At 45.3% G+C, this 72,089-nt stretch overlaps 1 protein-coding gene across 2 annotated transcripts; it reads left to right on the top strand.

Moving 5' to 3' along the window:
• Positions 1 to 32,769: 32,769 nt before the first annotated feature.
• LOC112240897 (atypical chemokine receptor 3-like) lies at positions 32,770 to 46,221 on the top strand. 2 transcript variants are annotated; one of them, XM_024409127.2, is made up of 2 exons: positions 32,770 to 32,942; positions 44,638 to 46,221. In XM_024409127.2, exon 2 carries the CDS (start codon positions 44,688 to 44,690, stop codon positions 45,813 to 45,815), a length of 1,128 nt encoding a protein of 375 aa, XP_024264895.1. In that variant the 5' UTR covers positions 32,770 to 32,942; positions 44,638 to 44,687; the 3' UTR covers positions 45,816 to 46,221. The 2 variants fall into 2 exon arrangements, with proteins under 2 accessions (XP_024264895.1, XP_024264890.1); XM_024409122.2 differs by having other exon boundaries at positions 32,770 to 32,916; positions 44,638 to 46,220.
• Positions 46,222 to 72,089: the final 25,868 nt, after the last annotated feature.

Genomic DNA, 72,089 nt, shown 5'->3' with positions numbered 1-72,089 from the left:
ATCATAGCCTCAATTTTGTCCCATACATTGAATATACACTGCTCAAAAAAATAAAGGAACACTAAAATAACACATCCTAGATCTGAATGAATGAAATATTCTTATTAAATACTTTTTTCTTTACATAGTTGAATGTGCTGACAACAAAATCACACAAAAATTATCAATGGAAATCAAATTTCTCAACCCATGGAGGTCTAGATTTGGAGTCACACTCAAAATTAAAGTGGAAAACCACACTACAGGCTGATCCAACTTTGATGTAATGTCCTTAAAACAAGTCAAAATGAGGCTCAGTAGTGTGTGTGGCCTCCACGTGCCTGTATGACCTCCCTACAATGCCTGGGCATGCTCCAGATGAGGTGGCGGATGGTCTCCTGAGGGATCTCCTCCCAGACCTGGACTAAAGCATCCGCCAACTCCTGGACAGTCTGTGGTGCAACGTGGCGTTGGTGGATGGAGTCCATAGCATTAATGCCTTCCTCTTGCAGGAACTGTTGACACACTCCAGCCACATGAGGTCTAGCATTGTCTTGCATTAGGAGGAACCCAGGGCCAACCGCACCAGCATATGGTCACACAGGGGTCTGAGGATCTCATCTCGGTACCTAATGGCAGTCAGGCTACCTCTGGCGAGCACATGGAGGGCTGTGCGGCCCCCCAAAGAAATGCCACCCCACACCATGACTGACCCACCACCAACGGGTCATGCTGGAGGATGTTGCAGGCAGCAGAACGTTCTCCACAGCATCTTCAGACTCTGTCACGTCTGTCACGTGCTCAGTGTGAACCTGCTTTCATCTGTGAAGAGCACAGGGCGCCAGTGGCGAAGTTGCCAATCTTGGTGTTCTCTGGCAAATGCCAAACGTCCTGCACGGTGTTGAGCTGTAAGCACAACCCCCACCTGTGGATGTCGGGCCCTCATACCACCCTCATGGAGTCTGTTTCTGACTGTTTGAGCAGACACATGCACATTTGTGGCCTGCTGGAGGTCATTTTGCAGGGCTCTGGCAGTGCTCCTCCTGCTCCTCCTTGCACAAATAGCGGAGGTAGCGGTCCTGCTGCTGGGTTGTTGCCCTCCTATGGCCTCCTCCACGTCTCCTGATGTACTGGCCTGTCTCCTGGTAGCGCCTCCATGCTCTGGACACTACGCTGACAGACACAGCAAACCTTCTTGCCACAGCTCGCATTGATGTGCCATCCTGGATGAGCTGCACTACCTGAGCCACTTGTGTGGGTTGTAGACTCCGTCTCATGCTATCACTAGAGTGAAAGCACCGCCAGCATTCAAAAGTGACCAAAACAACAGCAAGGAAGCAGGTCACCACCTGCAGAACCACTCCTTTATTGGGGGTGTCTTGCTAATTGCCTATAATTTCCACCTGTTTTCTATTCCATTTGCACAACAGCATGTGAAATGTATTGTCAATCAGTGTTGCTTCCTAAGTGGAATTTCACAGAAGTGTGATTGACTTGGAGTTACATTGTGTTGTTTAAGTGTTCCTTTTATTTTTTTGAGCAGTGTAGTTGCGGAGAGTCCCTGTAATCCTAGATCCAGATGATTTACGCGAGAAAAAGCATCACCCAGATAGGCCAGTCATGTGAGAAACTCGTCATCATGCAAGCAGTCAGACAAGTGAAAATGATGGTCAGTAAAGAAAACTTTAAGCTTGTCTCTCAATTTAAAAAAACATGTCAATACTTTGCCCCTTGATAACCAGCGCACTTCTGTATGTTGTAAAAGTGTAATATGGTTGCTGCCCATATCATTGCGTATTGCAGTAAATACACAAGAGTTCAGGGGCCTTGCTTTAATAGCTTTAATTGCTTTAACCATTTTCACTGTAGTGTCCAAAACGTCTTTCAAGCTGTCAGGCATTCTCTTGGCAGCAAGAGCCTCTCAGTGGATGCTGCAGCGTACCGAAGTGGCGTCGGGAGAAACTGCTTGCATGCGCGTTACCACTCCACTATGTCTCCCTGTCATGGCTTTTGCACCATCAGTACAAATACCAACACATCTTGACCACCAAAGTTCATTTGATGTCACAAAGCTGTCCGGTGTTTTTAAAATATCCCGTTGTCCTAGTTTCCAATGGTTTGCAGAAGTGGATGTCTTCCTTAATTGACCCCCCATAAACGTAACGGACATATACCAGGAGCTATGCCAGGCCCTCCACATCTGTTGACACATCCTGCTGTAACGCATATAATTTACTGGCTTGTATGCAAAGCAGTAATTGTTTCAAAACATCTCCTGCCATGTCACTGATGCGTCGTGAAACAGTGTTGTTTTCCCCCAGCATTGTTCCAGCCATATCCGCGGCAGCAGGAAGAATGAAGTCCTCCACAATAGTATGGTGCTTGCCTGTCCTAGCCACTCGGTAGCTCACCATATAAGACGCTTCTAGCCACTTCTTATGGTATCTGTTGCTTTTATACATGTCTACTACTCGAAAGTAATCTTAATTCTCGCTCAAAAACCCACGTGGCTTATTTTTCATATTGGCATGTTTTGTTCCTAAATGTCTGGGCAACAGTGAAGGTTTCATTGAGTTGTGAGATAGTATTTTCCTCACTGTGGCTGAGGAAAGGCCCTACTCCCAATATAAGTGAACCTCAAATCAATGTAGTTCTCATCATATTTGCGCCTCTTCGATGGCCCAACGTCTCTGTCTGTTGTTCGGTGCTTTCCCGGGTAAAGGACAGTTGCACTTTGGCTGCATCAGATTCACAACTGTCAGTGTCCATAATAGCTGGGCTACAACAACAAATGTAGAATTACTGATGATAGCATTGGATGTACTCGTGGAAGCAAAACAACTTGTGTCTTTGACAGGTGCACGTGTAGTACTGCTGCGAGTAGTAGTACTACCAGTAGAGCTGGTATGTGTCTCTATGGACATGGTCCTTACTTTTGTAAACTATTTATCCATTTTCGAGCAAACGGAATGAGCAGCAGCTACGTTTGGCTACGCTTTGCAGTGAAACGAGGCTACTCAGGAGCGGGAAAAAACCTCACCCAAATGTATAGCTCAGTTTGGAAAATATAAATTAACTTTTCGAAAATGTGAAGACAAATATAATAATATATATATCTTTCAAAAATAAATGTGAATCACATTTGTATTGGGTGTACCCCCGACGGCATTGCGCGTACCCCTCTCTTGTAACTCTCTCTCAGCCTCCTCTACCTCACTTCTCTATCAGCCTCTCTACTGTAACTCTCTCTCAGCCCCTCTACTGTAACTCTCTATCAGCCCCCTCTACTGTAACTCTCTCTCAGCCTCCTTTACTGCACCGCTCTATCAGCCCCTCTACTGTAACTCTTTCTCAGCCTCCTCTACTGCACTGCTCTATCAGCCCCTCTACTGTAACTCTCTCTCAGCCTCCCTTACTGTAGCTCTCTCTCAGCCCTACTGGTATACAGGGTGGGAGGACAATGGGGCGGCAGGGTAGCCTAGTAGTTAGAGCTTTGGACTAGTTCATGTTCAAATCCCCAAGCTGACAAGGTACAAATCTGTCGTTCTGCCCCTGAACAGGCAATTAACCCACTGTTCCTAGGCCGTCATTGAAAATAAGAATTTGTTCTTAACTGACTTGCCTAGTAAAATAAAGGTCAAATAAAAATACAAATAAAAATGCCACGCTGAAGAGGGCTTAACATGAAGGACTCTTCACTCCTTCTCTTTCTGGTTTCTTTCTCTCGCTGTCTGTCCTCCATCTCTCCCTGTCTCTGTCTCTAAACCATGGTGACCTTGAGCAGTGCCATATGAGGATAGTTTACAGTGACCCCCCTGTCCACTGTTGAACATTACTAAACTACAAGATTGCAGATAAAAACAGCTCCTGTTGAACTAGTGTATAAGTAAACCCAAACTGGGAGAGAATGTCTTGTACACCAGTTGACAAATAAACAAACCTTTCCAGCCTGCAGGCCAACAGAAACAGGTGCCTGGGCTTAGACTGAGACACTACTTTGGATTTCCTTCTGTCTCCTACTGTCTCTAACTCTGTCTCTAACCCTGTCTCTGTCTGTCTCTAATAAGGTTGCATATTCAGAGGTGGAAACTTTCCGTGGAAATTAACGGGAATATATGGGAATTAACGGAAATATATGCAAATTAATATTATTACCATTTAAATGTAGATGGTTTTTGCATTGGATATATTTACCATATCATATGGAGACAGAAACAGAAACCTTTTACCTTATCATAAGTAGACATAATTGCAAATGATGAAATCCTTCCAATAGACATTTTTAAAAACTGTTAAGTTACGAATTTAACTTTAATTAAATGAGTTGACTCTTCACATGGGATGATTTCACTGAACAACAAAAGAAAGAGAATATTGAATGATCCACAATGACCCATCACATCTCCCAAAAACGTTTTCAACATACATCTGTAAAATGATAGTCTAGAAACTAAATGTTTGGTTGTCTTCCTCTCAGGCTTCCAAGTCTTCTCCTTGGACCTCCTCAATGTCCACCTCTTGAACATCAGACTCTGAGGCCTCATCTTCACTGTCACATTCCAACCTTGTTGAGGATGGCTTGTTGTCAGGCTGAAAAAGCATCAAATTTGCCCGGATGGCTCCAATTTTTCAACCCTTGTATTGGTCAGACGTGTTTTGGTGTGTGTGTTCCCAAACAAGGGCCAGTTACACTCTGAGGCGGCTGATGTTGGTGGGATTTGGAGGATGATGGAGGCAACAGGGGAAAGAGCCTCAGATCCACAAAGTCCCTTCCACCAGGTGGCTGATGAGATATGTTGGCACAACTGCCATATTGCATCTCCATCTCAAAGCCCTGGCTTGAAAGTGTACTTGGCCAGACTGCCAATAACCTTGCCCTCATCCAGGCCAAGGTGGCGAGACACGGTAGTGATAACACCATAGGCCTTGTTGATCTCTTCACCAGACAGGATGCTCTTGCCAGCATACTTGGGGTCCAACATGTACGCTGCGGCATGTATGGGCTTCAGGCAGATGTCAAATAAAATAAAATGTTATTTGTCACGTGTGCCGAATACAACAGGTAGACCTTACAGTGAAATGCTTACTTATAGACAAAAATAAAACAACAGTAAAATGACAGGCTATGTACAGTAGCGAGGCTATAAAAGTAGCGAGGCTACATACAGACACCGGTTAGTTAGGCTGATTGAGGTAGTATGTACATGTAGATATGGTTAAAGTGACTATGCATATATGATGAACAGAGAGTAGCAGTAGTGTAAAAGAGGGGGTTGGAAGGTGAGTGACACAATGCAGATAGCCCAGTTAGCCAATGTGCGGGAGCACTGGTTGGTCGGCCCAATTGAGGTAGTATGTACATGAATGTATAGTTAAAGTGACTATGCATATATGATAAACAGAGAGTAGCAGCAGTGTAAAAAAGAGGAGGTGGGGGGGGACACACAATGCAAATAGTCCAGGTAGCCATTTCATTACCTGTTCAGGAGTCTTATGGCTTGGTGGTAAAAACTGTTGAGAAGCCTTTATGTCCTAGACTTGGCGCTCCGGTACCGCTTGACATGCGGTAGCAGAGAGAACAGTCTATGACAGAGGTGGCTGGGGTCTTTGAACATTTTTAGGAGCTTCCTCTGACACCGGCTGGTGTAGAGGTCCTGGATGGCAGGCAGCTTAGCCTCAGTAATGTACTGGGCCGTACGCACTACCCTCTGTAGTGCCTTACCAGGCAGTGATGCAACCAGTCAGGATGCTCTCGATCTCTTTTTGATGTATTTCAGAACTGCAGTTTTCTCTGCTTGGAGCAACAGTGAAGTGGGCAGGGCAGTACGGATTTCTTCTCTTACATCTGCAAGCAGATTCTGAACATCAGACAGGATGGCATTGTCTCCCTCATTCCGTGCAATGGCTACTGCTGTAGGTTTCAGGAGTTTCAGGCTGGTTATCTCTCTCCCAAAATACATCATCCAGGAGGATCTTCTTGATGGGGCTGTCCATATCGGCAGACTGTAATATGGCCATTTCTTGGAAAGACTCCTTACCCTCCAGGAGACTGTCAAACATGATGACAACACCACCCCAACGGGTGTTGCTAAATACGGCTGCTAGAATCCTGACTAGAACCAAAAAAATTGATCATATTACTCCAGTGCTAGCCTCCCTACACTGGCTTCCCGTCAAGGCAAGGGCTGATTTCAAGGTTTTACTGCTAACCTACTAGGATTACATGGGCTTGCTCCTACCTATCTCTCTGATTTGGTCCTGCCGTACATACCTACACGTACGCTATGGTCACAAGATGCAGGCCTCCTAATTGTCCCTAGAATTTCTAAGCAAACAGCTGGAGGCAGGGCTTTCTCCTATAGAGCTCCATTTTTATGGAATGGTCTGCCTACCCATGTGAGAGATGCAAACTTGGTCTCAACCTTTAAGTCTTTGCTGAAGACTCATCTCTTCAGTGGGTCATATGATTGAGTGTAGTCTGGTCCAGGAGTGTGAAGGTGAACGGAAAGGCTCTGGAGCAATGAACTGCCCTTGCTGTCTCTGCCCGGCCGGTTCCCCTCTTTCCACTGGGATTCTCTGCCTCTAACCCTATTACAGGGGCTGAGTCACTGGCTTTACTAGGGCTCTTTCATACCGTCCCTAGGAGGGGTGCATCACTTGAGTGGGTTGAGTCACTGATGTGATCTTCCTGTCTGGGTTGGCGCCCCCCTTGGGTTGTGCCGTGGCGGAGATCTTTGTGGGCTATACTCGGCCTTGTCTCAGGATGGTAAGTTGGTGGTTGAAGATATCCCTCTAGGGGTGTGGGGGCTGTGCTTTGGCAAAGTGGGTGGGATTATATCCTTCCTGTTTGGCCCTGTCCGGGGGTGTCATCGGATAGGGCCACAGTGTCTCCTGACCCCTCCTGTCTCAGCCTCCAGTATGTATGCTGCAGTAGTTTATGTGTCGGGGGGCTAGGGTCAATTTGTTATATCTGGAGTACTTCTCCTGTCCTATCCGGTGTCCTGTGTGAATTTAAGTATGCTCTCTCTAATTCTCTCTTTCTCTCTTTCTTTCTCTCTCTCGGAGGACCTGAGCCCTAGGACCATGCCTCAGGACTACCTGACATGATGACACCTTGCTGTCCCCAGTCCACCTGGCCGTGCTGCTGCTCCAGTTTCAACTGTTCTGCCTGTGATTATTATTATTTGACCATGCTGGTCATTTATGAACATTTGAACATCTTGGCCATGTTCTGTTATAATCTCCACCCGGCACAGCCAGAAGAGGACTGGCCACCCCACATAGCCTGGTTCCTCTCTAGGTTTCTTCCTAGGTTTTGGCCTTTCTAGGGAGTTTTTACTAGCCACAGTGCTACACCTGCATTGCTTGCTGTTTGGGGTTTTAGGCTTTGTTTCTGTACAGCACTTTGAGATATCAGCTGATGTACGAAGGGCTATAGAAATACATTTGATTTGATTTGATTTGAATGTGGTGCTCTTATTCTTCTCACTATACTGGGTGAGGTAGATTGCTGATGACCCTTCACATACCTAACCATTTCCTTGGTTTTCGTGTAGTGTATCCATTGTTCAGTGCCATGATGTCCTTCAGGAGCAGATTCAATGCATGAGCAGCACAGCCAATGGGTGTGATGTGAGGGTAGGACTCCTCCACTTTAGACCAAGCAGCCTTCATGTTCACAGCATGTTCTATCACTAATGCAAATACCTCCTGGGGTCCAAGGTCATTGATGACTACCTTCAGCTCATCTACAATGTTGAGACCGGTGTGTATGTTGTCCCTTGTATCTGTGCTCTTTTAGAATACTGGTTGAGGGGTGGAGATGATGTAGTTAATTATTCCTTTCCCACGAACATTCGACCACCCATCAGAGATGATTGCAAAACAGTCTGCTTTCTCTATTATTTGCTTGACCTTCACTTGTACTCTGTTGAACTCTGCATCCAGCAAATGTGTAGATAAAGTATGTCTGGTTGGAGGGGTGTATGCTGGGCGAAGAACATTCAGAAATCTCTTCCAATACATATTGCCTGTGAGCATCAGAGGTGAACCAGTTGCATACACAGCTCGTTGCATACACATTCATCAGCATTTCTCTGACTACATTCCTCAATTGACTCAAAAATGAATCTGTTTCCAGGAGGACCATGAGCTGTTGCTATCGATAAGGTGTCTGATTCATCATTTTCACCTCGATAGAAGTAGAGGGACTTTTGTCAGAGGTTGCATGTTGTGAGCGCTGATGGAACTTTATGCACTTGGCCAGATGATTCTGCATCTTTGTTGCATTCTTCACATATGATTTAGCACAGTATTTGCAAATGTCCACAGCTTGTCCTTCTACATTAGCTGAGGTGAAATGTCTCCACAAATCAGATAGTGCCCGTGGCATTTTCCTGGAAAGATTAGAAAGAAATTAGTAAAAAAACAAACAAATACAATTCACTGTACATATAAATAGTTAAGCAGTTAGATGAATAAACAATTCATTTGTAAGATAAATGTTTTAAAATGAAACATGTATAGAAACAGGTGAATTAACACTCCTCAGTTAGCAGGCTCAAGTAAGCTAAAACCCACATGGTAGCAAAAACTAACTAGCAGAAATTGTTAACAAGTTCGAAATGATTTAAACATACTTTTCTGTAGGCTACTATTAACTTGTTAATTAATATATGTCATATACAATATATTCACCACACCCAGGATTGTCATCAAAACTTACCAGAAAGCATGTTGTCCTTGGCTCAGACAGTGTAGTAGTGTGGGCTCAATAGTATCTCATTAGTGTGCAAGATCTTGAGAATCTTGTGATGTGATGGAAGAATGCACTGTGCATGCAGAGGGTTGCAATTCCATTGAATTGGGGATAGTTTAACCAAAACATGCCACAAGACCTAGAATTGCCAGATGTGTATCCTACAAAAAAAAGGTTCACTGTTATAAGCTTAACTTCCCATGGAAAATGTCCTGCAAAATGTATGAAATTTACTGGAAATGTTCTGACCCTTTGCAAACCTAGTCTAACTCTGTCTCTAACTCTGTCTCTGTCTCTAACTCTGACTCTATCGCTAGTACATGGGGTTGGATAAATGGAGAGGGACCCTCTGAATGGAGATTTGTACCTCTTTCTCAGCCCCACTTAATAATATTTTATTTAACTCTCTTTCAGCTTCCTTTACTGTACCGCTCTATCATTCTCCTCTAATGTAACTCTTTCTCAGCCCCCTCTACTGTACCGCTCTATAAGCCCCCTCTACTGTAACTCTTTCTCAGCCCCTCTACTGTACCGCTCTATCAGCCCCCTCTACTGTAACTCTTTCTCAGCCCCTCTACTGTAACTCTCTCTCAGCCTCCTTTACTGTACCGCTCTATCAGCCCCCTCTACTGTAACTCTCTCTCAGCCCCCTATACTGTACCGCTCTATCAGTCCCTTCTACTGTAACTCTCTCTGCCCCTCTACTGTAACTCTCTCTCAGCCCCCTCTACTGTAACTCTCTCTCAGCCCCCTCTACTGTACCGCTCTATCAGCCCCCTCTACTGTAACTCTCTCTCAGCCCCTCTACTGTAACTCTCTCTCTCAGCCCCCTACTGTACCGCTCTATCAGCCCCTCTACTGTAACTCTCTCTCAGCCCCTATACTGTACCGCTCTATCAGCCCCCTACTGTAACTCTCTCTCAGCCCCCTCTACTGTACCGCTCTATCAGCCCCCTCTACTGTAACTCTCTCTCAGCCCCTCTACTGTAACTCTTTCTCAGCCCCCTCTACAGTAACTCTTTCTCAGCCCCCTCTACTGTACCGCTCAATCAGCCCCCTCTACTGTAACTCTCTCAGCCCCCTCTACTGTACCGCTCTATCAGCCCCCTCTACTGTAACTGTCTCTCAGCCCCTCTACTGTAACTCTCTCTCAGCCCCTCTACTGTAACTCTCTCTCAGCCCCCTCTACTGTAACTCTTTCTCAGCCCCCTCTACTGTAACTCTTTCTCAGCCTCCTTTACTGTACCGCTCTATCAGTCCCCTCTGCTGTAACTCTCTCAGCCCCTCTACTGTAACTCTCTCTCAGCCCCCTCGACTGGACCGCTCTATCAGTCCCCTCTACTGTAACTCTCTCTCAGCATACTTTACTGTACCGCTCTATCAGCCCCCTCTACTGTAAATCTTTCTCAGCCCCCTCTACTGTAACTCTTTCTCAGCCTCCTTTACTGTACCGCTCTATCAGTCCCCTCTACTGTAACTCTCTCTCAGCCCCTCTACTGTAACTCTCTCTCAGCCCCCTCTACTGTACCGCTCTATCAGCCCCTCTACTGTAACTCTCTCTCAGCCCCCTCTACTGTACCGCTCTATCAGCCCCTCTACTGTAACTCTCTCTCAGCCCCCTATACTGTACCGCTCTATCAGGCCCCTCTACTGTACCTCTCTCTCAGCCCCCTCTACTGTAACTCTTTCTCAGCCCCCTCTACTGTACCGCTCTATCAGCCCCCTCTACTGTAACTCTCTCTCAGCCCCCTCTACTGTACCGCTCTATCAGCCCCCTCTACTGTAACTCTCTCTCAGCCCCTCTACTGTACCGCTCTATCAGCCCCCTCTACTGTACCTCTCTCTCAGCCCCCTCTACTGTAACTCTCTCTCAGCCCCCTATACTGTACCGCTCTATCAGCCCCCTCTACTGTAACTCTCTCTCAGCCCCCTCTACTGTAACCCCTCTACTGTAACTCTCTCAGCCCCCTCTACTGTAACTCTCTCTCAGCCCCCTCTACTGTAAACCTCTCTCAGTCCCCTCTACTGTAACTCTCTCTCAGCCCCCTCTACTGTAACTCTCTCTCAGCCCCCTCTACTGTAACTCTTCTCAGCCCCCTATACTGTACCGCTCTATCAGTCCCTCTACTGTGACTCTCTCTCAGCCCCTCTACTGTAACTCTCTCGCAGCATACTTTACTGTACCACTCTATCAGCCCCCTCTACTGTAACTCTTTCTCAGCCCCCTCTACTGTAACTCTTTCTCAGCCTCCTTTACTGTACCAGTCTATCAGTCCCCTCTGCTGTAACTCTCTCTCAGCCCCTCTACTGTAACTCTCTCTCAGCCCCCTATACTGTACCACTCTATCAGTCCCCTCTACTGTAACTCTCTCTCAGCCCCTATACTGTACCGCTCTATCAGCCCCCTCTACTGTAACTCTCTCTCAGCCCCCTCTACTGTAACTCTCTCTCAGCCCCCTCTACTGTACCGCTCTATCAGCCCCTCTACTGTAACTCTCTCTCAGCCCCTCTACTGTAACTCTCTCTCAGCCCCCTCTACTGTACCGCTCTATCAGCCCCCTCTACTGTAACTCTCTCTCAGCCCCCTATACTGTACCGCTCTATCAGCCCCCTCTACTGTACCTCTCTCTCAGCCCCCTCTACTGTAACTCTCAGCCCCCTCTGTAGCCCCTCAGCCCCTCTACTGTACCGCTCTATCAGCCCCCTCTACTGTAACTCTCCCTCAGCCCCCTCTACTGTAACTCTCTCTCAGCCCCCTCTACTGTAACTCTTTCTCAGCCCCCTCTACTGTACCGCTCTATCAGCCCCCTCTACTGTAACTCTTTCTCAGCCCCTCTACTGTAACTCTTTCTCAGCCTCCTTTACTGTAACTCTCTCTCAGCCCCTCTACTGTAACTCTCTCTCAGCCCCTATACTTTAACTCTTTCTCAGCCCCCTGTAACTCTTTCTCACTGTAACTCTTTCTCAGCCTCCTTTACTGTACCGTTCTATCAGTCCCCTCTGCTGTAACTCTCTCTCAGCCCCTCTACTGTAACTCTCTCTCAGCCCTCTATACTGTACCACTCTATCAGTCCCCTCTACTGTAACTCTCTCTCAGCCCCTATATTGTACCGCTCTATCAGTCCCCTCTGCTGTAACTCTCTCTCAGCCCCTCTATTGTAACTCTCTCTCAGCCCCCTCTACTGTAACTCTCTCTCAGCCCCTCTACTGTAACTCTCTATCAGCCCCCTCTACTGTACCTCTCTCTCAGCCCCCTCTACTGTAACTCTCTCTCAGCCCCCTCTACTGTAACTCTCTCTCAGCCCCCTCTACTGTACCGCTCTATCAGCCCCTCTACTGTAACTCTCCCTCAGCCCCTCTACTGTAACTCTCTCAGCCCCCTCTACTGTAACTCTTTCTCAGCCCCCTCTACTGTACCGCTCTCTCAGCCCCCTCTACTGTAACTCTCTCTCAGCCCCATTCTACTGTACCGCTTTCTCAGCCCCCTCTACTGTAACTCTTTCTCAGCCACCTCAACTGTAACTCTCTCTCAGCCCCTCTACTGTAACTCTCTCTCAGCCCCTCTACTGTAACTCTCTCTCAGCCCCTCTACTGTAACTCTCTCAGCCCCATTCTACTGTACCGCTCTCTCAGCCCCCTCTACTGTAACTCTTTCTCAGCCCCCTCTACTGTAACTCTCTCTCAGCCCCTCTACTGTAACTCTCTCTCAGCCCCTCGACTGTAACTCTTTCTCAGCCCCCTCTACTGTAACTCTCTCTCAGCCCCTCTACTGTAACTCTCTCTCAGCCCCTCTACTGTAACTCTCTCTCAGCCCCATCTACTGTAACTCTCTCTCAGCCCCCTCTACTGTAACTCTCTCAGTGTCATATGAGGGTAGTAACTCTCTCTCAGCCCCTCTACTGTAACTCTCTCTCAGCCCCTCTACTGTACCGCTCTATCAGCCCCTCTACTGTAACTCTCTCTCAGCCCCCTCTTCTGTAACTCTCTCTCAGCCCCCTCTACTGTAACTCTCTCTCAGCCCCCTCTTCTGTAACTCTCTCTCAGCTCCTCTACTGTACCGCTCTCTCAACCCCCTCTACTGTAACTCTCTCTCAGCCCCCTCTACTGTACCGCTCTATCAGCCCCCTCTACTGTAACTCTCTCTCAGCCCCTCTACTGTAACTCTTTCTCAGCCCCCTCTACAGTAACTCTTTCTCAGCCCCCTCTACTGTACCGCTCTATCAGCCCCCTCTACTGTAACTCTCTCTCAGCCCCCTCTACTGTACCGCTCTATCAGCCCCCTCTACTGTAACTGTCTCTCAGCCCCTCTACTGTAACTCTCTCTCAGCCCCTCTACTGTAACTCTTTCTCAGCCCCCTCTACTGTAACTCTTTCTCAGCCTCCTTTACTGTCCCCTCTGCTGTAACTCTCTATCAGTCCCCTCTGCTGTAACTCTCTCTCAGCCCCTCTACTGTAACTCTCTCTCAGCCCCCTCTACTGTAACTCTCTCTCAGCCCCCTCTACTGTACCGCTCTATCAGCCCCTCTACTGTAAATCTCTCTCAGCCCCCTCTACTGTAACTCTCTCTCAGCCCCCTATACTGTACCGCTCTATCAGCCCCCTCTACTGTAACTCTCTCTCAGCCCCCTCTACTGTACCGCTCTATCAGCCCCCTCTACTGTAACTCTCTCTCAGCCCCCTCTACTGTAACTCTCTCTCAGCCCCCTCTACTGTAAACCTCTCTCAGTCCCCTCTACTGTAACTCTCTCTCAGCCCCTCTACTGTAACTCTCTCTCAGCCCCTCTACTGTAACTCTTTCTCAGCCCCCTATACTGTACCGCTCTATCAGTCCCCTCTACTGTGACTCTCTCTCAGCCCCTCTACTGTAACTCTCTCGCAGCATACTTTACTGTACCACTCTATCAGCCCCCTCTACTGTAACTCTTTCTCAGCCCCCTCTACTGTAACTCTTTCTCAGCCTCCTTTACTGTACCAGTCTATCAGTCCCCTCTGCTGTAACTCTCTCTCAGCCCCTCTACTGTAACTCTCTCTCAGCCCCCTATACTGTACCACTCTATCAGTCCCCTCTACTGTAACTCTCTCTCAGCCCCTATACTGTACCGCTCTATCAGCCCCCTCTACTGTAACTCTCTCTCAGCCCCCTCTACTGTAACTCTCTCTCAGCCCCCTCTACTGTACCGCTCTATCAGCCCCTCTACTGTAACTCTCTCTCAGCCCCTCTACTGTAACTCTCTCTCAGCCCCCTCTACTGTACCGCTCTATCAGCCCCCTCTACTGTAACTCTCTCTCAGCCCCCTATACTGTACCGCCCCCTCTATCAGCCCCCCCCTCTACTGTAACTCTCTCTCAGCCCCCTCTACTGTAACTCTCTCTCAGCCCCCTCTACTGTACCGCTCTATCAGCCCCCTCTACTGTAACTCTCCTCAGCCCCCTCTACTGTAACTCTCTCTCAGCCCCCTCTACTGTAACTCTTTCTCAGCCCCCTCTACTGTACCGCTCTATCAGCCCCTCTACTGTAACTCTTTCTCAGCCCCCTCTACTGTAACTCTTTCTCAGCCTCCTTTACTGTAACTCTCTCTCAGCCCCTCTACTGTAACTCTCTCTCAGCCCCTATACTTTAACTCTTTCTCAGCCCCCTCTACTGTAACTCTTTCTCAGCCTCCTTTACTGTACCGTTCTATCAGTCCCCTCTGCTGTAACTCTCTCTCAGCCCCTCTACTGTAACTCTCTCTCAGCCCTCTATACTGTACCACTCTATCAGTCCCCTCTACTGTAACTCTCTCTCAGCCCCTATATTGTACCGCTCTATCAGTCCCCTCTGCTGTAACTCTCTCTCAGCCCCTCTATTGTAACTCTCTCTCAGCCCCCTCTACTGTAACTCTCTCTCAGCCCCTCTACTGTAACTCTCTATCAGCCCCCTCTACTGTACCTCTCTCTCAGCCCCCTCTACTGTAACTCTCTCTCAGCCCCCTCTACTGTAACTCTCTCTCAGCCCCCTCTACTGTACCGCTCTATCAGCCCCCTCTACTGTAACTCTCCCTCAGCCCCCTCTACTGTAACTCTCTCTCAGCCCCCTCTACTGTAACTCTTTCTCAGCCCCTCAGCCCCTACTGTACCGCTCTCTCAGCCCCCTCTACTGTAACTCTCTCTCAGCCCCATTCTACTGTACCGCTTTCTCAGCCCCTCTACTGTAACTCTTTCTCAGCCACCTCAACTGTAACTCTCTCTCAGCCCCTCTACTGTAACTCTCTCTCAGCCCCTCTACTGTAACTCTCTCTCAGCCCCTCTACTGTAACTCTCTCAGCCCCATTCTACTGTACCGCTCTCTCAGCCCCCTCTACTGTAACTCTTTCTCAGCCCCCTCTACTGTAACTCTCTCTCTCAGCCCCTCTACTGTAACTCTCTCTCAGCCCCTCGACTGTAACTCTTTCTCAGCCCCCTCTACTGTAACTCTCTCTCAGCCCCTCTACTGTAACTCTCTCTCAGCCCCTCTACTGTAACTCTCTCTCAGCCCCATCTACTGTAACTCTCTCTCAGCCCCCTCTACTGTAACTCTCTCTCAGTGTCATATGAGGGTAGTAACTCTCTCTCAGCCCCTCTACTGTAACTCTCTCTCAGCCCCCTCTACTGTACCGCTCTATCAGCCCCCTCTACTGTAACTCTCTCTCAGCCCCCTCTTCTGTAACTCTCTCTCAGCCCCCTCTACTGTAACTCTCTCTCAGCCCCCTCTTCTGTAACTCTCTCTCAGCTCCCTCTACTGTACCTCTCAGCTCTCTCAACCCCCCTCTACTGTAACTCTCTCTCAGCCCCCTCTACTGTACCGCTCTATCAGCCCCCTCTACTGTAACTCTCTCTCAGCCCCTCTACTGTAACTCTTTCTCAGCCCCCTCTACAGTAACTCTTTCTCAGCCCCCTCTACTGTACCGCTCTATCAGCCCCCTCTACTGTAACTCTCTCTCAGCCCCCTCTACTGTAACTCTCTATCAGCCCCCTCTACTGTAACTGTCTCTCAGCCCCTCTACTGTAACTCTCTCTCAGCCCCTCTACTGTAACTCTTTCTCAGCCCCCTCTACTGTAACTCTTTCTCAGCCTCCTTTACTGTACCGCTCTATCAGTCCCCTCTGCTGTAACTCTCTCTCAGCCCCTCTACTGTAACTCTCTCTCAGCCCCCTCGACTGGACCGCTCTATCAGTCCCCTCTACTGTAACTCTCTCTCAGCATACTTTACTGTACCGCTCTATCAGCCCCCTCTACTGTAAATCTTTCTCAGCCCCCTCTACTGTAACTCTTTCTCAGCCTCCTTTACTGTACCGCTCTATCAGTCCCCTCTACTGTAACTCTCTCTCAGCCCCCTACTGTACCGCACTATCAGCCCCCTCTACTGTAACTCTCTCTCAGCCCCCTATACTGTACCGCTCTATCAGCCCCCTCTACTGTAACTCTCTCTCAGCCCCCTCTACTGTACCGCTCTATCAGCCCCTCTACTGTAACTCTCTCTCAGCCCCTCTACTGTAACTCTCTCTCAGCCCCCTCTACTGTACCTCTCTATCAGCCCCCTCTACTGTAACTGTCTCTCAGCCACTCTACTGTAACTCTCTCTCAGCCCCTCTACTGTGCCGCTCTATCAGCCCCTCTACTGTAACTCTCACTCATACCCCTATACAGTACTGCTCTATCAGCCCCCTCTACTGTACCTCTCTCTCAGCCCCCTCTACTGTAAATCTCTCTCAGTCCCCTCTACTGTAACTCTCTCTCAGCCCCTCTACTGTAACTCTTTCTCAGCCCCCTCTACTGTAACTCTTTCTCAGCCTCCTTTACTGTACCGCTCTATCATTCCCCTCTGCTGTAACTCTCTCTCAGCCCCTCCACTGTAACTCTCTCTCAGCCCCTCTCGACTGGACCGCTCTATCAGTCCCCTCTACTGTAACTCTCTCTCAGCATACTTTACTGTACCGCTCTATCAGCCCCCTCTACTGTAAATCTTTCTCAGCCCCCTCTACTGTAACTCTTTCTCAGCCTCCTTTACTGTACCGCTCTATCAGTCCCTCTACTGTAACTCTCTCTCAGCCCCTCTACTGTAACTCTCTCTCAGCCCCCTCTACTGTACCGCACTATCAGCCCCCTCTACTGTAACTCTCTCTCAGCCCCCTATACTGTACCGCTCTATCAGCCCCCTCTACTGTAACTCTCTCTCAGCCCCCTCTACTGTACCGCTCTATCAGCCCCCTCTACTGTAACTCTCTCTCAGCCCCCTCTACTGTAACTCTCTCTCAGCCCCCTCTACTGTACCTCTCTATCAGCCCCCTCTACTGTAACTGTCTCTCAGCCCCCTCTACTGTAACTCTCTCTCAGCCCCCTCTACTGTGCCGCTCTATCAGCCCCCTCTACTGTAACTCTCACTCAGCCCCTATACAGTACTGCTCTATCAGCCCCCTCTACTGTACCTCTCTCTCAGCCCCCTCTACTGTAAATCTCTCTCAGTCCCCTCTACTGTAACTCTCTCTCAGCCCCCTCTACTGTAACTCTCTCTCAGCCCCCTCTGTAACTCTTTCTCAGCCCCCTATACTGTACCGCTCTATCAGTCCCCTCTACTGTGACTCTCTCTCAGCCCTCTACTGTAACTCTCTCGCAGCATACTTTACTGTACCACTCTATCAGCCCCCCCCTCTACTGTAACTCTTTCTCAGCCCCCTCTACTGTAACTCTTTCTCAGCCTCCTTTACTGTACCAGTCTATCAGTCCCCTCTGCTGTAACTCTCTCTCAGCCCCTCTACTGTAACTCTCTCTCAGCCCCCTACTGTACCACTCTATCAGTCCCCTCTACTGTAACTCTCTCTCAGCCCCTATACTGTACCGCTCTATCAGCCCCCTCTACTGTAACTCTCTCTCAGCCCCCTCTACTGTAACTCTCTCTCAGCCCCCTCTACTGTACCGCTCTATCAGCCCCTCTACTGTAACTCTCTCTCAGCCCCTCTACTGTAACTCTCTCTCAGCCCCCTCTACTGTACCGCTCTATCAGCCCCTGTCTGCTGTAACTCTCTCTCAGCCCCCTATACTGTACCGCTCTATCAGCCCCTCTACTGTACCTCTCTCTCAGCCCCCTCTACTGTAACTCTCTCTCAGCCCCTCTACTGTAACTCTCTCTCAGCCCCCTCTACTGTACCGCTCTATCAGCCCCCTCTACTGTAACTCTCCTCAGCCCCTCTACTGTAACTCTCTCTCAGCCTCCTCTACTGTAACTCTTTCTCAGCCCCCTCTACTGTACCGCTCTATCAGCCCCTCTACTGTAACTCTTTCTCAGCCCCCTCTACTGTAACTCTTTCTCAGCCTCCTTTACTGTAACTCTCTCTCAGCCCCTATACTGTAACTCTTTCTCAGACCCCTCTACTGTACCGCTCTATCAGCCCCCTCTACTGTAACTCTTTCTCAGCCCCCTCTACTGTAACTCTTTCTCAGCCTCCTTTACTGTACCGTTCTATCAGTCCCCTCTGCTGTAACTCTCTCTCAGCCCCTCTACTGTAACTCTCTCTCAGCCCCCTATATTGTACCACTCTATCAGTCCCCTCTACTGTAACTCTCTCTCAGCCCCTATATTGTACCGCTCTATCAGTCCCCTCTGCTGTAACTCTCTCTCAGCCCCTCTATTGTAACTCTCTCTCAGCCCCCTATACTGTACCACTCTATCAGTCCCCTCTACTGTAACTCTCTATAAGCCCCCTCTACTGTAACTCTCTCTCAGCCCCCTCTACTGTAACTCTCTCTCAGCCCCTCTACTGTAACTCTCTCTCAGCCCCTTCTACTGTACCGCTCTATCAGCCCCCTCTACTGTAACTCTCTCTCAGCCCCCTATACTGTACCGCTCTATCAGCCCCCTCTACTGTACCTCTCTCTCAGCCCCCTCTACTGTAACTCTCTCTCAGCCCCTCTACTGTAACTCTCTCTCAGCCCCCTCTACTGTACCGCTCTATCAGCCCCTCTACTGTAACTCTCCCTCAGCCCCCTCTACTGTAACTCTCTCTCAGCCCCCTCTACTGTAACTCTTTCTCAGCCCCCTCTACTGTACCGCTCTCTCAGCCCTCTCTACTGTAACTCTCTCTCAGCCCCATTCTACTGTACCGCTTTCTCAGCCCCCTCTACTGTAACTCTTTCTCAGCCACCTCAACTGTAACTCTCTCTCAGCCCCTCTACTGTAACTCTCTCTCAGCCCCTCTACTGTAACTCTCTCTCAGCCCCTCTACTGTAACTCTCTCAGCCCCATTCTACTGTACCGCTCTCTCAGCCCCCTCTACTGTAACTCTTTCTCAGCCCCCTCTACTGTAACTCTCTCTCAGCCCCTCTACTGTAACTCTCTCAGCCCCTCGACTGTAACTCTTTCTCAGCCCCCTCTACTGTAACTCTCTCTCAGCCCCTCTACTGTAACTCTCTCTCAGCCCCTCTACTGTAACTCTCTCTCAGCCCCATCTACTGTAACTCTCTCTCAGCCCCCTCTACTGTAACTCTCTCTCAGTGTCATATGAGGGTAGTAACTCTCTCTCAGCCCCTCTACTGTAACTCTCTCTCAGCCCCCTCTACTGTACCGCTCTATCAGCCCCTCTACTGTAACTCTCTCTCAGCCCCCTCTTCTGTAACTCTCTCTCAGCCCCCTCTACTGTAACTCTCTCTCAGCCCCCTCTCTTCTGTAACTCTCTCTCAGCTCCCTCTACTGTACCGCTCTCTCAACCCCCTCTACTGTAACTCTCTCTCAGCCCCCTCTACTGTACCGCTCTATCAGCCCCCTCTACTGTAACTCTCTCAGCCCCTCTACTGTAACTCTTTCTCAGCCCCTCTACAGTAACTCTTTCTCAGCCCCCTCTACTGTACCGCTCTATCAGCCCCCTCTACTGTAACTCTCTCTCAGCCCCCTCTACTGTACCGCTCTATCAGCCCCTCTACTGTAACTGTCTCTCAGCCCCTCTACTGTAACTCTCTCTCAGCCCCTCTACTGTAACTCTCTCTCAGCCCCCTCTACTGTAACTCTTTCTCAGCCCCCTCTACTGTAAGTCTTTCTCAGCCTCCTTTACTGTACCGCTCTATCAGTCCCCTCTGCTGTAACTCTCTCTCAGCCCCTCTACTGTAACTCTTTCTCAGCCTCCTTTACTGTACCGCTCTATCAGTCCCCTCTACTGTAACTCTCTCTCAGCCTCTCTACTGTAACTCTCTCTCAGCCCCTCTACTGTACCGCTCTATCAGCCCCCTCTACTGTAACTCTCTCTCAGCCCCTATACTGTACCGCTCTATCAGCCCCTCTACTGTAACTCTCTCTCAGCCCCCTCTACTGTACCGCTCTATCAGCCCCCTCTACTGTAACTCTCTCTCAGCCCCCTCTACTGTAACTCTCTCTCAGCCCCCTCTACTGTACCTCTCTATCAGCCCCCTCTACTGTAACTGTCTCTCAGCCACTCTACTGTAACTCTCTCTCAGCCCCCTCTACTGTGCCGCTCTATCAGCCCCCTCTACTGTAACTCTCACTCATACCCCTATACAGTACCGCTCTATCAGCCCCCTCTACTGTACCTCTCTCTCAGCCCCCTCTACTGTAAATCTCTCTCAGCCCCTCTACTGTAACTCTCTCTCAGCCCCCTCTACTGTAACTCTCTCTCAGCCCCCTCTACTGTAACTCTTTCTCAGCCCCCTATACTGTACCGCTCTATCAGTCCCCTCTACTGTGACTCTCTCTCAGCCCCTCTACTGTAACTCTCTCGCAGCATACTTTACTGTACCACTCTATCAGCCCCTCTACTGTAACTCTTTCTCAGCCCCCTCTACTGTAACTCTTTCTCAGCCTCCTTTACTGTACCAGTCTATCAGTCCCCTCTGCTGTAACTCTCTCTCAGCCCCTCTACTGTAACTCTCTCTCAGCCCCCTATACTGTACCACTCTATCAGTCCCCTCTACTGTAACTCTCTCTCAGCCCCTATACTGTACCGCTCTATCAGCCCCTCTGTCTGTAACTCTCTCTCAGCCCCTCTACTGTAACTCTCTCTCAGCCCCCTCTACTGTACCGCTCTATCAGCCCCTCTACTGTAACACTCTCTCAGCCCCTCTACTGTAACTCTCTCTCAGCCCCTCTACTGTAACTCTCTATCAGCCCCCTCTACTGTAACTCTCTCTCAGCCCCCTATACTGTACCGCTCTATCAGCCCCTCTACTGTAACTCTCTCTCAGCCCCTCTACTGTAACTCTCTCTCAGCCCCCTCTACTGTAACTCTCTCTCAGCCCCCTACTGTAACGCTCTATCAGCCCCTCTACTGTAACTCTCCTCAGCCCCCTCTACTGTAACTCTCTCTCAGCCCCTCTACTGTAACTCTTTCTCAGCCCCCTCTACTGTACCGCTCTATCAGCCCCCTCTACTGTAACTCTCTCTCAGCCCCTCTACTGTAACTCTCTCTCAGCCCCTATACTGTAACTCTTTCTCAGACTCCTCTACTGTACCGCTCTCTCAGCCCCTCTACTGTAACTCTCTCTCAGCCCCTCTACTGTAACTCTCTCAGCCCCATTCTACTGTACCGCTCTCTCAGCCCCCTCTACTGTAACTCTTTCTCAGCCCCCTCTACTGTAACTCTCTCTCATCTCCTCTACTGTAACTCTCTCTCAGCCCCTCGACTGTAACTCTTTCTCAGCCCCCTCTACTGTAATTCTCTCTCAGCCCCTCGACTGTAACTCTCTCTCAGTGCCATTTGAGGGTAGTTTACAGTGACCACCCTGTCCATTGTTGATCATTAATAAACTACAAGATTGCAGATAAAAACAGCCCCTGTTGAAACAGTGTATAAGTAAACCCAAACTGAGAGAGAATGTCTTGTACGCCAGTTGAGAAATAAACAAACCCGCAGGCAAACAGAAACAGGTACCTGGGCTTAGACTGAAACACTACTTTGGATTTCCTTCTGTCTCCTTCTGTCTCTAACTCTGTCTCTGTCTCTAACTCTGTCTCTAACTCTGTCTCTAACTCTGTATCAATTCAATTCAATTCAAGGGGCTTTATTGGCATGGGAAACATGTGTTGACATCGCCAAAGCAAGTGAGGTAGATAATTTTCAGAAGTGAATTAAACAATAAAAATTAACAGTAAACATTACACTACTAACTCTTTCTTAGCCCCCTCTACTGTACCGCTCTCTCAGCCCCCTCTACTGTACCGCTCTATCAGCCCCCTCTACTGTAACTCTCTCTCAGCCCCCTCTACTGTAACTCTCTCTCAGCCCCTCTACTGTAACTCTTTCTCAGCCCCCTCCACTGTAACTCTCTCCCAGCCCCTCTACTCTAACTCTCTCTCAGCCCCCTCTACTGTAACGTTCTATCAGCCCCTCTACACTAACTCTCTCAGCCCCTCTACTCTAACTCTCTCTCAGCCCCTCTACTCTAACTCTCTCTCAGCCCCTCTACTGTAACTCTCTCTCAGCCCCTCTACTGTAACTCTCTCTCAGCCCCTCTACTGTAACTCTCTCTCAGCCCCCTCTACTGTAACTCTCTCTCAGCCCCCTCTACTGTAACTCTCTCTCAGTGCCATATGAGGGTAGTAACTCTCTCTCAGCCCCTCTACTGTAACTCTCTCTCAGCCCCTCTACTGTAACTCTCTCAGCCCCATTCTACTGTACCGCTCTCTCAGCCCCCTCTACTGTAACTCTTTCTCAGCCACCTCAACTGTAACTCTCTCTCAGCCCCTCTACTGTAACTCTCTCTCAGCCCCTCTACTGTAACTCTCTCTCAGCCCCTCTACTGTAACTCTCTCAGCCCCATTCTACTGTACCGCTCTCTCAGCCCCCTCTACTGTAACTCTTTCTCAGCCCCCTCTACTTTAACTCTCTCTCAGCCCCTCTACTGTAACTCTCTCTCAGCCCCCTCTACTGTACCGCTCTATCAGCCCCCTCTACTGTAACTCTCTATCATCCCCCTCTACTGTACCGCTCTCTCAGCCCCCTCTACTGTACCGCTCTATCAGCCCCCTCTACTGTACCGCTCTATCAGCCCCTCTACTGTACCGCTCTCTCAGCCCCCTCTACTGTACCGCTCTATCAGGCCCCTCTACTGTACCGCTCTATCAGCCCCCTCTACTGTACCGCTCTATCAGCCCCTCTACTGTACCTCTCTCTCAGCCCCCTCTACTGTAACTCTCTCAGCCCCATTCTACTGTACCGCTCTCTCAGCCCCCTCTACTGTAACTCTTTCTCAGCCCCCTCTTCTGTAACTCTCTCTCAGCCCCTCTACTGTAACTCTCTCTCAGTCCCCTCTACTGTAGCGCTCTATCAGCCCCCTCTACTGTAACTCTCTATCATCTCCCTCTACTGTACCGCTCTATCAGCCCCCTCTACTGTACCGCTCTATCAGCCCCCTCTACTGTACCGCTCTCTAAGCCCCCTCTACTGTACCGCTCTATCAGGCCCCTCTACTGTACCGCTCTATCAGCCCCCTCTACTGTACCGCTCTATCAGCCCCCTCTACTGTACCTCTCTCTCAGCCCCCTCTACCCTAACTCTCTCTCAGCCCCCTCTACTGTACCGCTCTATCAGGCCCCTCTACTGTACCGCTCTATCAGCCCCCTCTACTGTACCGCTCTATCAGCCCCTCTACTGTACCTCTCTCTCAGCCCCTCTACTGTAACTCTCTCAGCCCCATTCTACTGTACCGCTCTCTCAGCCCCCTCTACTGTAACTCTTTCTCAGCCCCCTCTACTGTAACTCTCTCTCAGCCCCTCTACTGTAACTCTCTCTCAGCCCCTCTACTGTAACTCTCTCTCAGCCCCTCTACTGTAACTCTTTCTAAGCTCTTTCTCAGGTTTCAAAACAATAAAGACATTACAAATGTCATATTATATATATATTTATATATATAGTGTTGTAACAATGTACAAATGGTCAAAGTACAGGAGGGAAAATAAATAAGCATAAATATGGGTTGCATTTACAATGGTGTTTGTTCTTCACTGGTTGCCCTTTTCTTGTGGCAACAGGTCACACATATTGCTGCTGTAATTTCACCCAGTAGATATGGGAGTTTATCCAAATTGGGTTTGTTTTTGAATTCTTTGTGGATCTGTGTAATCTGAGGGAAATATGTGTCTCTAATATGGTCATACATTGGGCAGGAGGTTAGGAAGTACAGCTCAGTTTTCACCTCATTTTGTCTTCTCTTGAGAGCCTTGTCTGCCTACGGTGGCCTTTCTCAATAGCAAGGCTATGCTCACTGAGTCTGTACATAGTCAAAGCTTTCCTTAAGTTTGGGTCAGTCACAGTGGCCAGGTATTCTGCAACTGTGTACTCTCTGTTTAGGGCCAAATAGCATTCTAGTTTGCTCAGTTTTTTTGTTAATTCTTTCCAATGTGTCAAGTAATTATCTTTTTGTTTTCTCATGATTTGCTTGGGTCTAATTGTGCTGCTGTCCTGGTGCTCTGTGGGGTGTGTTTGTGTTTGTAAACAGAGCCCCAGGACCAGCTTGCTTAGGGGACTCTTCTCCAGGTTCATCTCTCTGTAGGTGATGGCTTTGTTATGGAAGATTTGGGAATCGCTTCCTTTTAGGTGGTTGTAGAATTTTACAGCTCTTTTCTGTATTTTGATAATTAGTGGGTATCGGCCTAATTCTGCTCTGCATGCATTATTTGGTGTTCTACGTTGTACACAGAGGATATTTTTGCAGAATTCTGCATGCAGAGTCTCAATTTGGTGTTTGTCCCATTTTGTGAAATCTTGGTTGGTGAGCGGACCCCAGACAACACAACCATAAAGGGCAATGGGTTCTATGACTGATTCAAGTATTTTTAGCCAGATCCTAATTGGTATGTTGAATTTTTTGTTCCTTTTGATGGCATAGAATGCCCTTCTTGCCTTGTTTCTCAGATCGTTCACAGCTTTGTGGAAGTTACCTGTGGCGCTGATGTTTAGGCCAAGGTATGTATTGTTTTTTGTGTGCTCTAGGGCAACGGTATCTAGATGGAATTTGTATTTGTGGTCCTGGTGACTGGACCTTTTTTGTAACACCATTATTTTGGTCTTACTGAGATATACTGTCAGGGCCCAGGTCTGGCAGAATCTGTGCAGAATATCTAGGTTCTGCTGTAGGCCCTCTTTGGTTGGTGACAGAAGCACCAGATCATCAGCAAACAGTAGACATTTGACTTCAGACTCAATTTTTTTCACCTTTATTTAACCAGGTAGGCAAGTTGAGAACAAGTTCTCATTTACATTTGCGACCTGGCCAAGATAAAGCAAAGTAGTTTGACGCATACAACAACACAGAGTTACACATGGAGTAAAACAAACATACAGTCAATAGTACAGTAGAGACAAGTCTATATACGATGTGAGCAGATGAGGTGAGGTAAGGGAGGTAAAGGCAAAAAAGGCCATGGTGGCAAAGTAAATACAATATAGCAAGTAAAACACTGGAATGGTAGATTTGCAGTGGAGGAATGTGCAAAGTAGAAATAAAAATAATGGGGTGCAAAGGAGCTAAATAAATAAATAAAATAAATACAGTAGGGAAAGAGGTAGTTGTTTGGGCTAAATTATAGATGGGCTATGTACAGGTGCAGTAATCTGTGAGCTGCTCTGACAGCTGGTGCTTAAAGCTAGTGAGGGAGATAAGTGTTTCCAGTTTCAGAGATTTTTGTAGTTTGTTCCAGTCATTGGCAGCAGAGAACTGGAAGGAGAGGCGGCCAAAGAAAGAATTGGTTTTGGGGGTGACCAGAGAGATATACCTGCTGGAGCACGTGCTACAGGTGGGTGATGCTATGGTGACCAGCGAGCTGAGATAAGGGGGGACTTTACCTAGCAGGGTCTTGTAGATGACATGGAGCCAGTGGGTTTGGCGACGAGTATGAAGCGAGGGCCAGCCAACGAGAGCGTACAGGTCACAATGGTGGGTAGTATATGGGGCTTTGGTGACAAAACGGATGGCACTGTGATAGACTGCATCAAATTTGTTTAGTAGGGTATTGGAGGCTATTTTGTAAATGACATCGCCGAAGTCGAGGATTGGTAGGATGGTCAGTTTTACAAGGGTATGTTTGGCAGCATGAGTGAAGGATGCTTTGTTGCGAAATAGGAAGACAATTCTAGATTTAACTTTGGATTGTAGATGTTTGATGTGGGTCTGGAAGGAGAGTTTACAGTCTAACCAGACACCTAGGTATTTGTAGTTGTCCACGTATTCTAAGTCAGAGCCGTCCAGAGTAGTGATGTTGGACAGGCGGGCAGGTGCAGGCAGCGATCGGTTGAAGAGCATGCATTTAGTTTTACTTATATTTAAGAGCAATTGGAGGCCATGGAAGGAGAGTTGTATGGCATTGAAGCTTGCTTGAAGGGTTGTTAATAACAGAGTGTCCAAAGAAGGGCCAGAAGTATACAGAATGGTGTCATCTGCGTAGAGGTGGATCAGAGACTCACCAGCAGCAAAAGCAACATCATTGATGTATACAGAGAAGAGAGTCGGTCCAAGAATTTAACCGTGTGGCACCCCCATAGAGACTGCCAGAGGTCCAGACAACAGACCCTCCGATTTGACACACTGAACTCTGAGAAGTAGTTGCTGAACCAGGAGAGGCAGTCATTTGAGAAACCAAGGCTGTCAAGTCTGCCGATGAGGATGTGGTGATTGACAGAGTCGAAAGCCTTCGCCAGATCAATGAATACGGCTGCACAGTAATGTTTCTTATCGATGGCGGTTAAGATATCGTTTAGGACCTTGAGCTTGGCTGAGGTGCACTCATGACCAGCTCTGAAACCGGATTGCATAGCAGAGAGGTTATGGTGAGATTCGAAATGGTCGGTAATCTGTTTGTTGACATGGCTTTCGAAGACCTTAGAAAGGCAGGGTAGGATAGATATAGGTCTGTAGCAGTTTGGGTCAAGAGTGTCCCCCCCTTTGAAGAGGGGGATGACCGCATCTGCTTTCCAATCTTTGGGAATCTCAGACGACACGAAAGAGAGCTAGGCTAGTAATAGGGGTGGCAACAATTCCGGCAGATAATTTCAGAAAGAAATGGTCCAGATTGTCTAGCCCGGCTGATTTGTAGGGGTCCAGATTTTGCAGCTCTTTCAGTACATCAGCTGACTGGATTTGGGAGAAGGAGAAATGGGGAAGGCTTGGGCGAGTTGCTGTGGGGGGTGCAGTGCTGTTGACCGGGGTAGGGGTAGCCAGGTGGAAAGCATGGCCAGCCGTAGAAAAATGCTTGTTGAAATTCTCAATTAGAGTGGATTTATCAGTGGTGACAGTGTTTCCTATCTTCAGTGCAGTGGGCAGCTGGGAGGAGGTGTTCTTATTCTCCATGGACTTTACAGTGTCCCAGACCTTTTTTGAGTTAGTGTTGCTGGAAGCAAATATCTGCTTGAAAAAGCTAGCCTTGGCTTTTCTAACTGCCTGAGTATATTGGTTTCTAGCTTCCCTGAAAAGCTGCATATCACGGGGGCTGTTTGATGCTAATGCAGAAGTAGTAGGGTGAGGGAAGGGTGACGCCGGGTGCTGCAAACTTTTCTAGTGCCCGCGTCAATTCGTTGATATATACAGTGGGGCAAAAAAGTATTTAGTCAGCCACCAATTGTGCAAGTTTTCCCACTTAGAAGGTTGAGAGAGGCCTGTAATTTTCATCATAGGTACACTTCAACTATGACAGACAAAATGAGAAAAAAAATCCAGAAAATCACATTGTAGGATTTTTAATGAATTTATTTGCTAATTATGGTGGAAAATAAGTATTTGGTCAATAACAAAAGTTTATCTCAATACTTTGTTATATACCCTTTGTTGTCAATGACAGAGGTCAAATGTTTTCTGTAAGTCTTCACAAGGTTTTCACACACTGTTGCTGGTATTTTGGCCCATTCCTCCATGCAGATCTCCTCTAGAGCAGTGATGTTTTGGGGATGTTGCTGGGCAACATGGACTTTCAACTCCCTCCAAAGATTTTCTATGGGGTTGAGATTGTCTAGGCCACTCCAGGACCTTGAAATGCTTCTTACAAAGCCACTCCTTCATTGCCCGGGCGGTGTGTTTGGGATCATTGTCATGCTGAAAGACCCAGCCACGTTTCATCTTCAATGCCCTTGCTGATGGAAGGAAGTTTTCACTCAAAATCTCACGATACATGGCCCCATTCATTCTTTCCTTTACACGGATCAGTTGTCGTGGTCACTTTGCAGAAAAACAGCCCCAAAGCATGATGCTTCCCAGTAGGTATGGGGTTCTTTGGATGCAACTCATCATTCTTTGTCCTCCAAACACGACGAGTTGAGTTTTTACCAAAAAGTTATATTTTGGTTTCATCTGACCATATGACATTCTCCCAATCTTCTTCTGGATCATCCAAATGCTCTCTAGCAAACTTCAGACTGGCTTGGACATGTACTGGCTTAAGCAGGGGGACACGTCTGGCACTGCAGGATTTGAGTCCCTGGCGGCGTAGTGTGTTACTGATGGTAGGCTTTTTTACTTTGGTCCCAGCTCTCTGCAGGTCATTCACTACATCCCCCCGTGTGGTTCTGGGATTTTTGCTCACCGTTCTTGTGATAATTTTGACCCCACGGGTGAGATCTTGCATGGAGCCCCAGATCGAGGGAGAATATCAGTGGTCTTGTATGTCTTCCATTTGCTAAAATTGTTCCCACAGTTGATTTCTTCAAACCAAGCTGCTTACCTATTGCAGATTCAGTCTTCCCAGCCTGGTGCAGGTCTAGAATTGTGTTTCTGGTGTCCTTTGACAGCTCTTTGGTCTTGGCCATAGTGGAGTTTGGAGTGTGACTGTTTGAGGTTGTGGACAGGTGTCTTTTGTACTGATAACAAGTTCAAACAGGTGCCATTAATACAGGTAACGAGTGGAGGACAGAGGAGCCTCTTAAAGAAGAAGTTACAGGTCTGTGAGAGCCAGAAATCTTGCTTGTTTGTAGGTGACGAAATACTTATTTTCCACAATCATTTGCAAATAAATTCATTAACAATCCTACAATGGGCGGGCCAGGCGCAGTGAGCGCTAACCAAGGTTGCCAGGTGCACGGTGTACCCTCTGACACATTGGTGCGGCTGGCTTCCGGGTTGGATGCGCGCTGTGTTAAGAAGCAGTACGGCTGGTTGGGTTGTGTATCGGTGGACGCATGACTTTCAACCTTCGTCTCTCCCGAGCCCGTACGGGAGTTGTAGCGATGAGACAAGATAGTAGCTACTACAACAATTGGATACCATGAAATTGGGGAGAAAAAAGGGGTAAACATTTTTTTTTTAAAATCCTACAATGTGATTTTCTGGATTTTTTTCTAATTTTGTCTGTCATAGTTGAAGTGTACCTATGATGAAAATGACAGGCCTCTCTCATCTTTTTAAGTGGGAGAACTTGCACAATTGGTGGCTGACTAAATGCTTTTTTGCCCCACTGTATGTTGAAGAGGGTCGTTCTTAAGCTGCATCCCTGTCTCACCCCATGGCCCTGTGGGAAGAAATATGTGTCTTCTTCTCCTATTTTAACCGTACACTTGTTGTTTGTGTACATGGATTTTATAATGTCGTATGTTTTACCCCCACCACTTTCCATCAATTTGTAAATCAGACCCTCATGCCAAATTGAGTCAAAGGCTTTTTTGAAATCAACAAAGCATGAGAAGAGTTTGCCTTTGTTTTGGTTTGTTTAGTTGTCAATTAGGGTGTGCAGGGTGAATACATGGTCTGTTGTACGGTAATTTAGTAAAAAAACAATTTGACATTTGCTCAGTACATTGTTTTCATTGAGGAAATGTACGAGTCTGCTGTTAATGATAATGCAGAGGATTTTCCTAAGGTTGCTGTTGACACATATCCCACGGTAGTTATTGGGGTCAAATTTGTCTCCACTTTTGTGGATTGGGGTGATCAGTCCTTGGTTCCAAATATTGGGGAAGATGCCAGGGCTAAGGATGATGTTAAAGAGTTTTAGTATAGCCAATTGGAATTTGTTGTCTGTATATTTGATCATTTCATTAACGATACCATCAACACCACATGCCTTTTTGGGTTGGAGGGTTTTTATTTTGTCCTGTAGCTCATTCAAGGTAATTGGAGAATCCAGTGTGTTCTGGTAGTCTTTAATAGTTGATTCTAAGATTTATATTTGATCCTGTATATGTTTTTGCTCTTTGTTCTTTGTTATAGAGCCAAAAAGATTGGAGAAGTGGTTTACCCATACATCTCCATTTTGGATAGATAACTGTTTGTGTTGTTGTTTGTTTAGTGTTTTCCAATTTTCCCAGAAGTGGTTAGAGTCTATGGATTCTTCAATTACATTGAGCTGATTTCTGACGTGCTGTTCCTTCTTTTTCCGTAGTGTATTTCTGTATTGTTTTAGTGATTCACCATAGTGAAGACTCAGGTTTTCCGGATTTCTATGTTTTTGGTTGGACAGGTTTCTCAATTTCTTTCTTAGATTTTTGCATTCTTCATCAAACCATTTGTCATTGTTGTTAATTTTATTTGGTTTTCTATTTGAGATTTTTAGATTTGATAGGGAAGCTGAGAGGTCAAATATACTGTTAAGATTTTACAAGTTTACACCTTCACTATTACAGTGGAACGTTTCACTCAGGAAATTGTCTAAAAGGGATTGAATTTGTTGATTACTAATTGTTTTTTTTCGTAGGTTTCCAAACTGCATTCCTTGCATCTATAGCATTTCTTAATGTTACTCAGTTCCTTTGGCTTTGATGCCTCATGATTGAGTATTGCTCTGTTCAAGTAGACTGTGATTTTGCTGAGATCTGATAGGGGTGACTGTGAACGCTCTGAGAAACTCTGGGTTGAGGTCAGTGATAAAGTAGTCTACAGTACTACTGCCAAGAGATGAGCTATAGATATACCTACCTACTAGGAGTCCCCTCGAAGCCTACCATTGACTATGTACATTCCCAGCGTGCAACAGAGCTGCAGGAGTTGTGACCCATTTTTGTTGGTTATGTTGTCATAGTTGTGCCTAGGGGGGCATATGGGGGAGGGAATGCTGTCACCTGCAGGTCCGGTTCTGGCATTTAGGTAGCCACAGACTAGTACATGTCCCTGGGCCTGGAAATGATTGATTTCCCCCTCCAGGATGGAGAAAGTGTCTTCTCTATCCTGGGGATTCTAGTGGGGGGATATAGGTAGCACGCAGGAGGACATTTTTCTCTGTTAAGATAATTTCCTTTTGAATTTCTAGCCAAATGTAAAATGTTCCTGTTTTGATCAACCTCTCTGGGATATGTGGGACGCTAGCCAAAAGCCAGGGAAAATGCAGAGCGCCAAATTCAAATAAATTACTATAAAAATCTAACTTTTATTAAATCACACATACAAGATAGCAAATTAAAGCTGGTCTGGGAGGGTGTCTCGCTCGTCTGGGCGGGGTGTCTATTGATCTGTTGCTCCTGTGTGAAGTGTTGGGGATATCTTTGAGAGCGATGTCCTTTAGAGTCCGGGCAAAGGTGGGCACTGCTGCCTTGTAGAGGTGGACCTGGTCATAGAGGCTGTTCAAGTCCAGGGTGGAGTGGTGGGCCAGGAAAACATTTGGTTTTGAGGCACAGTCACGGGAAATACTTGCCTTTACCCGCTGTATTGTGGCAGGGTGGAACTCTTTTTGTGGTAGCAGGGTGGAGATGACCACTTGTGCGTTGGGGAAAGTAGAAGAAGCTTTTTCAATCACTCCCTTCAGTGTTGTGGCCACCCTTTCCTGCTGTGCTCTCAGGTCGTTTGTGCCTGTGTGTATTATTATGTGGCTGGGTGACCCTAGTTGGTCCTCAGACAGAAGGTCTAGGGCGTGCTGGGTGTTGGACACCAGAGTTTAGACACTGTGACACTTCTTGTATATATTTCCCATTTCTCTCTTTCTCTAACTCTGTCTCTAACTCTCTCTTTCTTTAACTCTGTCTCTAACTCTCTCTGTCTCTAACTCTGTCTCTGTCTCTGTCTCTAACTCTGTCTGTGTCTCATTCTCTGTTTTTGTATCTAGCTCTGTCTCTAACTGTCTCTGTCTCTAACTCTTTCTCTGTCTCTAACTTCTTCTCTGTCTCTAACTTCTTCTCTGTCTCTATCTCTGTTATTTACTCTGTCTCTGTCTCTAACTCTGTCTCTAACTCTGTCTCTGTCTCTAACTTTCTCTGTCTCTAACGTTTTCTCTGTCTCTAACTCTGTCTTTAATTCTTTTTGTCTCAGTCAACGTTTTTTGTGATATTTTTTCACATGATTTTGCCAGTGTTTCTTGACTATACCACAACCACTGCATTTGACATTGTGCTCAGGATTTCAGACAGACCTCAAAGTAATAGACAGTTTATAATTGCCATACATTTTTTTCAGTTGGTACATCTTTTAATCATATTGGGTGGTTTTGGTCTCACATGTCTGGAGAGGCTGGGTTGAGACGGTCTTGTGGTTGCTCTGAGTGAGTGGAGGGCTGTGGGTGTGAGTCTATGGGTAGCTTTATGTTGTTGAACTCAGTTTCATAAATAGTCACTAACAGTTGAGAGGAACTGAGAGAAGACGGGTGTGGACTGTGAACTTTATTTGTGTGGAAGGGAACACATTTTCATACTCACAACTGAATAACACAGTTTAAATACACTACTCGTGGTATAGGGTACAACCACAAGCTTGAATTGGCAAATGCAATACATGTTATATGAAGTTAGATGGGTCTATCACCCAAACCACAAGAATGAAAATGACAACAAAATCAGTCTAGTTGCTATACATTTTGAAATAAGGAATGTGCACACAAAAAAAGTGTACATTTCTATCATAAACATATCTCAGATGATATATGAATACTATTAGCGTATCTCTTTGGCAGTCTCTGCACACCAAAAATCCAGCTTTGTACAAAGCACAAACGTGTTTCAGTCTGTTGGGCAATTGTTTGTGGGATGTAAAGTGAAAGGAAATCTGACGCCTTTTCCACTCTTGTAAGAAACATCAATGAATGTGTTGACTTGCCTTGAAAGGCGTATCACTCACTACGCAGTATATTAATAAGTGCAGTGGGAGGTATGAGGCCAGGTTCACAATCGCTGGGAGGAGACCGGACACTCACCCACTCAGTCAAGCCAGATATCGGAGAGCTCACAACCACCATCTCTCCCCATCTCGGACAAAGCATAACATAACTGGACATCACTTCGCACTAGAGACACTGTGCCATTTCTTCGAAGAGGCAACAAGTAAGGGATTTTTTTCTCAATTACAAGTAAGGCATTTTACATACATGTTAGTTTATTTTGCTAACCACTTGACAGGAGCATCTCCATAACAAGAGCCTGCGGACCAAAGAGCTGCTGTTTAACCAAATGCCCAATACGCAAGTTTTATGTTTCAGCAAACACTGCATTTGTTAGCCTAATGGTGTATTGTTGCAGCGGAGTTTTGGGTAACATATTAGCCTAATGTGACTACTGGCCTCTGAAACTGTTCAAGTCATTCTAGTCATAGATAGAGACATCCCCTTTCGCAGCGTGGCGCGCGGATTAGCTGTGCGCATTCAATGAGCGCCGCCAGTTTACTACACCGAGTCCCCTGGTATTTGATAAGGATTGTGGTTTGTTGTCACGGCAGATTTATGGGACAGACAATGGGACTGAATTGAATGTGCACTCAGATAGGCTTCAGATCGTGTGTAAATGTGTCGTTCCACGAAATGAGTCCCTTTTGCGAACCGTTAATATTTTATTTTGTAGAAATTGTGCACCAATATTGCATTTTAAAAGCCTGTCATATTAAATGTGAAGTGCCCGTTAATATACATGGACAATTCTATAAATCAGATTTATAATATGAACAGACTTCATAAAGTGCAAAAATGTTCACTATGTGCAACCTCTGTGACTTCTAAGAAGATTTTAACCCACTCAACCCCAACATTTCTCCAATCATTTTGAAGCCCAATAATATTTTTAGCTTTGTCAAAGTAATTTCTGAAGATTTTTTTTTTAATGCAGTTAATGATTCATTTAAAACTGTCACTCATTTTGCCAACTGGTCTCAGTGCATTTTGTATTATTCTGTACGTAAATCCGAGACACACCCTTTAGTATGATATGAAGGGTTGGGGAGTAACGGATTACATCTAAGGGATTACAAAAATTACCAACACATTTTTTACTGTAATCCGGTACGTTACCAACAAAAATATTGTAATCAGATTACAGATACGTTTGAAAAACTAGATTATTACTTCGAGGATTACTTTTAAATTCAGAAAGAATGTTTGCGAGAAAAAAAAACATTTGACACTTCTCTGTTTTCTGAAAGACATTCAAATCAGCATTGAAAAAAAGCGCAAATGTAAGTTTGTTCCGCCTCAGCGAGTCTGACCACAATTCAGAGACCACTATGATGACACACCAAATGTGTTTGATGGATCGCGGGAAAATAGCAGGAATAGGCTTTTGTAGGCTACAGTCCAAGGTATGTCTTCCAATGATGCGACTGCTGTTGGCATTCAAAGATGATCCAATTTGAATAAACGCTTGGAGGTGGGTGACAGCAGTGGTGTAGTCTACGGCGATACAGATATCACTTATTATTGATATCTACATAGCGCATTGATGTAAATCATTGCTGCGCTCTCATTTAGCTATTTGCGATTTACGGACTGTGGTTGTTGTGGATAGCTGTTCACAAATCTAAATGATTATTTGAAACCAATAGTCGTTGAATTCAAGAAGTTTAAGGTGCCTATCAATCATGGTTTTTTAAATCAGTGGACAGCCAATGAAAAATGCGCTCTTATAACAGCTGCATAGTGCTGATCCAAGCCTGTGGAATAAAAGTGGGGCTTTTATTGCTCCATTTAATTCATGCTGATCAAATAAATAAATCCATAGGACTAATGGACACATGCTCAAACTCGCACACTTTTGATAGATTTAAATTGGCAATCTGTAGTTGCTACATCCATTTTTGGAGTAATAAATATCCATTGATTGCTGAAGAATATAACTTAGAAATGCCTCATGAGCTTAGTTCAACTGTCGCACTCCATGAGAACCCAAAATATAACTTGTTTTTCTCCAATGTTTGTAAACATTGCAAATGTAAACAAACACTGTATAGCCTCATAACATGGTTAAAACAATAATTTTAATATCATGGATGGTCAGTCCTTGCATCCATAGCTCTGACTATTAATCTGAGAGTGAATACATTTCTCCAGGCCCATCCCTCAGTTTTTTATCAAAACAAAGGCGGGGCGACTGTTTTGTTATTGTTTCATCTGTGGATTTGCCCTTTAAACAGCTGCATATTATCAAGATATCAAAGTGTCACCAACAAAAAGATTAACAATAGACCTATAGCAAATGTAGCATTTGGCATTCATTTTTCACATGTTAAGAGCACTTTTCAGTGGTGCTCAAAGCATGCCATTCCATGAGCACAGCATTTATTTTTCAACTCGATTCAATGACCCCAATCAGTCCTCCATGACAACAAAATCATAAACAACAGAGTAGGGCTGGCTAATAAGTCCTTTGTTTTGTGGTCATACTCAGGTAAAACAATTAGGCTAATCTATACTTCCTAATGTCCAAGTCCTATTATTGAAGATCGAGGGATATAACATTTTATGAAGGACTGGAATTCTGATAGACTGGTTTTTAATGTAAAGATATATTTTAATCGAATTATTATATGTAGTAAAAAGCGATGGGTTAGAAGAAGCCAAGATAACCAACCCATAAAGTAAAATGAATCATCCATATATGGCCAGCTATATGAAGTTTAACATTTATTTATCCTGCAATAGATGCCGCTCAATTAGTAACATACATTTGTGTCTTCTTCTAATGCCACTTAAGGGGAAAGTAATCTAAAGTAACGGAATGTGATCAGATGAAGTTACTGAGTTTGGGTAATCCCAAAATCACGTTACTTATTACAATTTTGGACAGGTAACTAGTAACTGCAACGGATTACATTTAGAAAGTAACCTACCCAACACTCATGATATGTTACGTTTGGTATGGTTACATAAAACAGATGGTTACTTAAGGCAAAATCAAAAGTAGGGTGGTTGGTTGGATTGTATGGGTAGGTGTATAACGCAAATGTCTAGCAACCCAAAGGTTGCGAGTTCAACTCTCATCACGGACAACTCCTAAACTTAACCTTAACTCCTAGCTACCGTTAGCCACCTAGCTAGAATTCGTAACATATCATATGGTATGCAAATTTATAACATTGTATGTTTCGCAAATTTGTTACATATTGTACGTTTTGCAAATCCGTAACATCCTATTATGTGAACTGAACTCTCGTTTTAATATGATGACACTAACGCTTAAAATAAAAAAATCTAAAGAAGCATTGAACTTCTGTTAATCAAATGTAAAAGCAGGTGAACTGGTTCAACTCTATTTTTGCCTTTTCTGGTGTTTCGTGGTGGAAAACTGAGTGGGTTAAGCATAATATGTCAACCCTGTTACCCATAGAATGACGGGCTAGAAATGTTTGAACAAGAAAAAACGTCTACGTCTTCTCATTTCTCTAGCCAACTGCTCAACAAACTCTACAGCTGAACGGGCAGAAAACTCTCAATTGTCATCAGTTTTTATAGTTTTTCTATTGATATTTAATTGGATATATGCTAGCAAACCATTATAATAATATTGTTGCATGATTTCGCATAGATCTGAAAAGTTCATGTTTCGTTCATGCACAGCATTCTCTGTACAGGGGCAACATCATATTTCAAAAGCGAAACATTGTTTCCGAGGTCTGACAGGCAGACAGGAAGGTTTATACAAACCATCGCTGTTGGAAATTGAAGTCTAGAAGCAAGAGGAAATAATGGGTTAATAAATGCCTTAATGCTTATAACATTGGTCGCTTGGTAGAGATATAACGTTGGTTGTATGTGTGTTCGTCTGTTAGCCCAGGACTTTGGTATACAAGTGTGAATCCTTAGCCCAGGGCTAAAGTTTAACAAATGCTTATATGTACAGGTTAAGCCTGGGGCTATGAACAATGCAGTGTGAAATTGCCTAAGGGGATTTATGGCTGATTTAATATGAAAACTCCAACCTTGTTACAGTCAACCCTGTTACTTTATTTGGCAATTAATAGGCATGTGTTATAGTCCTTTATTTATTTATTTAATAACCTCTTGGTGGGATGGGATGTGAGATGGGAAAACATATTTTTTATGATTTAAAAAACAAAATCCACCAAGTTACACTACCCTCAAGGGACTCATGTCATGGAATTACCCAAGACAATTTTGTGTTTTACCCAACATAAGTGTGTGTGTGTCTCACTGATTAAAATGTAGTAGTTCCCTTGCCTATGAACAATTATTTTCTGATAGAATTATAAGGCATTTATAAAATAATAATTGTGACACATGGGTAATCTATTAGCATAGTAAAAAGGTAAAAAATGTGATTCGATTTGAGATGCTTGGGTACAAAAGGTTCCCAATATAGCAAATATATAACTAAAACTAAAGAGTTCCTCTTCCTCATCTCATTTTGCTTTAGCAGCTACACTATATATACAAAGTATGTGGACACCCCTTCAAATTAGTGGATTCGGCTATTTTAGCCACACGTGTGGCTGACAGGTGTATAAAATTGAACACACCGCCATGCAATCTCCACAGACAAACATTAAATGGCCTTACTGAAGAGCTCAGTGACTTTCAACGTGGCACCTCTATAGGATGCCACCTTTTCAACAAGCCAGTTCGTCAAATTTCTGCCTCGCTAGAGCTGCCGCGGTCATCTCTATGTGCTGTTATTGTGAAGTGGAAACCTCTAGGAGCAACAACAGCTCAGCCGCGAAGTGGTAGGCCACATAAGCTCACAGAACGGGACCCCTGAGTGCTGAAGTGCGTAGGGCGTAAAAATCATCTGTCCTCGATTGCAACACTCACTACCGAGTTCCAGTTTGCCTCTGGAAGCAACGCCAGCACAATAATTGTTCGTCGGGAGTCTCATGAGATGGGTTTCCATGGCCGAGCAGCCGCAAACAAGCCTAAGATCACCATGCACAATGCCAAGTGTCGGCTGGAGGGGTGTAAAGCTCGCTGGCCTACACAGAGCCCTGACCTCAACCCCATCGAACACCTTTGGGATCAATATGGAACGCTGACTGCGAGCCAGTCCTATTCGCCCAACATCAGTGACTAACTTCACTAATGCTCTTGTGACTGAATGGAAGCAGGAAAGAGGGGACCAACTCCATATTAATGGGCATTATTTTGCAATGAGATGTTCGACGAGCAGATTTCCACATACGTTGAGTAATTTAGTGTATATGGATGTTTGTGGGCCCTCCCATGATCCCTCTCCTTTGAGTCCTTTCTTTTACAACACAAAAGCCTAAACCAACAGGAGAGAACTCTTCCAGCAAGAGAGACTGTCAATCTTTTGTCACACCTGCAGCATTCTCTGGTCTTGGGTTAACACAGGTAAACAGCTTTCATTGCTCCCTTTTTGTCTTGTATTGTAATGCATCATCGGCCCTGCATGCTGCTTGCCTAATGTGTAATCATCAGCGATAATAAGATACAGCCACCCTTACAGTGGTGCCAAATATAATAATATAATGCTCAAGTTAATATAAACTGGCTTTGATGCAGGGCATAACATTAACTTTTTGGCCTTACTTACCGTGTCAGTTAGATTTAAAAATGACACAAACGAAACACAAACTGATGATCATGCTTTGTAATGTTTCTAGAACAAGAACTGTGTTACTAGTAAGAAGTAATGTGGTATATTGTTTCATTTCATTAAACTTTTTTTTTAACCAAAATATCATAGAAAATATATTTGTGTAATGTAACTCTGTGTTGTTGTTTGTCGCACTGCTTTGCTTTATCTTTGCCAGGTCGCAGTTGTAAATGAGAACTTGTTCTCAACTGGCCTACCTGGTTAAATAAAGGTGAAATAATATATATTTTTTTAAATCACAGATGAGACAAACATGTTCACCTGCCCCCTTAACTGCGGGAGGTTACCGTGGTAGCACGATTTGAGTCATGTTTGCACTTGTGATATCGAGTCTGACTAGACTAGAGGCATTGTCTTCTCATCCGTAGCAGTTGAATCTCAAACCTAGAAAAACAACCTAGCTTGTCAACAAAACAATGTAAATAGCCAAGAAACACAAGGACCAAATATCACTTCTTATAGACTTTTGTTTCAAGTAAATTAGACCAACTGTTATGCCTGTGCACAGCGCTTCTAAAAATCTTTCAATCAGCTCTTCACGTGTTCACAGCCGCCAGCCGCCAGTTGTAGTGCGATTCATATATCAGCTATGAAACAAAACGTCAGAAATACTTTAAAAACAGCTACTGAGGCATTTCTTTAACTATAAATGTGATCTTACTTGACTATACATGTGATCACACTTGACTATTTTTATTGACAAAATAATGTGAGTGAAATGCTCGCAATGCCAGTGCTAAAATCTATCCGCATGTGGCAGGTGTTAATTTTAGGCCCTGCTAGCTCTCATGGTACGTAGTCTATCTATGTTGTAACCAGCTCAGCCTCATTGGGTGTTTGGAGTGTGGCAAAACTAAAGGCTTGTGATCTGAATATTCCCCTTTTGCTTTGGGGGGCAGATGAAAGGGGGAGGAAGGAGAAAGAGCAAGAGAAAAGTGTGCAGCTGCTGATATTAAGGAGAATGACAAAACTACTGAAGTAAAGGGCATGATGTCACGGACACCGACGTCTCGCTTCCAGACAAACTAAACACCTTCTTTGCCCGCTTTGAGGATAATACAGTGCCACCGACGCAGGCTGCTACCAAGAACTGTAGGCTCTCCTTCTCCGTGGCCGACGTGAGTAAGACATTTGAACGTGTTAATCCTCGCAAGGCTGCTGGCCCAGACAGCATCCCAAGCCGCGCCCTCCGAGCATGCGCAGACTAGTTGGCTGGTGTGTTTACGGACATATTGAATCTCTCCCTATCCCAGTCTGCTGTTCTCGCATGCTTCAAGATGGCCACTATTTTTCCTATACCCAAGAAAGCAAAGGTAACTGAACTAAATGACTATCGCCCCGTAGCACTCACTTCTGTCATCATGAAGTGCTTTGAGAGACTAGTCAAGGATCATATCACCTCAACCTTACCTGTCACCCTTACCTGACCCACTTCAGTTTGCTTACCATCACACTGTACACTGGCCTATTCCATATGGACAAGAGGAATACCTATGTAAGAATGCTCTTCATTGACTATAGCTCAGCATTCAACACCATAGTACCCTCCAAGCTCATCGTTAAGCTTGAGGCCATGGGTCTCAACCCCACCCTGTGCAATTGGGTCCTGGACATCCTGACGGGCCACCCCCAGGTGGTGAAGGTAGGAAACAACATCTCCAATTCACCAATCCTCAACACTGCGGCCCCACAAGGGTGCGTGCTCAGCCCCCTCCTGTACTCCCTGTTCACCCATGACTGCGTGGCCATGCACGCCTCCAACTCAATCGTTACGTTTGCAGATGACACAACAGTAGTAGGCTTGATTACCAACAATGACGAGACAGCCTACAAGTAGGAGGTGAGGGCACTTGGAGTGTAGTGCCAGGAAAACAACCTCTCACTCAACGTCAACAAAACAAAGGAGATTATCGTGAACTTAAGGAAACAGCTGAGGGAGCACCCCGCTATCCACATCAACAGGACAGCAGTGGAGAAGGTGGAAAGCTAAGTTCCTTGGCATACACATCATGGACAAACTGAAATGGTCCACCCGCACAGACAGTGTAGTGAAGAAGGCGCGACAGCGCCTCTTCAACCTCGGGAGGCTGAAGAAATTTGGTTTGTCACCTAAAACCCTCACAAACCTTTATAGATGCACAGTTGAGAGCATCCTGTCGGGCTATATCACCACCTGGTACGGCAACTGCACCGCCCACAACTGCAAGGCTCTCCAGAGGGTGGTGCAATCTGCACAACGCATCACTGGGGGCAAACTACCTGCCATCCAGGACACCTACAGCATCCGATGTCACAGGAAGGCCAGAAAGATCATCAAGGACAACAACCACCCGAGCCACTGCCTGTTCACCCCGCTACCATCCAGAAGGCGAGGTCAGTACAGGAGCATCAAAGCTGAGACCGAGAGACTGAAAAACAGCATCTATCTCAAGGCCATCAGACTGTTAAACAGCCATCACTAACACAGAGAGGCTGCTGCCTACATACAGACTTGAAATCATTGGCCACTTTAATAACTGGATCACTAGTCACTTTAATAATGCCACTTTAATAATGTTTACATGTCTTGCATTACTCATCTCATATGTATATACTATATTTTATTTCTTCTATTGCATCTTGTCTATGCTGCTCTGCCATTGCTCATCCATATATTTATATGTATATGTTCTTATTCCGTTAATTTACTTAGATTTGTGTGTATTTGGTAGTTGTTTTGGAATTGTTAGATTACATGTTAGATATTGCTGCACTGTCGGAACTAGAAACACAAGCATTTCGCTACACTCGCAATAACATATGCTAACCATGTGTATGTGACCAATGCAAATTATTTGATTTGAGGTTGTGTGCCAGAGGTGAAGGGGTCAAGTGCCAAATAGCAATGAAAGGGGCTATCGATTGAATAGCGCCACAATCGCTGAAAGAATGAGCTGAAACCACAGGCAGCCCTAACACAACACACACATGTCTATTGGCCACTGCTCCAGGTACAGTGCCTTGCGAAAGTATTCGGCCCCCTTGAACTTTGCGACCTTTTGCCACATTTCAGGCTTCAAACATAAAGATATAAAACTGTATTTTTTTGTGAAGAATCAACAACAAGTGGGACACAATCATAAAGTGGAACGACATTTATTGGATATTTCAAACTTTTTTAACAAATCAAAAACTGAAAAATTGGGCGTGCAAAATTATTCAGCCCCCTTAAGTTAATACTTTGTAGCGCCACCTTTTGCTGCGATTACAGCTGTAAGTCACTTGGGGTATGTCTCTATCAGTTTTGCACATCGAGAGACTGACATTTTTTCCCATTCCTCCTTGCAAAACAGCTCGAGCTCAGTGAGGTTGGATGGAGAGCATTTGTGAACAGCAGTTTTCAGTTCTTTCAACAGATTCTCGATTGGATTCAGGTCTGGACTTTGACTTGGCCATTCTAACACCTGGATATGTTTGTTTTTGAACCATTCCATTGTAGATTTTGCTTTATGTTTTGGATCATTGTCTTGTTGGAAGACAAATCTCCATCCCAGTCTCAGGTCTTTTGCAGACTCCATCAGGTTTTCTTCCAGAATGGTCCTGTATTTGGCTCCATCCATCTTCCCATAAATTTTAACCATCTTCCCTGTCCCTGCTGAAGAAAAGCAGGCCCAAACCATGATGCTGCCACCACCATGTTTGACAGTGGGGATAGTGTGTTCAGGGTGATGAGCTGTGTTGCTTTTACGCCAAACATAACGTTTTGCATTGTTGCCAAAAAGTTCAATTTTGGTTTCATCTGACCAGAGCACCTTCTTCCACATGTTTGGTGTGTCTCCCAGGTGGCTTGTGGCAAACTTTAAACGACACTTTTTATGGATATCTTTAAGAAATGTCTTTCTTCTTGCCACTCTTCCATAAAGGCCAGATTTGTGCAATATACGACTGTTATATGATTGTTGTCCTATGGACAGAGTCTCCCACCTCAGCTGTAGATCTCTGCAGTTCATCTAGAGTGATCATGGGCCTCTTGGCTCTGATCAGTCTTCTCCTTGTATGAGCTGAAAGTTTAGAGGGACGGCCAGGTCTTGGTAGATTTGCAGTGGTCTGATACTCCTTCCATTTCAATATTATCGCTTGCACAGTGCTCCTTGGGATGTTTAAAGCTTGGGAAATCTTTTTGTATCCAAATCCAGCTTTAAACTTCTTCACAACAGTATCTCGGACCTGCCTGGTGTGTTCCTTGTTCTTCATGATGCTCTCTGCGCTTTTAACGGACCTCTGAGACTATCACAGTGCAGGTGCATTTATACGGAGACTTGATTACACACAGGTGGATTGTATTTATCATCATTAGTCATTTAGGTCAACATTGGATCATTCAGAGATCCTCACTGAACTTCTGGAGAGAGTTTGCTGCACTGAAAGTAAAGGGGCTGAATAATTTTGCACGCCCAATTTTTCAGTTTTTGATTTGTTAAAAAAGTTTGAAATATCCAATAAATGTCGTTCCACTTCATGATTGTGTCCCACTTGTTGTTGATCCTTCACAAAAAAATACAGTTTTATATCTTTATGTTTGAAGCCTGAAATGTGGCAAAAGGTCGCAAAGTTCAAGGGGGCCGAATACTTTCGCAAGGCACTGTACATGCACTAACACACTCAGTCACAGATATCGCAGACAGCTTGGCGTGGGCAACGTGGTATTCTGCGGTCACACACTCTCACACAGCTCTCACACACCCAGCTGCTCTAAGCGGTCATGTTTCAATGCACTTTAACACGCTGTATCGCCCAGCGGCGCTGATTGTCTTCGACCATGGCTGGACCGGGTCTAAAGTAGTTAAACCCCCTGGTGACCCAGTGTTTTCCAGAAGCACACAAAGTAGCCAGCCAAATAGAAAAAGTAGCCAGCCAGGATCCTGAAAATGTATTAATTCAGTGTATTCTTAGTTTTTTTGGGATATCTTCTAGGCTTATATGATCAGGACTATTTTCTAGGTAAGAAAATATAAACCTTTTTTAAACAATTAACCTGTCCTCTCTTGAGATGAAAGTATTTTATAGCAAGATATGAATTGCCACAATTATGGCTCCCCAGTGGGTGGGCCTGGCTGCCAAGTGGTTGGGCCTATGCCCTCCCAGGCCCACCTATGACTGAACCCCTGCCCAGTCATGTGAAATCCATATACTAGGGCCTAATGAATTTATTTCAATTGACTGATTTCCTTATATGAACTGTAACTCAATAAAATCTTTGAAATTGTTGCATATTGCGTTTATATTTTTGTTCAGTACAAGTGGAAAATGTACCCGGCTGGAAATTAGTCTGTAACTGGTTGATATAGCCGACAGCTGGCGCTAGTGGCAAACACTGATAACCCGGCTCTGATGTCTCCCCACGTCTCAGTCTGTGGACATATGTGCCAATCAGGAGGAAAGGGAGAGGTGATATTATTCACACTCACATCCCTCCCGTCATGTTGTGACTGTCAGGGGAAGAGAGACATCATACCTGAGTGTAAGAGGACCAATCATAATCAGACATACAGAGAGGTCAGAGGTTGTGCTGTAATAAAATAAAATATTGAGCAGTTTTTGTAAGTGTTCATGATGCATGTTGCATGAGTGTGTAGGATCCCTTTGCGTGTGTGTGTGTACTGTATGTGATTAGTCTCAAATGTTTTCAGATTACATAGTTGTGGTTATGACAGAGCTGTCCTTTGATCCTCTTGCGATGCGATCCTGTCTTAATCTGGATGTTGTGTTTTTTTAACTAATGGCAACATAGCTGGTGCAAAAGATATTGACTGGATGGCAAAAGATAGCTTTGGCAGTCATTCCTCAATCATCCCAAAACAACAGAGCCATTATGAATTAATAAAGCATTGTTTTAAGAGTTAATAACTACATTTAGATTTTTTTCAGATCTGGTGGCGTATAATAAAAAGTTCTGTGTTTTTTTGTGTTCATTTCATTTGGGTGCTTATTAGATCTCATAACATACTGTAGAATGCAGGGCTCTGTGAAGAAGTTAATTGCTTTTATGATCTAGCTCTGCCCCAGGAACGGATTGAGGTCAGGAATGAATGGGTTGAGATCTTGTTAATAAAAGTCAAAGGAACTCAGGGCAGCGCTCTCTAAATATAGTTCAAACATTTACTGTGACATGGCAAACAGACAGATTGAGATCAGGACTGATGGGCTGCTGTCTTCTTGTCTTGTCTTCAGATCCCAGATCAGTGAGGTGTGCGTGATCGTTCCCAGAAAACGGCAGAAGGATGAACAGCTTCGATCTGGATGAGCTGTTCGACACGTGGGAGGACCTGAACCTCACAGGCCTCCTGGAGAACGGGACGCGCGTGGAGATGAGTGGCTGTCCCACAGCCTTCGACCGCAGCGCCCTGCTCCACTCCATGTGCATCCTCTACGTCTTTATCTTCGTGGTCGGTTTGGCCGCCAACAGCCTCGTCCTCTGGATCAACATCCGCGCCCAGCGCACCACCTCCCCTCGCTACGAGACCCACCTTTACATTGCCCACCTGGCGGCGGCTGACCTGTGCGTGTGCATCACGTTGCCCGTGTGGGTGAGCTCCCTGGCACAGCACAGCCACTGGCCCTTCAGCGAGTTGGCGTGTAAGCTCACCCACCTGCTCTTCTCCGTTAACCTCTTCAGCTCCATCTTCTTCCTGGCCTGCATGAGCGTCGACCGCTACCTGAGCCTGACACGGCCGGCCGACAGTGAGGATGGGGGCCGGCGCCGGAAGCTGATTCGCCACGGCGTATGTATGGGGGTGTGGCTCCTGGCTCTGGTGGCTTCCCTGCCGGACACATACTTCCTGCGGGCTCTGAGGTCATCACAAGGGGAGATAGTGCTGTGCAGGCCGGTGTACCCAGAAGAACACCCTAGGGAGTGGATGGTAGGGGTCCAGCTGAGCTTTATCCTGCTTGGCTTCATCATCCCCTTCCCTGTCATCGCTCTGGCCTATGCCCTCCTGGCCAAAGCACTCTCCTCCTCCTCCTCTTCCTCCTCGGCAGTGGAGCAGGAGCGTTGTTTGAGCCGCAGGGTGATCCTGGCCTACATAGTGGTGTTCCTCGGCTGCTGGGGGCCCTACCACGGGGTGCTCCTGGCCGATGCCCTCTCCCTGCTGGGCCTGGTTCCTCTGAGCTGTGGGCTGGAGAACGCCCTCTACGTGGCGCTGCACCTCACCCAGTGTCTGTCCCTGCTCCACTGCTGCGTCAACCCCATCCTCTACAACTTCCTCAACAGGAACTACCGCTACGACCTGATGAAGGCCTTCATCTTTAAGTACTCCACACGTACAGGCCTGGCCAGGCTCATAGAACAGACCCATGTCTCTGAGACAGAGTACTCTGCCGTCGCTGTGGAGAACACACCACAGATCTGAGACTGAACTCTAGAACACACTCTGGAACTCAAAAACACATCAAGGACATTTAGAACATAGTCTAGATCAGTGGTCACCAACTGGTCCATCTCCAAGGCTTTCCTAGTCGATCCGCCAAACATTTCTGTAAAAAGCCCAATGAGAAAGCCTTGCGTTCTTAATTGTTTCGCCCTGTTTGCGGTAGGTGCACTTCATTCAGCTGCCCTGCTTGCCAGGTAGTCGAAGTGTTCCCATTTTTAATAATTTAAGGTACAAACTCTGCCTACCCAGTGGTCGTGGAGATCAAATCAAGTACACCTATAGGCCTACCGCTGGCCAATCAGATATACTATATATACAAAAGTATGTGGACACCCCTTCAAATGAGTGGATTCGGCTATTTCAGCCACACCCGTTGCTGACAGGTTTATAAAATCAAGCACACAACCATACAATCTCCATAGAGAAACATTGGCAGTACAATTGCCTTACTGAAGAGCTCAGTGACTTTCAATGTGCACCGTCATAGGATGCCATCCTTTCCAACAAGTCAGTTAGTCAAATTTCTGCCCTACTAGAGCTGCCCCGGGCAAATGTAAGTGCTGTTATTGTGAAGTGGAAACGTGCAGGAGCAACAACGGCTTATCCGAGAAGTGGTAGGCCACACAAGCTCACAGAACGGTCTGTCCTAGCATTGCCTGTATTCGAGCTGCAGCAATGATTGTATATAGAGTTCACCCAATAGCTGCATTATTTTTTTAACTGCTAGAGGTGTGTGTGTGTGTGTGTACGTACGCGGTGTGTGGACCTTAAAGTCCACTTTGTAAATAGTTAGAAGGGCATTGAAATACTGTACATATATTATCATTATGTTATTGTTCAACTTCAGATATATTTTTTGTACATATTATAACATATTTATGGTATGCTTCAACTTTCCAATTTTATATTTTGTATGTTTTTAATCATTGTGTTGTGGATTCAGAAGTCCATTTCAGTAATGTCTATGTATTCATAAAGCTGCCTCGTTGTAAATGAGAGTCCCTTGCTCTGTGACACCAGTCCTGCTGTCTACTTCAATCTCATAATACTTTGAACCAGCTCCCCTTACTCATCTCCCTCCTTCTGTGACCCCAGACCTAGAATGACCAGAGAGGTCCCGGAATTGTCTCAGAAAATGTTGAGTTTTCAGAACAGTGATCATTTAAGGAGAGGCGACAAGGAAAGGAAGCTAGGTAGGAGTGTTGACACAGCCTCGATATCTCTATCACCACATATAGCATAGCTGTAACTATACAATACGTTATGGCTAATATTAGCATTAGAGATCATAGTGAGACACGTGTGCTTCATATGGCATCAGGGACGCTGCATCAGCACACAGACCACACCACAGCACAGACAGTGAGGGCTTTATGACCAATAACCAAACACAGCTTTACTGCATCCATGTGTAGGCAGCCACAGCCACAATGCTGGACAGATGTGTATAAATGCTGCAGTCTATCAATACGAAAAAGAGGAACTACATTCTGAATCTTTTATTGGGATATATCCTGAGTGTGTCTATGTATGTCTGTGAGTGCGAGAGAGACAGAGCTCGTATGTGGACGTGCATGTGTCTGTGTGCGCGTGTGTGTCTGTCTTCATGTTGTGGGCCACGGTCCAAACAGTGTGACACACAGTGTTCCATGCCAAATTATGATGTTGGATATAGGGATGAGCATGATTATTTGAATATTCAAATATCCGAACGGATGTTAGTATTTGAATACTTGTGTGAATATACATTTCTGATAGGAAAAAAATGTATAGGTCTATTTTAAACACCCACAACAGTAGAAATCAATTTCTCGAGCTGAAAGATGATGACCAGAGCTTTACCCGTGATGTTGCACAATGATGTAAATAATTCATCTTTTTAGTCATAGTACATTATGATATATTTGGGCTTGAAATGCCAAATCCGAATGTGTGACTTCAGATGTTTCTGTGAGTCTTATGCCTTTTTTCTTATGGGATGACGTGCAAATTCTTTACAGCCTATGTTTTGTTTCAGAGCTGGGTTTTATTTAAATGTTACCACCCACCAACATGGCAATGTTAATTCATCAGAAACACCTGCTGTAAAGTTCTTCCTATTCGCAAGTCATCTGAGAGCCTAACAGCTTTTTTCTGTAGCAAAAACATGGGTTTCTACTAGATAACACAGCCACAAAGTCAAAATTGTCTATATTATACAGATTTGTGAAAACAAAAATGTGCTTTTTGGTCTTCATTTCAGGTTAGGGTTAGGCTAAGGTTAGCAGCGTGGTTAATGTTAGGGTTAAGGTGAGAGTTAGGTTAAAAATCAAATTTTAAGATGTGAAAATGTAGAAATAGACGGGGTTCATGACTTTGTGGCTGTGTTAACTAGTGACGACCCTACACTTGGCCGCCTTGCTAAGGAGCAAATTAAATTAAAACAAATTAATGTTTTTGCATCTCCCCTTTTTTTTACAAGCAAATTATCATAATCCATTGGATAATTTGTCAAGTTTCACTTATTTTTCTGCTAGTCTGCATTCCAGTTCCACCTCAGACACCGCCAAAACAACCACTATGCGGATGTCGGCTAAAGCGGAACTGATTGAATAGACTCCTTAAGTTAAAAAAACACAAGTATTTTCAATATCCGGATATCCAACAAAAATGAATGATACTATTCAAATATTGAACAGATGTCAAACCCCTATCCCTAGTTGGATATGTCCTAAATATTTATGTGTACAATGCTATTTCTGTCTGTGGTAGAAAACATATTTATTTTGATACCATGTCATGAGTCATCGTGTTATCTGATTGGATGCATATTTTATTTATTTATTTTATTTTACCTTTATTTAACCAGGTAGGCAAGTTGAGAACAAGTTCTCATTTACAATTGCGACCTGGCCAAGATAAAGCAAAGCAGTTCGACAGATACAACGACACAGAGTTACACATGGAGTAAAACAAACATACAGTAAATAATACAGTATAAACAAGTCTATATACAATGTGAGCAAATGAGGTGAGAAGGGAGGTAAAGGCAAAAAAAAGGCCATGGTGGCAAAGTAAATACAATATAGCAAGTAAAACACTGGAATGGTAGTTTTGCAATGGAAGAATGTGCGAAGTAGAAATAAAAATAATGGGGTGCAAAGGAGCAAAATAAATAAATAAATAAAAATTAAATACAGTTGGGAAAGAGGTAGTTGTTTGGGCTAAATTATAGGTGGGCTATGTACAGGTGCAGTAATCTGTGAGCTGCTCTGACAGTTGGTGCTTAAAGCTAGTGAGGGAGATAAGTGTTTCCAGTTTCAGAGATTTTTGTAGTTCGTTCCAGTCATTGGCAGCAGAGAACTGGAAGGAGAGGCGGCCAAAAAAGAATTGGTTTTGGGGGTGACTAGAGAGATATACCTGCTGGAGCGTGTGCTACAGGTGGGAGATGCTATGGTGACCAGCGAGCTGAGATAAGGGGGACTTTACCTAGCAGGGTCTTGTAGATGACATGGAGCCAGTGGGTTTGGCGACGAGTATGAAGCGAGGGCCAGCCAACGAGAGCGTACAGGTCGCAATGGTGGGTAGTATATGGGGCTTTGGTGATAAAACGGATTGCACTGTGATAGACTGCATCCAATTTGTTGAGTAGGGTATTGGAGGCTATTTTGTAAATGACATCGCCAAAGTCGAGGACTGGTAGGATGGTCAGTTTTACAAGGGTATGTTTGGCAGCATGAGTGAAGGATGCTTTGTTGCGAAATAGGAAGCCAATTCTAGATTTAACTTTGGATTGAGATGTTTGATATGGGTCTGGAAGGAGAGTTTACAGTCTAACCAGACACCTAAGTATTTGTAGTTGTCCACGTATTCTAAGTCAGAGCCGTCCAGAGTAGTGATGTTGGACAGGCTGGTAGGTGCAGGTAGCGATCGGTTGAAGAGCATGCATTTAGTTTTACTTGTATTTAAGAGCAATTGAGGCCACGGAAGGAGAGTTGTATGGCATTGAAGCTTGCCTGGAGGGTTGTTAACACAGTGTCCAAAGAAGGGCCGGAAGTATACAGAATGGTGTCGTCTGCGTAGAGGTGGATCAGGGATTCACCAGCAGCAAGAGCGACCTCATTGATGTATACAGAGAAGAGAGTCGGTCCAAGAATTGAACCCTGTGGCACCCCATAGAGACTGCCAGAGGTCCGGACAGCAGACCCTCCGATTTGACACACTGAACTCTATCAGAGAAGTAGTTGGTGAACCAGGCGAGGCAATTATTTGAGAAACCAAGGCTGTCGAGTCTGCCGATGAGGATGTGGTGATTGACAGAGTCGAAAGCCTTGGCCAGATCAATGAATACGGCTGCACAGTAATGTTTCTTATCGATGGCGGTTAAGATATCGTTTGTATCCTATTACATTGTAAGGGTTCCAATCCTAGCAGTGATTATTAAAACAAAGAAACAAAGACCGACATGTCTACAAGAAGAGGCATTCCAATATATTTTTATGGAGATATTTTATGTTTACTGTATGTTATGGATTTTGTTACTCATTAAATACCAAAAATGAATACTATGTCTGAAGATCTTTTACTTTGTGTTAGTACTTTAATCACAGCTTTTTAATTAAAGTAACAAATGGTGAAATTGAACCATTGTTTATTGCATTACTGGACAGCTTTAGTATAGCAGCTCTGACTGGACACCTCCGGTGGATGAGGTGAGCTATATTTGAGCAATAAGGCTTGAGGGGGTGTGGTACAGTGCATTCGGAAACCATTCACACCCCTTGACTTTTTCCATATTTGTTTACATTACAGCCTTATTCTAAAATTGATTAAATTGTGTTTTTCCCTCCTCAATCTACACACAATACCTCATAAAGACAAAGCAAAAACATTTTTTTTAAATGTTTACACATTTGTAAAATAAAATAAAAACTGAAATATCACATTTACATAAGTATTCAGACCCTTTACTCAGTACTTTGTTGAAGCACCTTTGGCAGCGATTACAGCCTCGAGTCTTCTTGGTTCTGAAGCTACAAGCTTGGCACACCTGTATTTGGGGAGTTTCTCCCATTCTTCTCTGCAGATCCTCTCAAGCTCCGTCAGGCTGGATGGGGAGTGTCACTGCACAGCTATTTTCAGGTCTCTCCAGAGATGTTTGATTGGGTTGAATTCCGGGCTCTGGCTGGGCAACTCAAGAACATTCATAGACTTGTCCCGAAGCCACTTCTGCATTGTCTTGACTGTGTGCTTAGGGTCTTTGTCCTGTTGGAAGGTGAACCTTCACCCCAGTCTGAGGTCCTGAGCGCACTGGAGCAGGTTTTAATCAAAGATCTCTCTGTGCTTTGCTCAGTTAATCTTCGCCTGGTTTCTGACTAGTTTCCCAGTCCCTGCCACTGAAAAAACATCCCCACAGCATGATGCTGCCACCACCATGCTTCACCATAAGGAGAATCTTGTTTCTCATGGTCTGAGAGTCTTTAGGTGCCTTTTGACAAGCTCCAAGCAGGCTGTCATATACATTTTACTGAGGAGTGGACCTGGGTTAGGGTTAATATATACAGATGTGTGCTCAGTAAGACAGTAACACAGACACAAACGTCACACACACACACGTCACACACACACACACACACACACACACACACACACACACACACACACACACACACACACACACACACACACACACACACACACACACACACAGTGTATAACATGGTCGTAAGGGGTGTGCCGACATGGCCATACTTGTATTCGTAAACGTATCTGTAAATTGACAGTTGATAGTCAGATCGGATTATACTCATGATCAGATTAATTTTTTTAATGCCTAAGTAGATGTTGGCAAAATAACTCTCTCCCTACATGTTTATAGACTTAACAAGCTGAAGATTAGGAGCCGTGGAGGGGTGTCTGTATGTGTGCTCAACTTGCAGCAGGCAGACAAATTTGCTATCTGTCAGAATGCGTTTCTGTGTTTCAGATTTTTCATTACTCTCGCCCCGCTTGTTAGATATTATGCACATTGATAGCTTGACAGCAAATGTCCTTGCCATTTGATTTATCATGGTATCAGGCTAATAGTAGTAGTAGTAGCAGTCTGAATGATCACACCAAAACAGTATTGAACATGATCAGGTGAGATTATGAAGTGAGTGAACAGAGAAGTACAGCTTCACCCTATCCAATCAGAGAAGCAGGATCAACGCACAGCCCGCCCTTCTCTTTACAGACAGGCAAACTACCAAATGGAGTTATTTAGACCACCTAGCACCTCACTTGACTGACTGACATAAGAAAGATGGTGACACACAAAAAAAAAAATTCTATCGCAGATAATTACAAAAAATACTCTGATCACAACCTTATCCGGAAAATTGCCCATATCCGTTATGATACTTGTTTTGTCCGACTACTCGGCACAACTCTTATGGACATTGTTCTCTGCACCACCACCAGAATTATGATGACAATCGTAACATTTACTGTAGCTATAAAATCTAGGTAGACTGATACCTCTATGGTTTAAAAAGTGCATCAACATTAGTAGAGAACAGACAAGGGCCTCCATGTGGTTCTACACCATGTGTTCAGACTCTCATATGGTTCTGATTCTTCAGGCAGGGCCGGAAACACACTGATTGGGCTAAACTGCAGTAACACACAGTAACACACAAACTCCTGCTGCTTCACAACTCTGACTGAAGAGCATGTGCTTTCTTTGGCTCGCACTGTGTCGAGAAGTGTTTTTGCTTCCCTTCACGATTCGTCAGTTATGATTCACTTTTGATTTTCTAACATGTACCGTTGGATGTGCTTAGTGCTTACACAGGACGAGTCAAAGTGTAATATTCCAGATCCAGCCATCATTACATAACTAAACACATTGATTCTCGGTAACATACGCAGACCATCCACTCTGGGGCAAACTCTGTCAAGTGTCCTGTCAGAGCTGTCTACTTTAGAGACAGCACGCTCGCTTATAAGCAGGCTTCTGTTCTCACCATTATGAAAACACACAGGAAATATCTGTGAAATACTCCTCTATTCACATGGCTCGCCCACAGATAGAAAGGATATACAGCACAGTCACAGTACATAAAGCACAGCAAGGAGGCTGAGCACAGTACTGGAAGTGCCACATATGGTTTGTATATGTTGAAATCATCTGTTGTTTGACTTGATGTAAGCCATTCTGTGTGTGTGTGTGTGTGTGTGTGTGTGTGTGTGTGTGTGTGTGTGTGTGTGTGTGTGTGTGTGTGTGTGTGTGTGTGTGTGTGTGTGTGTGTGTGTGTGTGTGTGTGTGTGTGTGTGTGTGTGTAAGACTTACAGTACAGCCTGCTTGATTTAATATGGACAGATAATGGGTCAGATAAGATATTGGTGGAGGGAGGTTTATTTTACATAGCTATGGAGCAATAGATCTCGTGGTTCATGCCCTGCTGATGCCCTGCATATGTAGGGGATGCTTGATTGGTTAGGATTGCCTCTTCGCTGACCCAGTCAATCAGTTAACAGAACCAAGACATTCTAAGGAAGGTCCAATAAACCTCCTTCCGTCTGGCCACTCTACCGTAAAGGACTGATTGGTGGAGTGCTGCAGAGATGGTTTTCCTTCTAGAAGGTTCTCCCATCTCCACAGAGGAACTCTGGAGCTCTGTCAGAGTTCTTGGTCACCTCCCTGACAAAGGCCCTTCTCCCACAATCGCTCAGTTTGGCCAGGCGGCCAGCTCTAGGAAGAGTTTTGGTGGTTCCAAACTTCTTCCATTTAAGAATGATGGAGGCCATTGTGTTCTTGGGGACCTTCAATGCTGCAGACATTTTTTGGTACCCTTCCCCAGATCTGTGACTACAAAATCCTGTCTCAGAGCTCTACGGACAATTCCTCATGGCTTGGTTTTTGCTCTGACAAGCACTGTCAGAGCAAGTGAGGGACCTTATATAGACAGGTGTGTGCCTTTCCAAATTTTGTCCAATCAATTGAATTTACCACAGATGGACTGCAATCAAGTTGTAGAAACATCTCAAGGATGATCAATTGAAACACCTGAGCTCAATTTCAAGTATCATAGCAAAGGGTCTGAATACTTATGTAAATAAGGTATTTCTGTTTTTATCTTTACTAAATTAGCAAACATTTCTAAAAACCTGTTTTCGCTTCGTCATTATGGGGTATTGCGTGAAGAATGATGAGGAAAACATTTAATTTAAACTGTTTTAGAATAAGGCTGTAGCGTAACAAAATGTGTAAAAGTCAGTAATAAACTGATAGTGTACGTATCAGTTTATTACTATGCATACTACCTCTTTTATTACGTGTTATTGTTATTATTGATATTGGTTATTGTACTGCAATGTTCAGGAAACTAGCACACAAGCATTTCACTGCACCTTTTATACCTGCTGTAAACTGTGTATGTGATGAAGCAATCATTTGATTTGATGCACGCACACACAAACAAACCACTTTAGACCTACATTACTTCTGGCTGAGAGCCAAGAATTTACCTTAATTTACCTTGATTCAATTCTCAGTCAAGCCCATACTTTCTTCAGTGGGTCTGGGATGAATTCCACATGAGAATGTATGGCTGTGGAAGGTCTTGAATTATTAATGATGTTAAAGAGGATTTTGTGGTGTGAATTTGAGGAAAAGAGACTATTGCGATAGGGGATAGGGATAGTTTAGCATCCCAGGATGCCTCACTCCTCCAGGAGAGCAGAGGATGTCCAGTCATACTGCCAGGCAGATGTTGGACAGATGTTCTGCAGAGAGAGACAGAGAAATGAGAGGTGAGAGACCATGAAATCCTGAGTTTGAGCAAACATCAGTAATCATGCATATTCATTTACACAGCCACACTTCATTTAACCTCCTGATCAGGCTTTATAGCATTTGATTGGTAGTGCCTAAATGTTTTTGGCTGAGTACGCTTGGAGGTGGAGGACTGCAATACTTTTATTGAGATGACCTTGTCCACACCTTTAGACTTTGGGATTAGTGAGAGTAGACGTGTGTAATTTCCTAATTTGTATGTCAGCATGATTTACTTTGTATCCAGAGAAGGTAAGGGGAAGGAAAAGGAGATACCTAGTCAGTTGTACAACTGAATGCATTCAACTGAAATGTGTCTTCTGCCTTGCAGAATCAGAGAGGTGCTGGGGGCTGCCTTAAATCGATGCCTGGGGAACAGTGGGTTTGCTGCCTTGCAGAATCAGAGAGGTGCTGGGGGCTGCCTTCATCGACGCCCGGGGAACAGTGGGTTTGCTGCCTTGCTCAGGGGCAGAACAACAGATTGTTTGTCATCTTGTCACAACTATCCTTCAATGTTATAGTAGCTTCTTTATATGTGAGTGTACCATGGCCTCTGCCAAGTGGTACAATATGAACCTTTATGGTACTGGTGGTAGTCAGCTCATTCTAAAACTGCATGGTTGCTGGTTCAAATCCCGCTCCGGCTGCTTCGACCTCAATCGCTATATTTCTGTCAGGGGTGGAATCCACATGGTCTTTCATGTCTTTTTCTCACATTAACCACTGAATCGTAAACTGATTGTACCATGCTTCTTTATCCCATTAGCTATAGCCTACCAGCTGTGCACCATACCTAGTGCTTCCTTCCCTCATAGATATCGCCACGTCTCATGTATGTGTAAAGTATGAGCTTAACCAGATCAAAAGGCTCTGGTGTGGACAGTACACATGGTTTTGAAAGCTGTTGATAATGTTGATATATATTGCTCATATGTGCAGAGGCTATGGATCCAGTATTTAGACATCGCTTAATTCACCCGACCCCCCCATTCCACTATAAAGCTCTACTGGAACCCTCATACACTTTCTGTCACGCCCTGATCTGTTTCACCTGTCCTTGTGCTTGTCTCCAGGTGTCACCCATCTTCGCCAATGTACTTATACCTGTGTTTTCTGTTTGTCTGTTGCCAGTTTGTCTTGTTTGTCAAGCTTACCAGCGTTCGTCCTGTCAGCTCCTGTCTTTTCCCAGCCTCTCTTTTCCTCATCCTCATGGTTTTTGATCCTTGCCTGTCCTGACCCTGTACCCGCCCACCTGACTACTCTGCCTGTCCCTGACCCTGAGCCTGCCTGCCGTCCTGTACTTTTGTCTCACCTCTGGATTACCGACCTCTGCCTGACCTGACTCTGATCCTGCCTGCTGTCCTGTACCTTGGCCTCTACTCTGGATTACCGACCTCTACCTGACTCTGATCCTGCCTGCTGTCCTGTACCTTGGCCTCTACTCTGGATTACCGACCTCTACCTGACTCTGATCCTGCCTGCTGTCCTGTACCTTGGCCTCTACTCTGGATTACCGACCTCTACCTGACCTGACTCTGATCCTGCCTGCTGTCCTGTACCTTGGCCTCTACTCTGGATTACCGACCTCTACCTGACCTGACTCTGATCCTGCCTGCTGTCCTGTACCTTGGCCTCTACTCTGGATTATCGACCCCTGCCTGCCTTGACCTGTCGTTTGCCTGCCCCTGTTGTTACAATAAACATTGTTACTTCACACAGTCTGCACTTGGGTCTTATGTTGATTCCTGAAACTTTCCCTCTTGCACTCTATCCTGCACACCCACACATTGTCAGAGCAGCATGCTAGTGTCAGGTTTAATGACGGAACTTCAGTTTCAGCGCCTGTGAAGAGATGGTAGCTGTTTAAACCTTTAAGAAGACACGAAACTTGAGCAAAACCATTTATATGATACTCTTCCATCACATTATCAAAAACGTGATTTTGACTATTGCCTATTTTACTCATCCAGCTTATTCTTCTTGATCTTTTATTTTGGATAGAAAGAGATAAAGGGAAATATATTAAAAGTCATATCAATAAAGGGACAGTAGGGGACGGATAGAGACCATAAGTGAGCTGCCAGCCAAACTCATGGTCCATATAACCCCTTTCCCCTCACACCATAGTAACCCTATGCGATTCCATATTCTTTATCTAAAACATTTTTTTTTTTTCAATTCAAACAACTTCAGCCACTAAGATTGACACTTAATGTAACTGGTACAGTATAGTGAATGGCCTACCTGGTGTGCTGGAAGTGTTCGTGTGACAGCGATACACTAGTTAGAAATAGAGCACAGAACAGTGTGAAAATGACAGTGAGGTTTATGTTTAACTTCAGACTCATAACTCTTGGGTATGTGGAAACAGACTTTGAGTGACATGACGTCCGTGGTGAAAAACAACACACTGTATTTTATGGGCTCCTCTGAAGTCTTTAAAAAAACACAAAGAGATGTTTGGCTTACGTTCACACATCTCCTGTACAGTCGGGTCCATGACAATATTTAAGCAGACAAATGTCCTCCTCTCTTGCTGTGTTCCTGTCTGGGGCAGGGTTTGGTTTCCCCCAGTAAAAACAGCTCTGTTTGCTGAGACACACACAGACATGCAGTGTGCAGACAGATTTTATTTCTGAAAAAGGTCTGAAAAACAGCCAAGCCATAGAAGAGAAGTGTCTGTCCCGCTCACACTGTTACACAGAGTTATTCACACCAACAGGCCCACACACACCGTCAGCATGGTAAATGAAACCAACAGAGTTACATGTACACTAACACTGACTCTTGTAGAGATAACCTGATTACTGTTGGTGGTTACATATTCTCCTATGGATGCTTTGAGTCACGTTACAAGAATTTACACACTAACAATTTACATTTTACAATTTACATGGGGCTCAGAGTGCTCAGATTGGAATGAATGCCAGTATCCACTTTGGAATAAAGAAATGCACATCCAATGCCAGAAACCTAATTCATGTTATTGGCATTTTGCCTGGAAATGATTACACATATTTAAACCACTAGAAACATCATGTAAATCAATTGCCTCCCAAATCAGGCGGGTCGGAAAAACGCTAATGTTATTGACCTTATAACACAAGGGCAATCATTACAACCTAACCCATAGAGACAAGTTCTGGAGGCTCCAAGAAAGATGGACTGGCCTCCAATGTACTGAAAGTGATGTTTTGTCTCTCAGTTACTGATTGCACCAAATTCCAACTCCCCCCCCCCATCAGGCACTCATCCACTTTTGTCACACACATTCTCTCAATCAGCATGTGTATTGTTTATTTTACTGTCTTGGACGTAGAGCTAAGGATGTCTCAGCTTATCTGGAGGGTGTGGAATATTGCGCTTCATGGTATGGGTCAGACAAATGTCTTCTGTCTTAGATAACACACTATAGGACAGTGGAATCTCTCTCTCTCTCTCTCTCTCTCTCTCTCTCTCTCTCTCTCTCTCTCTCTCTATCTATCTATCTATCTATCTATCTATCTATCTATCTACCCAGCAGGATAGAGACAGGGCCTGGTATCACTGTGAGTATCAGCTTACAGGGAGTTTCTCTCTCACCCCCACACACACTTCTCACCCTGTGCTCTGACCATATTTGAGTAAACACCTATGGAATCGAGAAAATAGCCAAAAAAACTAGGAAGATGATCTCTGGTATTCTGGTTCTGTTTTGGCTTTCACAGAGACGTACCCCTCCCAGTTACTGATAGTTTCCCCAGATTCCCTCCTCAAGCCTCTTTTGTCTTGCACTCAAGCGTCCCTCTATTCTCATGTTGTTGTCGCAGCTCCACACTCGCCGAGGCGCTCAGTGTTACACCCTGTGCACCCCACTGTGATAAGTTTGTGCGCAAACACACACACACATGCCCAAGTGAACGCACACACATACACACACACACACACACACACACACACACACACACACACACACACACACACACACACACACTCATGCACTCATCCTCACAGAGAATAAAGGCTGAACCCCCTGTAGTGTGGTTTCCTCCTGTGCTCATAATAAAAGGGACTATTTCCTCTCCACTGTTGCTGTGGGCTTAATATCTGAGGAAGTAAAAGTTAGGCAAATTAGTTTGCAAAAAAGCTCCATAGAAATAACAGTGAATTGAATTGAGATGAATGGAGCGGAAGCTGTGGTTTTTGGGGAGGGGGAAGGGGGATGGGGGGTTAGAGTGGGGGAGCTGTGTATTTGGAAGGTATGTTACACCCAACACATCCGACACCGAACGCTATTGAGATGAAACACACATCACTGTTGGAATCTTCGATATAACAGGTTATTAATCAAGCCCATGGTACAGTATCTTAACCCCAACCACATCTCCATGCTAAGTTATCTCTCTCCATTCTCCCCTCTACACACACAGTGCTTCACACAGGTCGGACACGTGATTCCCAGTATTCCGACTTAGAGGAAATAGATGTGTGATCGTGATAACCCGTAGTGTTTCCCTGCCAACAGTTACCAGGGCTACCCGGCACATCAAAGGCCCTCCGGTGACCAGAGCCAAGAACTGTCAGAGACAGAGGAAAAGAAAGATGGAGGGAATGAGAGATGGAAGGAAAGTAAGCCCTTATCTTTCCCTACAGAGTCCATATGGGGAGTCTACTACTGAGAACCCCTTTGGGGGAAAAAACAGATAATTAACTATCCTGAAAGCACAATTTAATTAAAGGACAGTTCAGGAAGTAGTTTGAACCTGGAATCTTTCATTCCAAGCTTGAACCTAGAATGATGTACTTCACCACTTCCTTATTGTGAAGATTCTTTAGGAAAATAAATCTCCATTATTACTCAGAATGACACCGGTATTCTTTGGAGTCCATGGTCTCCTGGCCTTGTCATTTTGCATACCAACAGGATCATCACAAAGCCAGCTAATGAGGCAAACAGGAACACCTAGAAACAGTCCCTTGTTCATTGTTGTTGGCTGTAAAGTCATACCTGCCTCTGTGTCTCTGTCTCAGTCATGATGAATGACCACTACCTGCTCTCTGCTCTCTCCATCCTGACCTTGCTCTTGGTTCATGATCAGGCGGTGTTGCAGTAACCGTATCTGAGCAGGGATGATTGGGACAGACACCAGTGTGTGTGCTACCTCCATGTCTCCCAGTGATTAATGGGCTTCCTTCACGTGTGTGTCACCTTGGGTTTCAATATAGCCGGAATAACAGCGTCCACAGTACAACGGTCATCAATAATTTCACACACATATTACAACACACACACACACCATCAATAGGCCTGACTTATCTGCCAACTATGACAAAGCCCACTATTGACTCCATATGGAGTCAAACACAATCATCCCAAACACAATCATCCATAACTGTCTGCCAACAGCACACCTACAAAACACACAGCTCCAGAACCTCAGGGCATCATTCAGCCAAAACTTTTGATATGGTAGATCATTCCATTCTTGTGGGCCGGTTAAGGAGTATTGGTGTCTGAGGGGTCTTTAGCCTCTGTCAAAGAGTGCAGTGAATAAAGTCCGAACATCTGCTGTCTCAGCCACTGCCTGTCACCAAGGGAGTACCCCAAAGCTCGATCCTAGGCCCCAAGCTCTTCTCAAATTACATCAACAACATAGCTCAAGCAGTAGGAAGCTCTCTCATCCATTTAAATGCAGATGACACAGTCTTATACTCAGCTGGCCCTCCCTGGATTTTGTGTTAATAAACGCTCTACAACAAAGCAGTCTTAATGTCCAACAAGCTTTCTCTGCCCTTAACCTTGTTCTGAACACCTCCAAAACAAAGGTCACGTGGTTTGGTAAGAAGAATACCACTCTCCCCACAAGTGTGATTACTGCCTCTGAGGGTTTAGAGCTTGAGGTAGTCACCTCATACAAGTACTTGGGAGTATGGCTAAACGGCATCCCTAGCCTCGTCCTCCGAGCTTGCGCAGACCAGCTGGCTGGTGTGTTTACGGACATATTCAATCTCTCCCTATCCCTATCCCTATCACCTCTACCTTACCTGTCACCCTAGACCCACTTCAATTTGCTTACCGACCCAATAGATCCACAGATCCCATCACACTGCACGCTGCCCTATCCCATCTGGACAAGAGGAATACCTATGTAAGAATGCTGTTCATTGACTATAGCTCAGCATTCAACAACATAGTACCCTCCAAGCTCATCATTGGGGTCAAGGCCCTGGGTCTGAACCCCGCCCTGTGCAACTGAACCTGGACATCCTGACAGGCCGCCCCCAGGTGGTGAAGGTAGGTAACAACACCTCCACTTCGCTGATCCTCAACACTGGGGCCCCACAAGGGTGCGTCCTCAGCCCCCTCCTGTACTCCCTGTCACCCATGACTGCGTGGCCATGCACGACTCCAACATCATCATTAAGTTTGCTGACGACACAACAGCCTGATCACAAACAATGATGAGACAGCCTACAGTGTAGTGCCAGGACAAAGGAGATGATCGTGGACAGTAGGAAAAGGAGGACTGAACAGGCCCCCATTAACATCGACGAGCCTGTTATGGAGTGGGTCGAGAATTTCATGTTCCTTGGTGTCCACACCAACAAACTGTCATATTTTTAACACACCAAGACAGTCATGAAGAGGGCAGACAACACATTTTCCCCCTCAGGAGACTGAAAAGATGTGGCATTGGTCCCCAGATCCTCAAAACGTTCTACAGCTGCACCATCGAGAGAATACTGACCGGTTGCATCACCGCCTGGTATGGCAACTGCTTGGCATCCGACCGTAAGGCGCTACAGAGGGTAGTGCGTACGGCCAAATACATCACTGGGGCCAAACGTCCTGGCATCCAGGACCTATATACTAGGCGGTGTAAGAGGAAGGCCTAAAAAATTGTCAAAGACTCCAGTCACCCAAGTCATACACTGTCCTCTCTGCTACCGCACAGCAAGCGGTACCGGAGCACCAAGTCTCGGTCCAAGAGGCTCCTTAACAGCTTCTACCCCCAAGCTATAAGACTGCTATGCAATTAATGAAATAGTCACTTTACCCCTACCTACATGTACAAATTATCTCGACCAACTTGTACCCTCGCACATTGACTCAATACAAATACCCCCTGTGTATAACCTTGTTACTGTTGTGTAATTTTATTGTTTTACTTTTCATTATATTTTTTACTTTAGTTTATTTAGTAAATGTTTTCCTAACTCTATTTCTTGAACTGCATTGTTGGTTATGGGCTTGTAAGTAAGCATTTCACTGTAAGGTCTACACGTGTTGTATTCGGCACATGCAACAAATACAATTTGATTTGAACAACAAATACAATTAGGTTTATGTTTCTTCTGTCCATGTTCTTACATTCCCTGTTTTCCTCTCTCTACTCTCATTATATACATCCTGCTCTCCTCTCCTTCCCTGTTTTCCTCTCTCCACTCTCATTATACACATCCTGCTCTCCTGTCCTTCCCTCTCTTCCTCTCTCCACTCTCATTATATACATCCTGCTCTCCTCTCCTTCCCTCTCTTCCTCTCTCCACTCTCATTATATACATCCTGCTCTCCTGTCCATCCCTCTCTTCCTCTCTCCACTCTCATTATATACATCCTGCTCTCCTCTCCTTCCCTGTTTTCCTTTCTCCACTCTCATTATATACATCCTGCTCTCCTGTCCTTCCCTCTCTTCCTCTCTCCACTCTCATTATATACATCCTGCTCTCCTGTCCTTCCCTCTCTTCCTCTCTCCACTCTCATTATATACATCCTGCTCTCCTGTCCTTCCCTCTCTTCCTCTCTCCACTCTCATTATATACATCCTGCTCTCCTGTCCTTCCCTCTCTTCCTCTCTCCACTCTCATTATATACATCCTGCTCTCCTGTCCTTCCCTCTCTTCCTCTCTCCACTCTCATTATACACATCCTGCTCTCCTGTCCTTCCCTCCTTTCTCCGCTGCTCTCCCTGCTATGTGGACTATGTCTGCAGACTGGCTTATACATAGAGCTGAGGAGGCGCTGTCATAATGGAAACATTGATATAGTGGTACCAAAGGCTTCCCCCCTCACTCTCACGCTATACTCATTCATCAATTTAGAGAATATGTATTGTAAAAGTGTGTGTGTTTGTGTATGTGTGTGCAAGTATGTGTGTTTTATGTACTCATTGCACCTCGTGTGTGTGTATGCGTGCGCGTGTGTGTGTGTGTGTGTGTGTGTGTGTGTGTGTGTGTGTGTGTGTGTGTGTGTGTGTGTGTGTGTGTGTGTGTGTGTGTGTGTGTGTGTGTGTGTGTGTGTTATGCAAGCGGGTGAGAACATTATGGCTGGACTGTTTACACTTTCTCACACAGGCAGATTGGCTAAAAGCCTCTGGTGGGCCCTTAGCTGTGACACATTTTAACAAACGACCCAGAGTGCTTTGGGGCCTCTCGCTCATTACTGACTTCCCTGAACTACACTATGAAGTTAACCCCGACTCTGTAATCTAAAGATACCACAATGTCTTACTTAGTGGATCATAGGTAAAGATGTATGTGATGAATAGCACTGTGTTGGATAGAGAACAAGCGCTTTGTTGCCATTAGTCATGGTGGGAAATGAACTGTATTATTAGACCCGGTTAACCTCTCTCCTCTCTGCTTCCCATGTTCTGTTTCTCCTAAATCCCATACTGGCCTGTCACTCTGATCATCTGACATTTTTACAGTCTGTGTTAAAAACTGACTGTCTCCTTTAGATAGATGAAGATACGCTGAAATATACTGAGATACGCTGAGATATACCGAGATACGCTGAGATACACCGAGATACGCTGAGATACACCGAGATACGCTGAGATATACCGAGATACGCTGAGATATACCGAGATACGCTGCGATATACCGAGATATGCTGAGTTAGGATTTAGATGCCACTGGGGTCTAATTGGAGTTCAGCCAGGGTGTAGTTTAACTGTCTGTCATCCACTGTTCTGCCTGGGTCAGGGCTCAGGCTGACGTGTGTCAGTCACATACTGCAGCACTGCTCTCTGGGTCACTACTGGGACCTTTTAACACAGACCAGAGAGCAGAACAAATAGTCTACCAGAGTCTTTATAGGCAGTGGGTCGCATTGTGTTCATTGTTCATTGTGTCCGTTGTGTGTGTGTTCTCGCTCTCCAGGCCACATGGAGGGCCTGTAAAGTTCTATAAAGTTTGATTGACAAAGACAGTGACTTTGTGAGGTACCTTTGTGCGTCTCATTCCTTCTGCTTCTACACCTGCATTGCTTGCTCTTTGGGGTTTTAGGCTGGGTTTGTGTACAGCCCTTTGTGACATCAGCTGATGTAAGAAGGGCTTTATAAAAACATTTGATTGATTGATTGATTGATTGATTATGTGTGTGTGTGTGTTTGTGTCCCAATCATGCTTAGATGTGTGTGTTTGTGCGTGTGCACTGTCTGGGCTCTTGGAGAGCCAGCAAAGTCTCACACAGTGGGATTGACAGGAGCAGTAGTGACATGGACGTCTGGAGTGTGTGACGAGGTGGTCAGGCGTGTGGGTTCAGGGATGGGTCGCTTGACCTCACAGTGGTAGTCTCTCTCTGACTCTATCAGGTAGCTAGCGGGGTCCTGAAAGAGCTGCCTTCTGTTAACTTTGTGGTGCCGGATGAAAAATGGCCTATCAAGAAAGAGAAGGTGTCATGATTCAATAAGCAAACAAGAACCACATCAGTACATTTCACTGCTTTTAATATGGTTTGTGATGTTGTTAGTTTCACCCCTGGTATTGCATAATGTTTTGTTTCTGCTCTTCTGGGGTTGATTTATATGGGCAAATCTTGGCAAAACACTTCTAAAGTGTGTAGTGGCTGAAATTTGCTGCTATAAATTGCTTTATTTGAGTGTTGGGGTGATAAAGCGGTGCCATAGAGAGCTGGTAATGCTGGGGAACAGTGGTGATGGACTAGCAATAACCTCAGCTACACAGACAGAGAGCTAAGGCAAGGCTTTCATCCTTATATCGGCGTGCCCTAGTGACTATCCAATAGCTGAATATCAAACAAATTCCGGATAGCGTGAGAGAGCGTGACTGATGACTGAAAACCAAGAACATCCCAAGTCTTTATGGTGTTCATATATGTCTCACTTCCCTACCTCTGTGGAACCAATAGGATAATCCAATATGAGGCCCTCTCCCTCCAATGATCTCTGCCCTCTGACCCCAGGTGACCTTGGCCATCGCTGCAGACATTACATCCTCAGGTCACGACCTTTAGGGGTGGAGGTGAGGATGATTACAGACTTAACATCCTACATGAAATGCTCAGGGAACATACCGTGGAAGAAAACCAACTCTCTCCAGACCTGAACAGAAATAGGAAATGGGTCCCTGTGGAAAAAGTGTTGGGCTTTCCTGAAATTCCAAAGAGGAACTCAGGGTTGCTGCCAAAGTGAATCAGTTTCCCTGACTTAATCTGATGATGTTATTTTTTCTCTTATCATGAGTTACATGACACTCTTATAGAGAGCAATTAGGGTTAATTGCCTTGCTCTAGGGCACATTGACAGACTTTTAAACTAGTCAGCTCAGGGATTCAAACCAGCGACCTTGGACAATTGTGCACCGCCCAAGGGGTCTCCTGGTTTCTCCTGGCTGTGACAGAGCCTGGACTTGAACCAGGATCTCTAGTGGCACAGCTGGCAACTGTGATGCAGTGCCTTAGACCACTGCACTACTCGAGAGGCCCAATGGCCCACACTCTTAACCGCCAGGCTACCTGCCACCCTAGGGTTGAAACATACTTTCTGAGCTCTGAAATGTAATCCTAACCATAATCATAATCACATTCCAAGCTGTAATGTTTAGAATGTTAAATATAATGTTTAGTCATGGTGTCCCACCAAGGACTCAAACTCTTTCTAGGGAGTTTTTCCTAGCCACCGTGCTTTTACATGTGCATTGCTTGCTGTTTGGGGTTTTAGGCTGGGTTTCTGTGTAGCACTTATAAAATGGTGTAAAAAGGGCTTTATAAATGCATTCTATTGATTGAACTCTCCAGATACATGCACCTCAGTAGAGCTGTTCATATAAATGAAGTGACAGGGTTTATAGCTAGAAAGCTACACAGTACAGAGTACAGGGTACAGGGGCCGAGTCACTGGCTTACTGGTGCTCTTCCATGCCGTCCTTAGGAGGGGTGCGTCACTTGAGTGGGTTGAGTCACTGACGTGATCTTCCTGTCTGGGTTGGCGCCCCCCTTGGGTTGTGCCGTGGCGGAGATCTTTGTGGGCTATACTCGGCCTTGTCTCAGGATGGTAAGTTCGTGGTTGAAGATATCCCTCTAGTGGTGTGGGGGCTGTGCTTTGGCAAAGTGGGTCGGGGCTGTGCTTTGGCAAAGTGGGTCGGGTAATATCCTTCCTGTTTGGCCCTGTCCGGGGGTATCATCGGATGGGGCCACAGTGTCTCCTGACCCCTCCTGTCTCAGCCTCCAGCCTGCAGTTGTTTATGTGTCGGGGGACTAGGGTCAGTTTGTTATATCTGGAGTACTTCTCCTGTCTCATCCGGTGTCCTGTGTGAATTTAAGTATGCTCTCTCTAATTCTCTCTTTCTCTCTTTCTTTCTCTCTCCCGGAGGACCTGAGCCCTAGGACCATGCCTCAGGACTACCTGGCATGATGACTTCTTGCTGTCCCCAGTCCACCTGGCTGTGCTGCTGCTCCAGTTTCAACTGTTCTGCCTGCGGCTATGGAACCCTGACCTGTTCACTGGACGTGCTACCTGTCCCAGACCTGCTGTTTTCAACTCTCTAGAGACAGCAGGAGCAGTAGAGATACTCTTAATGATCGGCTATGAAAAGCCAACTGACATTTACTCCTGAGGTGCTGACTTGCTGCACCCTCGACAACTACTGTGATTATTATTATTTGACCATGCCGGTCATTTATGAACATTTGAACATCTTGGCCATGTTCTGTTATAATCTCCACCCGGCACAGCCAGAAGAGGACTGGCCACCCCTCATAGTCTGGTTCCTCTCTAGGTTTCTTCCTAGGTTTAGGCCTTTCTAGGGAGTTTTTCCTAGCCATCGTGCTTCTACACCTGCATTGCTTGCTGTTTGGGGTTTTAGGCTGGGTTTCTGTACAGCACTTTGAGATATTAGCTGATGTAAGAAGGGCTATATAAATACATTTGATTTGATTTACAGGGAGAGAGAGAGAGAGAGCGAGAGAGAGAGAGAGAGAGAGAGAGAGAGAGAGAGAGAGAGAGAGAGAGAGAGAGAGAGAGAGAGAGATTAGCTGGGCTAGACAATCTGGACCCTCTCTTTCTAAAATTATCAGTTGCAATTGTTGCAACCCCTATTACTAGCCTGTTCAACCTCTCTTTTGTATCGTCTGAGATCCCTAAAGATTGGAAAGCTGCCTCAGTCATCCCCCTCTTCAAAGGGGGAGACACTCTAGACCCAAACTGTTACAGACCTATATCCATCCTGCCCTGCCTTTCTAAATTATTCAAAAGCCAAGTTAACAAACAGATCACTGACCATTTCGAATCCCACCGTACCTTCTACACTATGCAATCTAGTTTCTGAGCTGGTCATGGGTGCACCTCAGCCACGCTCAAGGTCCTAAATGATATCATAACCACCATCGATAAAAGACAATACTGTGCAGCCATCTTCATCGACCTAGCCAAGGCCAGGCTTAACAGCCTTGGTTTCTCAAATGACTGCCTCGTCTGGTTCACCAACTACTTCTCAGATAGAGTTCAGTGTGTCAAATCGGAGGGCCTGTTGTCCAGACCTCTGGCAGTCTCTATGGGAGTGGCACAGGGTTCAATTCTTTTCTCTGTATACATCAATGATGCCGCTCTTGCTGCTGGTGATTCTCTGATCCACCTCTACGCAGAGACCATTCTGTATACTTCCGGCCCTTCTTTGGACACTGTGTTAACAAAACTCCAGATGAGCTTCAATTCCATACAACACTCCTTCCGTGGCCTCCAATTGCTCTTAAATGCAAGTAAAACTAAATGCGTGCTCTTCAACCGATCGCTGCTCGCACATGCCCGCCTGTCCAGCATCACTACTCTGGACGGTTCTGACTTTGAATATGTGGACAACTACAAATAACTAGGTGTCTGGTTAGACGGTAAACTCACATTACGCATCTCTAATCCAAAATTAAATCTAGAATCAGATTCCTATTTCGCAACAAAGCATCCTTCACTCATGCTGCCAAACATACCCTAGTAAAACTGACTATCCTACCGATCCTTGACTTTGGCGATGTCATTTATAAATAGCCTCCAACACTTTACTCAGCAAATTCGATGCAGTCTATCACAGTGCCATCCGTTTTGTCACCAAAGTCCCATATACTACCCACCACTGCGACCTGTTTGCTCTCGTTGGCTGGCCCTCGCTTCATATTCGTCGCCAAACCAACTGGCTCCAGGTCATCTATAAGTCTTTGCTAGGTAAAGCCCCGCCTTATCTCAGCTCACTAGTCACAATAGCAGCACCCACACGTAGCACCCACTCCAGCAGGTATATTTCACTGGTCATCCCCAAAGCCAACTCTTCCTTCGGCCGCCTTTCCTTCCAGTTCTCTGCTGCCAATGACTGGAACGAATTGCAAAAATCACTGAAGATGGAGTCTTATATCTCCCTCACTAACTTTAACCATCAGCTGTCAGAGCAGTTTACCAATCATTGCACCTGTACACAGCCCATCTGTAAATAGCCCACCCAACTACCTCATCCCCATATTGTTATTTATTTTTTGCTCATTTGCACCCCATGTATCTCTACCTGCACATTCATCTTCTGCACATCTATCACTCCAGTGTTTAATTGCTAAATTGTAATTATTTCACCACTATGGCCTATTTATTGCCTTACCTCCCTAATCTTACTACATTTGCACACACTGTATATAGATTTTACTACTGTGTTATTGACTGTACGTTTATTTATCCCATGTGTAACTCTGTGTTGTTTTTGTCGCACTGCTTTGCTTTATCTTGGCCAGGTCGCAGTTGTAAATGAGAACTGGTTCTCAACTGACCTACCTGGTCAAATAAAGGTGAAATTAAAAAATAAATTAAAAATGATGACCCCCCCTCCCTGTTTCAGTGACCCTCAGGCCACAGGGACGATAGGTGTTAATGCTTCTGTACATCTCATGTCTGCAGTGGATTAGTTGAATTCCCCCCACACATTATAAAGCACCCTGAGACATGACGAGAGGAGCTATATAAATGTAGTCCATTATTACACCGTTATAAATATTGGACCTCTGCCAGCTCCCTTTGGCAGCTGGCTCACTGCGGTCAGGGCGAGCCAAAGCCTTCAGCTTTCCCATGCCAAACAAAAACACATCAGCAAAGTTAATATTAGCCTTTTATACTGCCAACCAGCAGGAGGAGAACCAGTCAATATTAGCCTTTTTTACTGCCAACCAGCAGGAGGAGAACCAGTACAAAAGGATGGTGAATACCTCATAGGATAATTAAATCAGCAGGAGGAGAACAAGTACAAAAGCATGTTGAATAGCTCACAGGAGGAGAACCAGTACAAAAGGATGGTGAATAACTCACAGGATATTTAAACCAGCAGGAGGAAAATCAGTACAAAAGGATGGTGAATACCTCACAGGATATTTAAACCAGCAGGAGGAAAATCAGTACAAAAGGATGGTGAATAACTCACAGGATATTTAAACCAGCTTCTGTCTATTCTCTGGCTAATTGGACAGAGAGAGCCATTGTCTGTCTGCCTGCCAGCCAGCCAGCCAGCCTGCCTGCCTGCGTGTGTGAGAGAGACAGGGGATGGAATCACTCGCTGAGGACCTCTTTAGTTTAACAGGCAATTTTCTCAGATAACAGCAATCCAGTGGTGTCCATGGTGATGTTTCCACCAGAGAGTAGGGTACAGTGGACTCTACACTACTTCACCTCTACAGGGTGCCGACAGAGATTAGTGTGTTCCCGCCACACCACAGACATACCCTTTCCTTTCCCACTCATTCTCCCTGCAGATGGATATTATGGTGTGTGTATCATGTGTTAGGGTAGTAGACATGCTTTGGCCTAGCAGATGGATATTGTGTGTTTATGTCCCAGTGCATGCGTGCAACCCTGTACAAGCAGCAGACCCTGGCCCACAATCCAGCAGAAGGATAAGGTATGTGTGCTATAAGAACAGGCCCAGGGAGGACCCATTGCGTGTCTGAGTGTGTTTGGACAGCCAGCTGCAGGAGTTCATTACAACCCTGCTAGCCAAACTAGACACAGATGCTGTTGCTCCCTGGGATAGAGGTCCACAGATGTGGAGTTCCCTGCAGGCAGGAATTACACACATACTGTTGTATATGTACAGCTCATAAATGCTTGTGTTTTTATGATGGTTAACACGACTGTGTGTGAGAGGGTGGCCTACCATGAACATTATTGAGACACATTTGTGTGTATGAGTGGTTAGGTAGTTGTGAGTTGCAGTGTGTGTATATGATGTGTGTATGAGTGGTTAGGTGGTTGTGAGAGGCAGTGTGTATACGATGTGTGTGTATGAGTGGTTAGGTAGTTGTGAGTGGCAGTGTGTGTATGTGTATGGTGTGATTATATGGGTACTGTAGCCTAGTGTGTGTGGTTTGTGGCTTCGTTGGGAAAACCCTCTGCTTTCTGTCATCCCCAGAGGGTCAAAGTGGACAGATCCTGCCGGGAGACTATTACAGTCCATCTCAGGGACAGGAAGATAGACTATCACGGCAAGTTAAGTGAGTGTGTGTGTGTGTGTATATGCGTGTGTGCGTGCTTAAACTCACAAGTCACACAAAGAGAGATTTAGGCTACTACACTTGATGGGGCAATGCTTTCTATGACAACTGCAAGCGTGGCTTGAACATTAGTCAACAGTAACAGTTAGTTACAGTTAGTTACAGTACTACACCTGTGGGTGATCCAATAGCTTCTCTGACGTGGACACAGTACAGTCAGCATTCAGACAACCTCTACCATTGATGCTGTTATGAATTGGTGCCTAAATGAATCATTTGTTAATGTTGTTAAAGCCTCTATAGCTCATCACAGTGGGTCTACAACAGCTGGTTAAGCTACGTGGGGCTGGGAACTACTCCTCTCACTACATCATGTGATACTAATAATATTTTGGCACTTCTGTTTGTAAGAAATAGAGACATATTTTCACTCTGCAAAGGCGGTTCACTTTTGCACCCAGTTGGTTTCCGACATGTTTCTGCTGAGCTATGGTGGCTGATATCAGTCTCACTCTCAGAACTACCAGGTCTAACAGAAGATCAAACCCCCATTGTTTTGACTTGAACCTGAAGAATGGTAAAGGCCTGACACGCATTGAAGTGTTTGTAGAGGAAGGCTTCAAAGGGATGTGTACGTGTACTGTGTGTGTGTCTCTGTGTCTGTGTGCACATGAGTGAGAGCGAGAGGGAGATTAGAGATCAGAGATTGAAAGAGATGTCAAATGAAAGTAGGAACGGAGACGTATTCATAAAAGTCTTGAGTGTGGAAGGCTGTGAGTCTGTGAGTCTCTCCGCAATCATTTGACCTGTAAGGATTTTATGAGACCTGGACTTTCTCTCCTTTCATAAACAACCCTTCAGTACACAGAGCCCCTGCTGGGAGTTTAATATGAAGACTGCCCGAGTGTGATATTCAGTAGATTGTTCTAATTAGTGGGAAAATGCCAAAGGGTTATTCAGTTGGATTAACATTCTACTAAGAAAAGGGGTTATATAAAAATTCATGACAATCCATTATGGCTTGAAATATATATTTTTCCACCAATAATTTAACTAGGGGGATTTACAAATACAAGGTTCAAAATATCGCCCTAGTAAAGTCTGTATGAAGCTTAGCTCACCCTAACTAACCCTATAATGTAGGATTTTCTGAGCTGATGTACACAGGAAAAGCAATGAATTCACTTGACGGACACAGGCTGAATGAAGCAGCAGCTCTTATTCATTTTAGTCATTTAGATGTATTTGGAGTAAATGCCCATTCAGCAATAATTTGGCAATGTATCATTTGGGACCAGCACTAAATCCTTTCTCATTCATACCCTCCCTTTCTGCCTCTTTGAATGACACATTCCAGTGCTTAAAGTGAGTAGAGTTATGACTCATGAAACAATCCATTTCTCCCTGGAGGGGGTTTACACAGATGATTACATGCTGGGCCACAGCAGCCCTGTGAAGTGGTGGGGGACAGTCAGGGCAGTTTAAACTGGAATGCTGATGTTCTGGTCACGTTGAAAGAAGTAATGAGACGGACCGTGACATGACCTGGTCATGATTTAGGGTCCTTGCAATGACCACTGAGTAAATAATCCTTAGGATACACAGTGGGAGATATATTGGCCCTATAACTGGTACAAACACAGACTAAATCTTACTAGAGATACTCAGTACATGTAAACTTAAAACTTAGGAGAAAAGAGCTAATAGGTCAAATGGC

Source organism: Oncorhynchus tshawytscha, linkage group LG03, assembly GCF_018296145.1.
Source record: "Oncorhynchus tshawytscha isolate Ot180627B linkage group LG03, Otsh_v2.0, whole genome shotgun sequence".
In the NCBI taxonomy this organism is placed as follows: Eukaryota; Metazoa; Chordata; class Actinopteri; order Salmoniformes; family Salmonidae; genus Oncorhynchus; species Oncorhynchus tshawytscha.
Note: the sequence above shows the minus strand (reverse complement) of the source record. Positions and strands in the feature narration are given on the sequence as shown.

Excerpts from the sequence above, each read along its gene's own strand:
- LOC112240897 (XM_024409127.2), top strand. The coding sequence starts at position 44,688 with ATGAACAGCTTCGATCTGGATGAGCTGTTCGACACGTGGGAGGACCTG.